Below are 72,089 nucleotides of genomic sequence, written 5' to 3'. Positions count from 1 at the left end.
TATGAGCAAAATACATGTAGTATCTACTGTCTACATTTTCAATCGTTACTAAACAAATTTCACAAAGTAGTTTTATCAAACTTCAGAGGGAAGCTGACACCAATGTCAGGGTGGCGGGAGCCTGTTTACGGCCAGGGTGTATTCCGAGACTATTTTTCGCCGTTCCTCACTGACAGAGGTTTCGCTTTGAACAATGGACACCGTTGCTTCAGGGGGTAAACACCAAACATAGGGACGAGGTTGACCTGCAGTAGCGGGTAAGTGCCATAAATCCAGGCCTAAAGTAGGAATGAAGGTTGATGCAAGGGAGAGGCAATAAAAATTCTGTAATTTGGTTTGCTTGCTGACAGGAAGTTTTGCAGGAAAAGCTGAAAAGGAAAACGGCAGACTTTGAATGAAAGAGGGACAGTGAACACAAGTGCTTTGTATTATTCACCGACACACAAGCTTCCATTTCGAAGGTGAGGCTATCAGCAGCGAAGTTATTAGAGGGTTGGAAGCAGTGACGACGCCAGAGGAGGCAGGGGGACGCCCCATGTCAGACACTTCGCCACCCCCCCCCCCGGGCCCTCCAACTGAAGTTAATTAAATATCGAATAATAAGAGAGTTCATTTATAAGAGTAAGACGATTTTCACCTTTTCAAAGTGGTGTATTCTGGATGATATCACTTTCCTGTTTATAATACCAACTTGATTAACAAATATTAATTTGTTTAGTATATATATAGCTATGTGTATGTGACTTTCGTTCAAGATTCGAGCGCCGACCTGGGCATAGGTGATTTCTCATTCATTTATGTCCTGTAATAGCCGAGATTAACCTAAGTTTTAACCAGTCTTAAGAAATGGGAAAAAGTGTTGAATGTGGATGGTTTTAAAACATCACGAATATTTTCAGGACTACAAGACATCATCTGTAGTACGGGCAAATTATTCTAATCGTGGTTGTTAGTGACAACGCTAATTATTAAAAGACATTCAAAGTTGATTCAAGATTTGGTTGGTTGGTTGATTTGATGTTTTGAGTCCACTTTATGCACAGAAAAGCCAATCGGGATTGGACTAATAGTTTAAAGTGCCTCCACTGGGTATCGAACCCAGGACCAAAGGTGATCGAAGAAAACCCGACACTCCATGTCAGTTGTTGTGGATTCATCGCGGTTTCTTACTATTCACGGACTTGAATTTCGAGATGATGAGTCTGAGGAAACCGTAACAAAGAGAATTTCTTAAAATGCAAATTACACTTAAAATTCGATTCAAAAGATATCGGGGACAGGTAAAAGAATGCTTATTAGGATTTGCCACTCTTCAATCATTGGATTCAGGTTCGCTCTTTCTCGTACATATCAAAATCGAAGAACTTCTTCCCACGAACCCCATAGGTGCCTGTAATTGTGTAGCATAAACATACGATGGAGTGGTAGAGTAAGAGTAAGTATTACCAGGGTCAGAATATTTCTTGAATTATGAAATAACTGTAACCTTTGTCTGATTTTTTTATCCTGTGATAACATTTCCCTGAAAGGTGAAACACAAATTTTGCCCAAAACACTTCAGCATTACGAAGATGGTTGTCCTTAAAATCTTTGAAAAGGTTTGCTCGAAACAGGATGCTGGATGCAAACTGCCTCATTTGGCTGTTCTTGCCATTGAGAAGAAATGTCAAGTCCTGGACGTACCAAAGGTGGGTACCAAATCAATGTGTTCTCCAAAGCACATAGAGCAGAATTCTAATACTTAAGAAGATTCATTTCTTCCAACGTCACGTTTATTTTGCAAGAAAATTAAACTCTTCGAAGCATTTTTTTGTCATTTATATTATTATCTTATAACTAAAATATTTATATCTGTAGTTTCATCTCAAGAAAGACGATGAATTATAAAATTATAAATGTCTTCCAATACTGAAATAGGCCACTAGAGACAACGCAACTTATCAATAAAAAAGAATTAATGTCTTTATTAAAACGAATCATGTGGAGATAAACTCGTTATCAAGAAGTAAATTTAGGCAGTAAACGTCCACTCTAAATAAAAGACAAACACAAAACACCATACATGAATATAATAATAATAATTATTATTATTATTATTATTATTATTATTATTATTATAATTATAATAATAATTATTATTATAAGTATTATTATATACTATGTATATATATATGTGTAGTGTTTTCGGGCGTTTTAATGTGACTGCCCACTTACAATATTTTGTTGCCAGCCTTCCGCCCCCCAGTCACATTTCCCTGGCGCCGTCACTGGTTGGAAGTAAATTTATTAGGACGAGGAAAGTAACATTAGCTGTTGACAGTGTTGTACCAAAGGACGTGATGTGTGCTACTGTTTGTATAAATTATAGGAAATTTAAGCAAAAAATTATAATTGTTGAGACTTGAGAGTTGTTTCCTTCATTTGATCGTAGGAAGAGGTTTTCTGAGACAGAGTGGGATTATTTTACACATACACGAGAAAGGGTGGTTGTTTAAAGTTAGAGACGTATTTTGCACATTTTTTAAAAGTTCAGATAAAACGAGAATTTAGCCTTACTCTTATGAAAAGAAATAACGCAGTACAGGGAAAGAATAACTCTTCACATTTCTCGCACCTGGTGGGATGCAACCCACATGCACAAGAGTATTGCAGGAAGTCTATGAACGAGGATGAAGAGGAATATGTGAAATTTGACTTAGCTGCGGGTGAATTACTGGGTTCTAATATTCTTAAGGTTGATATTGGGTTTTAAGTCCACTTGATTCACAAAGAGGCTAAATCGCGAACCGACCTACAGTTTAAAGTGCGATCCGATCCACTTTGTGCCTCCATTGGGTATCTTGATTACAAGACCTCGACGTTATTACTACGTAATCGGGGAGGCACCCAATTTACACAAATATGTTGATTCCAATAACACGTTATATGTATAATCTGATAATGATGCACTTTTGGTGCATCTAAACATATTTTTTTCAACTATAGCATGTCTAAAAGAATCATTGAAGTTGGGATTTTTATAACTTCAGGAGGCACGGCTCTGTAAACGTGCGATATAAACTTAATGCAGGTTTGCCTTCCATACGTGGTGGTTTTGTCACGTTTCTTCGCTTTGTACAACATACACTTTTGTAGGAACGGCTTCTTGCATCCTCCTGGGGCCTTGCTCTAGCTAAACAAAAATATATTTCTTTAGCATAATCGAGGGTTACTTTTTTATGCCGAACAAGGATTTTATTGCGATCATACGGCTTTGAATGACAGTATCAATGAAGATTTATGTACACTACTATTTATAATAATGAGAATAAAATATTAATCAGGAATTTTATTTTTCGTGAAGTGGACTTAACATCCTTTTTTGTTATTTAGCAAATATTCAATTCATCACCTTTTTTGACATTAAACTTCTTGCCAGGACAGTTGTTTTTATGCAAATTTAGGCGATCTTAACTACACGTAAGCTAGATATTAGCTAATATTCGTGCTGTTATATTACTATTCTTCTACAATCTTTGTAACATTTTATGTAATAACAATAATAGAATTGATTAATTTACATATTCATGTGAATAGACCTATGAATAATATTAATGTATTAATTTAAACATTTGCTTAATTTTTGTCGTTAATGTTATTATTATCATTTTTTTGAAACACTTGGCTCGGACACCCTCCCCCGACATATACTTCTAGATGCGTGCCTGCCGAAGGAAAATTAGATCAAGCGGTGGTGGTATCTGACTTATGGCCGCGTGCACCAACGCCGATTATTTCGAAGTTCAGATGAACGAGATCAATTTTAATCCATTCTAAATTAACTTGGTTTAAAGATTTGCATTGCACCAACGAAAAACGACGTTCACGAGATTCCGTTCAAATGATCCGAGATTAATTTGTAAAGCTATACCTGATTGGTTGGCTAAAACAAATGACAATCAAGAACCCCACCGAGTAGTGTGATGTGTTAAAGTATCAACGTGTAGGAGAAGAAAGTAATTCGGGCCGCAAAGTTATCTGAATTTGAGAAATGTACTGATCAACCTTGTCGACGAGTACAAGGATGTAGTAGGGTGTAAAGAAATAATAACCTTAAAAAAGAACTGACGGCACAAGACAAAAGGATAGGGAGAAAGCATGGAACCTTCTTCTACGGGACTTCAATGGCTTACGAAATGAATTCGCGAGAGAACAGCGTACGCTAAAACTCGCCCGCTCAATAAAGATATTTTTATTATTATTATTATTACTGTATTGTGGTAAGTATTTGAATTTTTCATTTCTTAATTCTTATATATTTATATTGTCGTGTCGTGTAAATAGCCAGTAACATGTATTTTCGTAAATTTATACAATCATATTTCCAACACCATGCTATGCACCATGTAGCAATATCGTAACAATGCTCTGTTCTAATTTACCTTGCACTTGCACATGTTTTCTTGCACATGTCTGTGATAGAAAGTACCGTATTTAGAAACATTTCGACTTGGCACCACAGAACCACAAATTATTATTATTATTTTGGCAGTTTTTAGTTTACTTTAGACATTTCTCGAATTATCAGCATTGTACATCCAACATTACTAGCGTTTATACGCCCTTGATATCACTTTCCGCTCTTTTTATATTCAAAAACAACTGCCTGCAGTCGAAGCGTCAGTATCGTGAACCAGGATCAGACACCAAAACGGTCGCGAATGGCCGATCAGAAGATAAACTGGTTTTGATGTTCCTAGATCGCGATCAAGTGTTGAACCGTCTTCGTGCAATGGAATTTTCCAGTGATCCTTTCCCGATCCGAGTTTAAAATTTGATCTTCGTTCGTGCACACGGCCATTAGAGGCTAAAGAGAAAACAAAGAAGTATGTGCGTCATAAGCTGAGCATAAGGAACAGCACAATATCACAAAGAAACACTTTTTGAAACTTATGTCATAGAAGATGTTTAACAATATTAAAAACAATAAATGCTTTCTATTTGTAATATACTAAGTATTGAAATTTTAAATAGTCTTTTGTGTTCGTACTACACATTTAAAAACTTTTTTGTTGCTCCCGAGCGCCAAGCTTAGAATTTAAAGAAGAAATATACATTTTCATAGTGCACGGAAGTTCGACATTCAGAAAGAAAGAAGGTCTAGTGGAAAACATTTCAAAACTTCCAAAAGGTATAGCAGTAATGAAAAGAGCACTCTTGTATGGAAGCCAGAAAAACCACAAGGTAGATTTAATAAGATACCTAGCAATCAGTAACCAACTGCATTTTTAATATTAATGTCCTCATGACTAACGAACCTTATTTATTCTCACCACGCAATGGGTAAAATGTTTGGAGCTTTATCCCACTTTCCGGAAAAATATTTCGTGTTTCTGCTACTTTTGACTTTTGTTGGCATGATATCCCGGATCACTTTTACGAGACGAGACGAGACAAAACGAGACGGGACGAGACGAGACGGGACAGAACCCTTCGAGACGGGACTTAGTACCTGGGGCATAGCTACTTGGTTTATGCAAGAAAGCAAATAAACTATCATCATCCCATACGCCGTCAAGTCTTGATAGAGCAGGGGAATATTTATACAGGGTAGGTCAAAATTCGCAATACACCTAAATAAAAGAAGCCACTGTGGGGATAGGTGTCAGTGAGTGTTGGACACTGAATCTGAACGTCCGTAGCGAGGAAATTGCCCGCTGTCATCGGCTGGGCAAACAGAATCGCTCCGTGGCCGACGCCTTACAAGAGGGAAGACGATGTATTATTGTGAAATTCTCCACTTACAAAATACGCCACCTGGTTTGGTCTTCGAAGAGGATGCTAAGGGACGCCGGGTGCCCCTATTTCATCACGGAGTCCCTCACGGCCACTCGCCAAGAGATCCTGCGAGTGGCTAAAGACAGATTTGGCCGTCGCTCTTGCTACACAGAGGATGGGCGTATCATCGTACGCACGGAGAATGGCAGGAAACATACCGTCACCCGCATGAGAGATCTGGAGCAGCTGTCATCGTAGTCTCCCCTCCTCCCCGAAGTGACCCAAGATCAAATACACAAGGACTGCATTCACCTGAACTAAATATTGTGCTTATCTAATCCGTTGCCGCATAATAATAACACGTACTTTAAATTCTTCACTATATCATATTATTATTATTGAATCTGATTTAGCAACAAAAGTGATTGCGTGTGCGCTCGTTTTTTGTTGTTGTTGTTTTTTTTTGCTTCATTTTTTTTCGCATATATATTCAACATATTCTTTTTTTATATATATATATTTCCTTGTCCTATTAAGAGTGACGTAATGAAGAAAATGTGTGTAATCGTGTTACCTCAGTGTCCAAATATCAACCTGCCCGACCTGTCATTTGTTCCACGAGACAAGGTAAGCCATTACTCTTTAATAGCAAGTATTCAATAGTTGGTAAGCCTGAAAACATCCAAAGATTTTCACTGCATTCCTTGCAAGGGCTCAAATGTGAGGACGGTTCCCGTTAACCCCCGAGGTAATGACCAGCTGCTGGGAAGGGGAGGGCCAAGCAATCACTCATTTTTCCGTGTCGCTCTCGCGAATGTCAGATCGCTAGTTCCGAAAATGGACGAACTGTGGCTTGTTGTAAAAGAGGGAGACTTCGACTTGATTGTCATTACAGAAAGCTGGATAAAGGACGGAACACCACTATCTCTAATTAGTATACAGGGTTATGAAACGCTAACAAAAAATAGAACCAAGAAAAACTGTGGCGGAATTGTAGTTTTTCATAAATCTAACTTAACTGTCCGAACAATAGAGACGAAAGTAAATACTGAAGGCATCGAAACATTAACTCTGATTCTGAAGTACATGAATAAACAGTTTGGCGTATGTTCCATATACAGACCGCCCAATGTCCCGTACACAAAACTTACATTGTTCGAAGAATTAATGTCCGAAATCTATCCACTAGTTGATAATCTCTTCCTGTTAGGAGATGTAAACTGCGATTATCTCACCCCGAATAAACCAGAAACACGGTTTTTAAGATCGATTTTTGATTCATTTGGTCTAACGCAAATAGTTAATAAACCAACCCGTATCACCGAAAAAAGTAAAACGCTGCTTGACATCATAGCCGTTGACAATACAGAATTACTGTTTAAAACTGACGTCACTGTCCCAATCGGTAAATCAGATCACTGCGTTGCGTACGCTGATTTCTTGTTGCAGAAACCGGAACATCAAGCGAGTTACGTTTATTGTAGAAATTTTAATACCTTCAACGAAGAAAGTTTTGCAAAAGATATAACTGATGTAGATTGGTCAAAGCTTTACTCACTTGATGATGTTAATAATAAAGTGGAGTTTTTGACCTCAAATATACAAAATGTTTTTGACACGCACGCACCTCTAAAAATCGTAAAGCACAATAAGAAAAATGCACCGTGGATCACCAGTAATGTTAAATTGTTGATGAGAATCAGAGATAACGCGCTACGAAAGTTCAAACGTTCGAACGATCCAAGCGACTGGCAACAATATAAAGAACTCCGGAACTTTACAACAACTGTCATAAGACAAGAAAAGAAATGTTATCTTACCTTCAAATTTGGCGGGAAAAATTTAAACCGGAGAGAAACATGGAATGAGTTGAAACAATTGGGTATTGTTAACAATAAAAAGTCTCACGATAATACATTCTCTCTCATAAGTACCACTGAAGATTTAGATGCTGTTAATGACCATTTTGGTAAAATTTGCAATGAATCTGAAATTCCTCCTCCACTTAAGGCTCAGCAAATAAAGCATTTCGAGAACAAAACCTGTTCCACCGCTGAACAGTATTTTAACTTTACTGAGGTAACTGAAAAAGATGTACATAGAACTATTTATAGCATACGCTCAAATAGTTTTGGAGTAGATGGTATCAGCACTAAAATGCTCAAACTTTCTTTGCCTTATGTTTTATCTCCGTTAACGCACGTCATTAACTCCTCTCTTTCCAGTGGCGTCTTTCCTGAAATGTGGAAAGAAGCACGAATCCTGCCACTTCAGAAAAAGCAGATCGCCACTTCTTACAATGACTTTAGGCCTATCAGTCTTTTGCCTGTGCTATCTAAAGTACTCGAGAAAATAGTGCATTCGCAGACGTTAAACTACGTTAACACGAATAATTTACTGCCCCCGCTGCAATCCGGATTTCGTGAGAAACACAGCACAGCCACTGCTCTTGCTAAAGTTGTGGATGATATTCTCTATGCCATTGATAAACAGCAAGTCACTATTTTAGTACTTCTGGATCTCAGTAAGGTTTTGACACTGTGCAGCATGACTTATTATTAGCCAAACTTAAATATTACAAGTTTTCTCCTACAACATTAAACTGGTTTCAAACATATCTATTTAACAGACGTCAAAGGGTCGTATTACATAATTCACCATCTCACGTGTCTCAACCTATAACGCTGAAAGCAGGCGTGCCGCAAGGATCGATATTAGGCCCCCTCCTCTTTACCCTTTACACTGCAGATTTGCAGCAAGTTATAAAATTCTTCACTCCACATTTTTACGCAGACGATACCCAGTTATATTTCTCAGATCATTACGCTTCGTTGGAACATAAGCTTCAGTCACTAAATTCTGACTTGAACATCGTCAGTAACTGGTGTGTATCTAACGGTCTTAAAATAAATCCAGAAAAATCCACTTTCATGATCATTGGTTCTAATTATTCAAGGTCGTTAATTAAAAATATTAAGTTCGAGTTCAAAATAAACAATTTGCCCATTGTCAGGAATAACACTGCTAAAAATCTTGGTCTGATTTTTGACGAAATTTTTGATTGGACAGAACATGTAAAGACGCAATGTAGGAAAGCTTATGGAACACTTAGGAATCTGAATCGTTTCCGTGACTTCCTCCCTGCGGAATGCAAGCTAAGACTCATCCAAGCGTTAATCTACCCATTGTTCGACTATTGTGATAATGTTTACGGCCCTCAACTCTCGCAAAAGCTCAGTAAAAAAATACAAATGGTGCAAAATGCCTGCTTCCGATACATTTTTCAAGCAAAAAGATCCGATCATATTCTTCCATTCTTAAATAATAATCAGGTTCTTACCATGGCAAACAGAAGAAAGTTGCACTATCTCTGTTTTATACGCCGCATACTGACAGAAGGTAAACCGCAGTACCTGTTTGAGAAGATGCATTCCCGTAGGGAAATCCATCAGTATGTTACCCGTAAGCGGAACAACTTCGATTTACCCCATCACTCTACCACGGCCTACAACTCCTCTTTCTCCTTTTCGGCTCCCAAAGCATGGAATGCATTGCCTGCAAATATCGCTAGTGTAAAAAACCCATTATATTTTAAAGGTAAAATAAAAGATCTGCTGTTAATGGAACAATGGCAGAGTCGGGGCACATACTGAAGGTATCAAGTCCCTCACTATAAGGAATTGTATTATTGTATTATTATTACTATTGTCTTTTTTATTTCTAGTTACACTTTTTTTTTGCAACTAATTCCTATGTATTCTTTCTTCTTTCTTCATTTTTTATTTTGATTATTATTATTATTATTATTATTATTATTATTATTATTATTATTACTTTACGTTTAGCTTACTGATCCATAAGTTTATAATCATCTCATATGTATTCTCATATTGACAAGGGTTAGGTGGCAGAGCAGCCCTTGGCTGAACCTCGCCCGCTGAATAAAGAAAATTTATTATTATTTATTATTATTATTATTATATGCGTGTTGGGGGGGAAACTTTATGATGAGGTTGATCTTGACGGCCGCCATCTTGAAGTCCGCCATCTTGGATTCAACTTCATTTTTTTAAATGGGAAGGGGGTCGTGTGACACATAATTTTAGGCTAGAATTTTGTCAGGAATTAAATGGTGTTGTCCATTTTGACGTTTCTTTATTCGTGTAGGAGTTACAAAGGTTTTCTCTTCGTTGCAAGTTGACAGGACAACATGAAACTAAGCGACGCTGAACGGGTTGAGATCATCCTAATATCAGGGAAAAGAAGTTCTCGCACCATTGCAGCCGATTTCAACGCTCGCCATCCAGACCGACATCCAATTTCCCACGCCACAGTTGCATCACTGCTGTCCCAGTTCACTGCCACAGGGAGTGTGAAAGATACGGCACGGTCTGGGAGGCCACGTTCATCAACAGATGAGGCGACAACCATCGCCGTGTTAGGTAGCTTCGCCCTCAGTCCCACAAGGAGTGTGCGTAGCATGTCTCATGTGACTGGTGTTGCAGATGCTCCATACGCCGGATCTTGAAGACACATCATTTTCATCCATTCAAGCTGCAGTTATTACACCACCTTTCTGAAGACGATCCTGACCGCCGGCTTCAGTTTGCGGAATGGGCAACAGCACAGCTTGCAGATAACCCACAGTTCGCCCAGAATGTGCTCTTTACGGACGAAGCTAACTTTTACGTTAACGGGGAGGTTAACAAGCAAAACCTGCGTTATTGTTCAGACAGTAACCCACATTGGACTGATCCATCCAAGATGGTTGGACATACCAAAGTCATGGTGTGGTGCGGGATCTAGGGAACACGGGTCATTGGTCCTGTGTTCATCCACAACAATTTGAATGCCGATAGCAACAAAGAGATGTTGGAGGAGCTGGTGTTCCCATCCAGCGACGGAGGATGGTGACTTCCCCTTATGGTTTCAGCACGACGGGGCACCACCTCACTACAATCTGCAGGTACGTGGATTACTCAACGAACAGTTTCCACAGCGCTGGATTGGCCGTCGAGGTCCAGTGGAGTGGCCTGCAAGATCCCCCGATCTCAGTCCCCTGGACTTTTACCTATGGGGCCATCTCAAAGCCATGGTGTATGCGGTCAAAGTCAATGATCGCATGTGCGGCTATTACACCAGATGTCCTGTTACGTGTGCATACGGAGTGGCAGAAGAGAATGGAAATGACTGTCCAGCATGAAGGAGGCCACATCGAACACATCATGTAAAGTGTGCCACTTTTCAAAACTTGAAAAAAGAAACCTTTGTAACTCCTACACGAATAAAGATATGTCAAAATGGACAACACCATTTAATTCCTGACAAAATTCTAGCCTAAAATTATGTGTCACACGACCCCCTTCCCATTTAAAAAAATGAAGTTGAATCCAAGATGGAGGACTTCAAGATGGCTGCCGTCAAGATCAACCTCATCATAAAGTTTTCCCCCACCCCCAACACGCATATCCAACACTCACTGATACCTATCCCCACAGTGGCTTCTTTTATTTAGGTGTATTGCGACTTTTGACCCACTCGTAGACTGCTATGCTTGCTTTAGGGCGACCTGCTACGTCCCAAAGATGCGGTCCTAGTTATCTGCATTAGCGGTTTTCATCAATTCCGGTATATTTACAGGTAGCTGTGCTTCTGGCGTAGAAGCTACTGAATTTTTGTGAACTGCAACACTATAACTGTGATGTAAAACTTGTAAGTTTGGTTTATATAATATATTTGCAACAAATCCAACCATCAAAGCAATTAAACTAGCAAATAAGATGGCTGCAACAACTTTATTTAATTCTTTTCCAGACATTTATTTTGTTTTTTTATTACAATTTATACTATAATTTAAGTTGTAAGAGAAGTTAAAATCCAGTATTAGAAAAATATTTAATAAGTCCAAATATTATTGGACCAGTTTTAGACAAAGGAAAATTGGTAAAATATTATATATATATATATATAGATATAATTATATATAGCTGTAGCTGTTGTTTCAGGCGTTAGCGTAGGAATCCAGGCTATAAACGAGACTTTGAAAGTGGGTAGTTTGCGTAAACTTCATAAAGAGAATGATTTATTAGTACATAACAGAAATGCTAAAAGTCAGCAAGATTATATATTATCATTAGAACCGAGCTTAAAAGATGTTTTGAAAAATGAATTATATACGCCGCAAATGGCAGGTAGGGATTCTACTCAAGATAAGTATCGGTTAATTGTAAATAAATTGAAAAGTACAAGACGAATATTTGGGAATAATCTAGGCGGAGCTGTAAATTTGGCTGCCTCTATTATTAAAGGTGCTAGCGGTAATGTACTTGATATATGAAAAGCTACGGGTTATCGATGGTCTTACTGAAGAGAAAAAAATAGAAATAAAAGCAATATGTAAATTAAATATAAATGAAGAATATAAAAAACAAGAACTCCTATATATGAAAATTTGGAACAATTAGAGAATTATACTAAAAGTCAAGTATTACAAACATTAGCTTTAAAAAATTAATAACGGATAACAATTATTGGAGTATGAATAAAGACCAAAAAAAACAAAAATTTTTAGAAATAAGAGGTAGTTTTAATTTTGAAATAAAAACAAACGGTTTAGAAAGATTTATTAGAGAAAATAAAATAACAATAGATAATGAAAAAGAGAGTTATGTTAAAGATATTAAAAATGTAATGAATCCATTTTATGAAAATCCTAGTAAGCCGAAGGATATTGTTCTTTAACTAAAGCTATGGATAAAGATAAAGTTAATAATGCTGAAATAAAAAGGACGGAAAATGAAAAGTCAAAAAGGATGCAAAAAAGAAAGCGAAATTTAACAATATGAAATTATAGTTCTCTTGCATTAACAAATTGGTAAGATGTAGTACCGCTAAATATTTTATGCAATGATTCATTATTAAGAGCATGGCTAGTTTTGTAGCCTTTAATTGCACTTACAACGTTAGTGCCGCTGGTATGTAAATCACCGAATAAATATATGGCAAACAAATTCATCTTCATAACGCAAACCGTTTGGGTTTAAGATTTTGTCTTGCTCATCTGTCCCTATAGCATTCTCAAATGAGGCACCTTGGGCAAGTCCTTTGCTTTTCAAATAATCAACATCTTTTATAAATCCAAACACCCTAGCATCTGCAATATTTTTAGTAAAAGATTATTGATTTGAAAAACTTAGATTTTGTTTGCCTATAGCTTTACTACTAAAATCAATGGTTAAATCTTCAGTCATGGGATTGGAGGGAGTACAATATAATTCACAATCTTTATGAACTACTTTTACATCTTTTAAAATATTTAGATATTTTTTAGGAACATTTTGTAATATTTTACCTGCACATTCAATCATACACACAAAAGGTTTACTACTACCGTCCATAATGGGTACTTCAGGACCGTCAATTTTAATAATTGCATTATCGATTTCGCATCCCCAAAGTGCTGCCATTAAATGCTCAATTGTTGAAATTTGAACTTTATGATCATTACTTATAGTGGTAGATAACAAAGTATCGGAGACGTTGAAATAGCTAGCCTCAATATAATTATTTCAGAAGATATGTCGGTTCTAATGAATATAATTCCGGTATTTTCTTTAGCAGGTTCTATAGTTAATTGGGTGAGTTTTCCTGAATGAACTCCGATCCCATAACAACTAACCGGTTTTAGTAATGTACTTTGCTGCATTTTAGGCATTGTAAAAAATATATTTAAATATTAATATTTAATGACAAACTATACAAGCTATATTATGTAACAAAATATTAACACATATATACTCTTCTGCTTTCAAGAATTGATCTTTCATTTTATCAAGGATTCGCATTCTCACCTATTAAGCATAAGCGGGTTCTCACCTCTCAAAATAAAATTCAATTATCGAAATCATTTGAGTATACTCGATGAACTTCAAAAATTGGAGACTGTAGTACAGCTAAATTTAGAAGCTATACAATTTATACTTAATAAAATACCAAAACTGATAAGCTACAAAACTACCAACTACGGCAAAAACGGAAAATAAGAAATCACTGCCGTTAATAGTGTCGTAAGGTACATGAGATGATAAAGTTCCGGCATATATACCGATGCTGCACATTGAAAAAAGTAGTTGTATTGACTGTATTATAAGCGCGATAAAGTATGAACCCCTCTCAACCAGATTTGCCTACACTTAAAACAAGCTCAACATGCCCATATGAGTTTTTTGCTCAAGTGTGGAACTCTGTCTAATCCAAGATTTTTGTAAAAATGCCCTCGGGAATTTTCCGAGAAAGTATGACCCCCCTCAGATTGATTTGGCTACACTTATAAAAGGCACTTCTGTGAGATTGTTGTCCATAAATTTGTTAAAAATATGCCCCTCTTGATATTTTTTTTTGGCCACACTTAAAACTAGGCCAAGATGCTCATAAGAGCCACCCACACCCACACCCACCCACACATATTTACTTCCGGTTTAAGTTCAATTGGATACCAGGTTCAATTTGTTTATCTAATATTAAAACAATGTAATATGCAGAGACCCTCTAGAATTGCTCTGTGACCCTCTCATTTCTTACATCATAAACATATGATTTTTCACCTATGAGAATAACACTACATATGGTGTCATCAGGTAATGCCTCATGGAATTCACAGATAATTTTAATGTTTGTCCTGTCATTCACCACAACTTGTTTCCTTTTTGAGGTGTTGATTACAAACATGGGTCTCTGTGCTTTGAATTCATCTGGTGTGTAATACATGTCAGTATTGCCAGTAGTGACCCTTTTGAATGCCGAAAATGCCTCATATAATTTGAGGAAATCATCCTTGGACATGTCTAAATTATAATTTTCTCTAGGAAATACCTCATTTCTGCCATTTTTAAGATAAATGTTCTTGATGTTGCAGTTATCAAATTTACTTGAATTTGTTTCCTGATTATTGTGTCTTCCAGTCTGAAACAGTACCACCACAATATCTGGCATGTCATATTGTATACTGGAGAATGAATTTGTAGCATCAAACTCATAATTAGTACCAGTTGCGGGCTTCTGTACACATTGATATGTATAAAATTGTAAAAAAATCTGTGGATTTTTTATTATATCTGCTTTGTATTTAAGAGCATAACTGGTCTCATATTCAACAACTGGGATTCTTAGCTCCATAGTCTGAATAATGCATTTGCCTGCATCTGGTAGGGTATTAGGCAGAGCTTCCCCTGTAGAGTTTAATGTGCTGTACCTCATCAAAGCATTATTATCATTTGCAGCTCTTCTAAATGTGATTCTTAATCCACCCTTCCACATAATATCTTTGTAATCTGAGAAGAATCCTGGCAATAGGCGCATGGGGAACAGCACAGTGTGGTTTTTAGATAATATTTTCTCACCAGCCTCAAATCCACCTATTTTGTAGTAAGAAGCCTCGGTTTTGGATAATTTTAATGTGGCCAAAGCTGTGGAGGTAATGCCGGGATAATCTATTCTGTTTATAACAACACCATGTTTTCTGATCTCAATTTCAGAGAACAGATGGGGCACAAAATTATCCACCAATCTTATATTTGAATTTGCCGGATAATCGGTACCATCGAGCTTTACAACATCAAATTTGATGTATAGATCTGCTCTGTGGGGGTGTATAAAGCCATCCCCTACATCAAGATCAACCTCAATCTCTGTGTTGGGTTGATTTAAATTTGCAAATGTCCTCCTGTTTGGGGGGAATGATTGTAGCTCATAACTCTCAATATTTTCCATTTTCTTCTTGTATGTATTTTTATTTAAATATTAATTTCTATGATTGCAGTTGTTGTGGCTCCAGCAAAATCAACTAATTCTTCTTTTTCATTAGTGACCATCAATTCAATATAATCTATTCTATTATGACACACAGGAAAATATAATGTTGGGGATGGATTGTAGATGATGGGCTCCATAAATTCAGAATTAGGTTTGAATGTTGCAATGATCCCAGTTTGTTTGTGAGTGCCTATGCCATTTGATTTGGTGATGATACCCTCTGCCACATTACAGTGAATATTTAGAGTCTCTATGGCTAAGAATTTAGGTATATTAATAGCAGTGTGTTTGATGCCTGGTTCAAGTTTTGTGTTGTTCTCAAAGCCCAACAGCTCTCCTATAGTACCCAGATCCACTGTTTCTGTAGCAGATACAATCTCTACTCTGTGAGTGACAGAATTTTGACTTAACACTACACCTCTGGGTAATTGAGCATTTAAAGTGGACAGATTATACTGCCCTGGAGTGATGACAATTTTTTCATCACCAACTGCAATTGTGTTGTTGTGGTGTGTAATATTAGGGATCAAGTACATGCCATAAAATGCTCTGAGAGCTATTGTTTTGGGATATACTATGTCATCATGTAATTTGAGTTTCAATATTGAATTTTGGCTGGTGAGATGGAATACCCCCATGATGTTTTAAATACCACAAGGCTTTTTGAAAATTTTCAATTGATGGTTTATTTATTTGAGACATATATCTAAGAACAGATAAACACAAATGTCCGCAATTAACATCTTTGAAATTTTGAACACGGGCATTATTGTAATAAAGATTAGCTGATTTTAGATATTTTACTAAATTTTCAGGTGGAACACCTCCAAATGAATCAAACACAAATGCCTCATTTTTTAAATATTTAAGATAACAGATCCAGTGAGTGCCCTGATTTTTGTACTTATTCAAATTAACAATGCCACACTCTTTGTTGAGTGGTTGTTCTGGCAAAGAATCAGACATGTACACACCTCTAAAATTTTTGATGCCCAGTGGCTTGATTAAAGCTTTGGTTTGTAAGCGGCTCTTGTTTTTTTTAAACTTATTCATGGCTCTCTTAACACCTTTGCCTTGTTTCTCTATGGCCAGGTTATGGCGCCTCTGCTCATCTAATTCTGCCCTGTTCTTCTTGGCATCTATTACTGTTTTTGCTATGGCAGCTGATCCCCCAGCCAAGCTCCCCACAGCCCCGAGAGCAGCTAAGATGGCAGGGATGGTAAATATGAATCCCCCCACATGTGATTTTTTCCTGGATTGCTGTAATTTTTTAATTGGGGGTTACTAAGCAACAATTTCATACCATGACCCTTTGCAAGACAAGAATTTTTTTTCTTGCGCTGCTTTTTGGTCAAAAGGCTATCAATAGGCCCAAGATATTTAAGACCTGCATAAGGTATTTGATACATAACACCCTTGGCCTTCATTGTAGGTTTATTATATACATATTCACAACCCCCACCCCAGTTTTTGTTTGGTGCTCATAGCTATGGTGGTTCCCAATGCTGCTATTTTTTCACTTAAAGAAGCATCTTTGCTTACAAATCTACCAAATGCAGCCTCTTCTAATTTCTTGTCTGCAACATGTCTCTTGTCAAGATCAGAATGTGTGTTGTATGCTATGGCATGGTCTCTACAAGCTGCATCTAGGGGATTAACACCAGGATCACCTCTGTTTAATCTATGATCCAATTTTGTGCCTGGACCACAATACCGATAGCCTGGAATGTGTAGTTCAAATGGCAGCTTGTTTATAATGTCATTAACTAAGCCCCGACCCTCAGAAATATTCCAAAATTTAGGTGGTAAAGTATTAATAATTTTTATAAGATATCCAATCCTCTTAGTGTCATTTACTATAAAATTAGACAATTTGGTGCTTATCATGTCCATAATTCCAACTTTTTCATTGTAAAAATTGTGGTTGCCAGCATTTTCCTCCCCAGCTATCACCAATAACTTATCTACAAGTTTCCTGACATCATCAACCCACACAAATTCTTTAGGCAGGGTGTTGTATTGTTTGATTCCACTGCCAGTCTTGATCTGTGACCATATGGGCTTGATTAAATTATTGTATTTTGCCCCACTGCTAGACTTGACTCTTTTTTGTGTGGGATCATTGTTAAGGTATAGAGCATCTGATTTTATTAATATTTCTTTGTAATATTCATAATCTTGATCTGTATAGCTGCCAGGCCTTTTCCTAGTCATTAGTTCCCACAATCCAGGTGTTCCGGGGTACTTAACAAAAGCACCTTTTTCTCCGAGACGAGATTCTGAATAAACAATCAGATCATCTCCCATAAATGTTACTCTGAAATTGCCAATTCTATGTATGATGCTACCATCACGCTCTGTGTCAGCATATAAGCCAAAAACCTCATCTTTGTTGTCTTTAGATGTGCTTAAATATTTTTGAGCAAGAAGACCTAATTCAATAGGATCCTGAGTAGTTTCAATTCTTCTAGGAGCAACAGGACTAGGTGTATGAATACTAGAAAGTGAGGTGAATGGATAATCTAATATGCTCCTAGCAGCTACAGGTACAAGCTCTGTGATCAAATTTTGATTTTGCTCTGTAACAGTTTTGATATTTTTACCTAATTCACTAATAGCATCAATAATAGGCTGTTCTGTTTGTTTGTGTTTTTCATAAATTCCTCGGTTCTCTGATTTCCATCCCTTAAATCTTTTTACAAGATAATCTCTTAATTTAAGATCATCAATGATTGGCCTTTTCATGTTTATTTATATACGTCTCTACGTCTAGAAAATTGTTGATTTTATTTCTGTCTTTGCCACTATTGGGTGTTCTTGTCATATCAATTGTGACAAACCCATAACTGTCCTGGTTCCAGCACCTGCTGCAAATCTTGGAAAAATCATTGTAGCTCAGGTCCCCACCTACATATTCATCATGTATGTGTTTGAGGTTGGTATGGTCTTGATGAAACACACATATAAAATTGCTGTTGTCTCGGATCAGCTGCTTGGGTATTTTTGAAAAAGTCTGTGCCAGGTAGAAGCAATCAATGTTTTTGTGCCGGCCCTGTGTAAAGAAATTTCTAACCTTGTTTTGATTATCCAGTATAATATCATCAAATGCAACAACAGAATTATCGAGACATTCATGAAGTGGCTTAACATCTGGTTCAAAATTGGCTATATCCAATCCATGATATAGCTTCATCAGCTGTTGATATTTTAATTGTTCCAAGCTCTTAGAGAAGATATACAAGTGCCTGTTTTTCCAGTCTAACCAGTTGGGTGCCAATAAAAAATTATCAACCATTAGTGTAGTTTTACCACAAGCAGATGGCCCAACAATAAGACATCTAATATTATCAGGCAGCAAGTTGCCATTTCTCTTAATCTGCTGTTCAGGTTCTGGCAGCCTCTTTATAACATCCCAGGTGTTCATATTATTATTTTGTTTGCATCGATCCAGCTGTGTTCTGGGAGTCCTAGCCATTTGACAAATAACTTGTTGCCTTTTCTGCGGATGATTTTTTCTATGAGATATGTGTCAGGCTGTTTAGTTTTGCTGAGCTCTTTTTCATAAAACCTGCCTTTGAGAATTTCTCCTCGGTGATCCTTTATTATATATGTGTTAAGGGTCCCAGGTTTAACTTGAACCACTGTAAATAATTCGGTGCTCCAGTTTCTTGTAAAGCCTCTTTTGAATAAGTGCTTATATTTGCTGATTCTTACTTGATCCCCCACCTTGTATTTGGCCTTTCTTATTGTTGGCTGATATCTAGGATAATAAACAGTGCTGATCAATTTTTGCTCATCAGATGAAGTTACTTCAGAGGGTTTCATGTTGATTGTGGAATGGACCGAGTTGTTATATTTATGTAGAAGTTCTGGAAGAATACTGAACCATTTATAATTACCTTGAAGTGTAAATTGTTTATACATAAGATTTTTTAGGGTTTTGTTGAATCTCTCTACAATTGAGGCCTTGAGATCACTGTAACTCAAATAATGTTGTATTGCCTGGCTTTTAATAAATTGTTGAAACACAGAATTATAAAATTCTTTGCCATTATCTGTTTGCAAATAGCGCGGTGATCTTCCACTCTGATTGATGATTGTCCTGATGGCTTCTGTAACACATTTTCCAGTCTTGGATTTGAGTGGCACAGCCCATGCAAATTTTGAAAATGTGTCTATTACAGTGAGTAGATACTTGTAGCCCTTGTTGATTTTGTCTAAGTTTTTCAGCTGTCCACTTGCCATCTCAATCAAGTCGCTCTGCCATAAATCATCTATGCTTTTGTGACTACTGGGAGTCTCTTAAAATTATGTCTGGATTGTATGTGTAATTCATCAACAGTAATTTGTCTAGACATAATATGTAAACAAGAATATTGCAACTATAGGGTGTTCAGCAGCTGATACTGCAGGATTTTCTAAATATAATTTGTCCCCTATTTGTATTTTAAATTCCAAAGAGCCATCATCTTCAACATATGCTGTTTCTAATGTATTGGGATCTGTAAAATCCTCTAATTCTACACTGGTGATTTTCACTTTGTTGTCAGCATTTGTTATTGATAAGGTAGGGTAGTGGTGTGCCTGTGGTTGAAGCCAATATTTGATCCTGATTGGTCTCAATGTGCCCCCAACAAAAAATTGGTAATAAAATTGTGCAGGGGAGAGCATATATATTTTGCCACCTGGTGTAAATGGAGAATCATATTCTTTGTTGGGGATGCTGTACAATTCAAGAATTACTGTATGTTTTGGATTCTCAATTATGCCTGTTATTTCCTTTTCTGCTGTGAGCAATCTGCTTGCTACAGATTCAAGGTGCTCATTGATGGTCCTTACAACATCATCATGGCCTGGCTTGATTTTTATGTCCACAACAAGTTTCTTGTATTGTTGCACAATTTCTTGAAGCTGGGTGGCAAAAACAGTCAGAGCATTTGCTTGATTGGATTCCATGGTCCCTAGCTGTTGCTTGATATTGGCTACAATTTGCAGTAAATTTTCAACAACTGCCAGTTTTGAATTTTGAGCAGTAAGATCATGGACCTGTCTTCTGATATCCTCAAACAGGGCATGCAGTTCATTAATATGTTGATTGGTTGGTAGAGTGGCCACTGTCTGAGTAAGTTGTTTGATCTCTGCTTGGATATTCCTGATATCTTCTGATTTCAATATGATATTCACAGCTCTCTTAATATTTTTAAGTTCCTGTGATGTAGGCAGATTTGATACTGTATTTTGCAAAAATTCAAGTGCCAATTTCACATTGTTTAATTCAGAAGCATCAGCCACATTTTGCATAGCATTTTGGAGCAGGGCTATATCTGCCTGAGAGGGTGTTGATTGTTGTAAAATTTCAAGTTTTGTTTGGATATCATCGATCAAGTGATGAAAATGAGATAGCTCAGATTCAGTGTTGAGGTTTTCAAGCTTTGTGATTTGTTGCTGGACACTAACAAGGGTATCTACAATCCCAGGCAATCGGGATTCTTGTACATTTGTCAAATCACTTTGCACTGCTGCTATGGTACCTTCAAGATGGGTTATGGTACTTTGAATTTTTCCAAAATCTTCATATGTTTCAAGTTGCAGCTTAATATTGGCAACACTCCGAGTTATTGCACTCAAAGCATCAGAAGATGGCAAATTGTTCATAAAATTTTCAAGTGTCTCAATTTTTTCTTTAACCTCGGCTATGGCATTGTTCAGAGGGTCCAGATTAGGTATTTGGAGTGACTGAATCTGTTCCTTTAGAGTGGAAATCACTAGATCAAAATCTTCTTGTGATTTTATGCTTTTGACAATTGTTTGGAGCTGTGCCTGGACATTATTTATTTGCTCTTCCAATTGTTGTTTCAATTGCTCAGAGTTGGTGGCCTGGGTCTTAAATTTGGCTTGAAGAGCTGCTACAGCTTCTTCTAAACTTTGAAAATTATCCAATGTGGCCAAATCAGTATATTTCTGAAGCAGCAATTTGAGTTCAGAATCAATTTTAAGAAGAGGGTCCATGCATTGTGATTGTAAATTTGTAATTTCTAATTGAAGACTGGCATTGAGTGTGGTTTGTAAAGCTTGTAAATCACTTCTTAATTTCTTGACTCTGACATCAAGCATCAGAATCTCATCACTGTGATCTTCATGCCTTGTATGGCCAAATATATCATTAGGCATTTTTGTTTTAGCGGTTATTTATTATTGAATATCTGATTCTTAATTCTATAAAAAAGGGTATAAGCTTGTCATAAAATCCAGGGACCTCAATATATAAGCAGTCACCAGCAGAAACAGTATAAACAGTGCCAGAAATCATGTTTGAGTGCTTAATTCTATAAATATTTCTCCCTACTGAAATTTTAACATCACCCTCAGGAGTTGTAATAAATTGTAATTGCCCACCTACAGGTAATTGGTAATAATTTAAATTATTGTTAAATATGTACAATGTTTTGCCTGTTTCATCATCAACATCTGTAAGTATGCTGTTCAGATGAATAATTAACAAAGCACTCAGTTTAGATATCATATCAGAAGAGGCTTGTGGTGTTGGCAGGTCCATAATAGCCCGTTTTTTGAACCCAAATAAGTTCATAGGCATGTTTATTTATTTCAAATCATGCTCTGTGTTTGGGCATTGATTCCCACTTTTCAAATCACAATGATCCCATGGTAAAGTATGTATGCCACATGACAAAATGCATCTCTTATCATCATGTGGGTCCAGAGCCACTTTTTTTACAATATTTGTAGTCAATAAGTGATCCACACTCTGAATTATGGATTCTGATGTTCTGATGTTCTGATTGTGCTACATGATTTGAGGCAATTTTTGTAATCCTCAAATTCGAGCTCTTTGTCAACAGTCACTCTGCCAATGCCCTTGGCTTTTTTGGCAACAACACCACTAGATGTTTCAAAACTGTACATCTTGGCCCTTAACCCAGCAAATGCCACAATAACATCACCAAGTGTCTCATCTTTTAACTTGCCAGGCACCTTTCTGTTGTGGGGTTGAATCTTTGTATGTTCACTAGTATCAAAATATTCAAGCAATTCAGGCTGTGACATATCTTTATAAACATCTTCTGTTTTAATATCAAGAACAAAACTATCCGTGTCCATCTAGATCAATTTTACACAATCACCATAAAAAGGTTTCAACACATCATAATACAATTTTAACATGTGTAATTTGGCCAATTCCAATATCACAGCCCCTACATAAATAGGTTTATCAAACTTAATCTTTGTTTTTTTCATGTTGAAAAGTGCCATATTTTCATCATAAATTCTTCTATAATTGAAATTAGGCTTTGCAACCAATTTCTTGCTCAGGCTGGGGTCAGTAATTATTTTAACATCGGTATGTTTTCTGACATTTTCAATAGTTTTGCCATACACAGAATTGACCATCAATTTAAACAAGGCCTTATCAAATTGGCTTTTTGCAGATGTTCGAAGCTCTGTGTTTGTATTAATATAAGGCTTCAACCATTTTAAGTGCCTGAACCTCAAAACTTTTCCAATTTTGGTCACTTGAACACCATGATGCATCAGGAACTGGAGGTTTTTGTAATATATGACATAACCCTGTTTTGGCTCCAGTGTCATCATCAATTTCTTTTGTTTAGAGCCAGGTGAGCACTGAACCTCAGGAATTGGGGGCAGATCAGAAAATGTGTTGTGTAAATCATCAGGAATTGTCAGATCAACCTCTAAGAAGAGGTCATAATCACTGTCATCAAAATCCTTAAGATCTTCAATATTGAAATCTTCAACCCATTCAAGCCCTGCATATGGCAGTTTATCCATCATAGCGTAACCATAGAGGCTGTTGGCATCTACATACAGTATATAATTTGATGCCAATGCTGGATCATAATCAGGAATATATTTGTTATTTGCTCTGGCATATCTCTGAGAACATTGCACCATGCCCCCTCTTATACATTGCTCCATAAACAAGTACATATCTTGATCTTGGATCAGATCCAATTGCATTTTAGTATTTAAAAACATTGAAGACCATGCTAGGCCCGGGGCACTGTAAAAATATATTGGATCCAGTCTATAATTTTGCATAGAAGATTTTCTGAATGCTTGAAGTATATCAGCTAAGAGGGTCACATCAAGTTTTAAATAAGCCATGTGATAATCACCAAATGTCTGGCATTTTAAATTGTTCCACATCAATTGGGCATGGTGATAATCTTCATCTGTGATTCCAGATCCTCTGATTTTGCTGTAAAACTGTTGTTTTGGTGGCAAAGAACACTCATCAAATTTAGAAAAATCTGTAACATAATCATATGGATATACACCCTTCCGCCTAATTAATTTCAGGTCCTGATTTGGAAACAAAGCACATGTGATTTTGAATTGATCATCAGATAATTGAGTGGCCAGTGTAGCCAGGCTAGCCGATAAAATTCTGTAAGAATCAAGAAATCTTATGTGAATAGGAACACCATTAACTTTAATTATTTTGCTAATAGCAATATATTTCTCATCATTTTCAGCTAAAATATTTAAATTCTGCTTGTCAAACCCCTCATATCTGATCAAATGATGAAAATCATAATTGGATGCTCCATGGCAAAATATGGGGACAAATTTTGGTCTCTGGATCTTAATATTACAGCTATTACACAGGGCCATTTTGAATTTACCATCTGTATGAGAATGGTGTTTCACCTTGATTTTTGTATCTGAAAATTCAGAATCACATACCGGGCATTTTTCTGCATTGTTGAAATCTTCAATCTGTTTCTCTGTTAAAGGCAACATGGGTTTTGATTTTAATAAGATATTAGATGCTATGTCATAGCACTCATTTTCTATTCTATGTGCAAATTTTTTGATGGCATCTGGTCCCATGTATGAATCTTTTTTACTAACAACACCATCCTGTACAATCACATAATAAAAGCTGGAAGGTTCATGTAGCTGGTATGGTGTAATTGAAGATTCATCAGGGTCTGGGCTACAGAATACAAAAGATTTGAGATTTGATTCAAAATCACAGACTATATATGCTGGGTGTTCCAACAAGGCTTCAAACTTTTTGAATTTTGCATTTTCACTTGGCATTGGCATCACCATATGAACAGGTTTATGGTTCCCGCAATATTTTAAATGTTCAATTAACTTATTTTTTGCAATTTCTGCATTCTCTTCCCGAACCCCATTCACCATTTTTTGACCATAAAATACAGTTAAACATCTTCTGCACAACTTGAATATTGTATTGGATTTGTCTAGTTGTGCTCTCACTAAAGCTTCAAGATTATGTATCAGAGTGTAATGATATGTGCCATCCCCTTCAATTAAGAGCAGATCAATCGGGACAGCAGAATCATCATCAATTGTACTGATTCTGAGAGGTTCTATCAAGCAATTGCCACGGCCAGTGGAACAAATATATACATTAATAGATAATTGTTTATCATTGATATTCCTGGCTTTTTTTTCAAATTTATCAATATTCTGAATAGACATTGGATATTCTAAACCCTCCATTGCTTCATCAAAATCATGTTCATGCTGTTTATAATAACTTATTCTTTCTGGATCCCTTAAAACTGGATACAAAGCAGCTAAAATACACCACAAAAAGCATTTCTCGTCATTATTTTCTATATTAACCACGGCTCTTTTGTTTTTAATATTGGCAGGTAATGGCAGATATGTGGAACCTTGTAATGGGCTGAATTCAGAAATATTAACATATAACTTGTGTGGAGATCCGCATAGGCTCCATCCAGACTCTTTTGCTGCAAATTCAGAGTGTTTAATATTCAATTGATCTATCAAACTGCTTATTATTTTGTCTGAATTTGCATTTGAATATACCGGTACAGTTTCTGTTATGTGGGGCTGTGTAAATTTTGTGCCATTTGGTTTCTTATATTGTGTAAACAATTTGAGGGATAGCTTATAAGAGCCATTTTGTGCATTTAGAATTGCCTGCAGATCAGGATTTATATTGTTCAAAAAATTCTTAATACCACATCTTGGCTCTGATTCAAACCGGTAATCCCTTAATTGGCTATTAAAACTGCTATGGATGGGTGCATAGCGTGGCTGCTTTGCCGGTCCAGCATTAACAGGTGCTTCATGCTTTCTTTTCAGACCAGATGTAGATGGTTGTGGGGGCAATATTGATGACTGTGCAGAACAAGTATCTTTATGTTTATATGTGAAATATTCCATGCTATATTTTCTATGGCATTTAGGGCATATTTTTGTGGGAGTTCTGTATTTGTCTGGATTACAAATCCTTTGATGCTTAGCCCAATTGGGGCTGGATATATTTTTTTTGCATTGATTACAATGTTTTTGATTTGGCATTTTTGTTGTTGTTTATTATATACAATTTCTTGGGATTCAAATCAAAATTCTATGCTTAATAAAAAATATCAATTGGGTTCAGCAGTGTGATTTGTGTGTGTGCGTGTGTGTGTGTGTGTGTGTGTGTGTGTGTGTGTGTGTGTGTGTGTGTGTGTGTGTGTGTGTTAATATTTTTGGCTTTGGTATTTATATAAAATTTCTTGGGGTTCAAATCAAAACTCTATGCTTAATAAACCTATGACAGGTTGTCAAAAATTCTGTATATTAAATCAAATAGATTTGTAATTCAATTTATACAAATCTGCAATACTTTTGTGTTTAAAAAATATGAGCAGCACTGCAACAACACAACCTTTCTCTTCAACAGCTCTCACAATACTGGCTGATATGCAATGCAAAATCTCTTTATATACCCTAAGCACGGACCGCATTGAAAATATCTGAAACAATAAGCCAATCAGAATATAACACGTCATCACATTATGTCATAACCAACCGATCAGAAAACAACACGTGTCTAATAATTTATTGCATAATAATTTGTTGCAAAACATGATGCAATATAAATAAACCAGAAATAGGCCACAACTTGGCCACAAGTGGGCCGGAAGTAGGCAAACCGGAAGTGGACCGGAAGTGGACCGGAAGTGAACCGGAAGTGGACCGGTAGTGGACCGGAAGTGGACCGGAAGTAAATATGTGTGGGTGTATGTGGGTGGGTGTGGGTGGGTGTGGGTGTGTATGTGGGTGTGTGTGTATGTATGTATGTATATGTGTGTAGGTGGGTGTATCTTGGCCTAGTTTTAAGTGTGGCCAAAAAAAATATCAAGAGGGGCATATTTTTGACAAGTTTATGGACAACAATCTCACAGAAGTGCCTTTTATAAGTGTAGCCAAATCAATCTGAGGGGGGTCATACTTTCTCGGAAAATTCCCGAGGGCATTTTTACAAAAATCTTGGATTAGACAGAGTTCCACACTTGAGCAAAAAACTCATATGGGCATGTTGAGCTTGTTTTAAGTGTAGGCGAATCTGCTTGAGGGGGGTTCATACTTTATCGCGCTTATAATACAGTCAATACAACTACTGAAAAATATGAAAACAAAGCTGTTCTGAGTTCGTAATCTCTAAATTTATCAATTAGTATTGAAATATTGCAAATAAAAATGGATCCTAAACAACTACCGATTAGTATTATATATAATATATTAAAGTTTTTATTAGTTCCATGAAGTGGTAGTAAAATAGAGCAGATGAGTAAAATTATAGTTAATGATAAATTAGCAAAATATTTATTTACTTTGCTTAATATGTAGCATATAGGAATTATAGAAAAACGTATTGCAAAGAACACATATTTTAATATGAGTCTTAAATTAATTAATGATAATTCTTTCTTTAATCCAAAGGTTCATAATACCATAATATATCCAAGGTGAAACTTTTCATCAATAGCAAATTACTTTTGTAATTTGCTACATGTTAGTGCAAAATATTTGTTACACCACCTGTGGTTCAACCAGTGCGAAGTACGACATGTAAGAATTTGTGACCGTAGTTGTCAATATTGTTATTATTATTATAATCATTATTAATTTTGTTGTTATTATTATTATTGGTACGTTTATCCTGTTACTTCCACCCCAGACAAAACTTCCTGCTTGCGCATGGGGTAAGACCGGTATCATTTTGTTCGTTCGTTTGAGTGCACTGTACAGCATCAAAAATGTTATCTCTAAAACAAAAATGGAGGCAATAATGTTCCTTCGTTGAAAGATGAAAATTTAATGCTTTGCCCATATCTCAGAATACGAGCCACATGGAAACTTAACAAATCGGCCTATCAGCGTGCTAACTTATATACTTATCTACTACAATTTCAGAGTTGTAAGCCAATACTTGTACAATGTAATGTTGTAAAAAGCTGTACGTATGTCTAGAGATCATAGTGTCATTCCTCGATATTCATTGTTAACATACTGTTATCTTATAGAGGATAAGAAGAAGAGAAACAAAACTCGTATAGAGTCGCAGACGGAACTTACACCTGAAGCCTGTTATGTTAGACTCAAAATCCGAAATATGACCAATAGCGAAAAAGCACCCAAAGTGAGTTAGTCACTACAGGACATTTCGTGCCCTAGCTGCTTTGAAAGAGTTACTGTGCGTCTTGGCAACGGAATTTCTGTAGTAGTCCTTAAAGAGAGAAAACACAACAAATTCTATCTTTACGTTAATACTTACCAAAAAGGGTTGTGGCATTGTTCCATAGACATTTCAATACGATAGGGAGGACTCCGTCTTTATTTCTGGAAACTGTATATTCTCAACAACGTCATGTTTGCTTGTACAGGAACATTTCGTAATTACATCTTGAAATGAATGAGCCAATGTTAATGATGGAGGAAACTCAATTTCAATATATAATCGTTCGTATGATTTTCATTCAATTAAGGATCAAACTAGAAGTTGCAAAATGCAATTTCCACTTTAAAGTCTCTTATTTCTTATGTGGCGACGAAATTAACGTAACAAAATATTCTTATGTGCATGACTTTATTTTCTTATCATCAATTATACACAACCAAATCCACTTCCATTCCTAAAAATGTTTATTTAACCATAGTAAGCTCCGCCATAGCCTCCAACAACAGCGTAGCCCAGTCCGTAACGTCCGACACCTCCCAAGCGTCCTCCGTATCCTCCTGAAAGTCCTCCATAGCCTCCTGAGAGTCCTCCGTAGCCTCCCAAGAGTCCTCCGTAGCCTCCAATGCCTCCGACGCCTCCCAAGCGGCTGAACACGTGGACGTTGGGGCCAACTCTGCTTACAACGGCGTTGAAGCCGTTGACGTCATCAGCGCCGTACTTGACCAATCGGTGGCTGCCATCGGCTTCCACCAGACTGTATTGGCCACTCACCAATGGACCATCCCTCACCTCCACCTGGTTCTTGTGGTCTCCGGTCAGGGCATCGGACACGGAGTACCCGAAGTTGTATCTTGGGTAAGCCTAAATGAAAATATAAACATTTGACTAGAGCGTGAAATTCACATAGATGTAGAAAATGAGTTGTGATTTACAAAATATCCTAAGATCAGCAAATACCTATTTCTATCCAATATGTGTGGAACAGGACATGCACAATGTTTTGAATTATATTTTAACATGAACCTAAACCTGTGATTATGATAATTGAATTGTTCATGTGTAACACATTAATACACTCGAGGAAACTGCATAAAGGCGAAATATGAATTCCTTAAATGATAAAATAAAATAAATTACTTACATAATGGTCAATGCCACCGTAAGCTCCGATTGCGCCAATGGCATTAGTTGTTGCCACGAAAGCGGCGAGGGCGACGACAATCTAGAAGCGAAAGACATTAACAATTACAAAGTTCCAATGGGATACAGTATATTAATATTCGCGAAAATACTATAAAGTAATAATTTTCCTTGTTAGTAATATGATTAACAAATCTTTTGAACACATACCACTTTCTCTCAATTACACAACACAGTAGTACATATTAATGTGTGTGAATTACTAAATACAAAATAGGGTAGATTCCCTATTTGATATAAAATTGCTCTTCGTTCCAAACTAGAGATATAATAAATTATTTTATATGTATTTCATTGCCAAAAATTAAGAGCAACAAAAGTTGCAACTTAGAATAATATTAACTGCATAACACACCTTTCTCTTATGTGTAATTTTGGTGCCAAACAAGAATAAAAGAAAAAAGTAGCAGAAAGGCCAAGTAAAATAAAGCAAATCAATCACTCAATCAATTAATAAAATAATTCAAAAGTCGAAAATTTCAGAAAAGTAATTTCTCAATGGTTTCAAGTGCAATTTCATTTTTCTGATAGTTAACCCATTTCTTCAACTATATTATTGTCTCTTGCAAGAATTTTCAAGGTTTCAACATTTATAAAATAATATTATTTGCAATGTAGAGAAAACAATTGACATACAAATAGTATTTTCATTGTTCTTAGTGTGAATGTACTTTGATTATTCTCTATCACGTTTTCTACAAGAACACTTGACTTCACTAAACTGACAAGAAATTAGGCATATTGCTATATCAATTATGAACATGATATTACTCACTGCAAAGGTGTTCATGCTGAAATGATGTTTGTAACTTGTTCAACAACTGAGAAACGTGTGTTTATATATGCATTGAAAAGTGGAAGAGAAAATCATTTTGCAATTGCCCATAATTACATCCTCCTCAGAGAAATGTTCGGAATGTCATTGCCAAAGAAGCAGACAACATATTTAATGTTAAGACATTTTCAAACAGAAAAAAGTGTAATTATTTCCTTACCAAAACTCTGGAAATCACGGCTATTCTTTTAAGTTATTTTTTAATATGATTCAATTTTAAAATACTTCCTGCAAGTATGGCGCATTATCCAAGACTCAATTTTGTGAAGCAATTTAAGACTTCTATGATGGACAGAAAATAAAAATTGGCCCAATTCAAGTTAGAATGGTATATACTCCACGTTTGTAAAGACCAATATTGTTGTATATGATTTTTGATAGCAATTGAAATTTTATAGTGTAATTCAATTTATTTTATTGAGTAAATATGCTGCTTCAATTACAGAAAGGATAGCTTATAGTACTGTAAATATACGCATACAATAGTAAACGAACAGTACATTCAGCTTGATCATACGATGATAAATGTAACTACCGGATAAAAAAATATGCGTGGATGCGTATTCATGTGTGAGTTACAGCACGGTTCAATGAATTCGATGAATTTTAAACACAAACAAACACAAATACATAAATGAAAATATATATATATATATATATGCGGTATATATAATATTACATATATATAATGAAATAAATAGGCTTAAAATTTTCTAATGTATGTCAACATTAATATTGTGACCATCAGCAGATATATTGAGTTGGTGTTTTAAGTCCACTTTGTGCGCAGTAAGGATAATCGGGACTGTACCTAACGTTTAAAGTGAGATCCGTACCACTATATGCCTCCACCGTGTATCGAACACGGGACCACATGATTACAAGTAGGGAGATCCCTTTTTCGAAAAAAAATGTTTTTCGAATTTCCAAAGTGATTTCTTTTTTTTTTTTTTTTTGTTTCTCGGCATTCTGGAAAACTTTTCGTTTTCAGAAAAAATGAATATATTCTCCAAAAATAATCGTTTCTCGTTTTCAAAAAATGTTAGTGTTTTCGTTTTCAGACTTTTTGTTTGTAGAAAAGGTTATAATTTATGTGTTTATTTTTCCTTTTCCAAGTTCTTCTTCTTTTGTTTCTCGACTTTTAATTATCGAAAAATTTTACTTTCTCGCACAAGTTACTTTTGCCTCCATGAATATATTTTCAAAATTTTAGTATTAGAAGGTAATGTATTTAGACATATCCATTACTTTCATTCATTTTCATACACTTTTTCCCGGAAGAGATTTACGATATTTGTATCCGAGCAAATTTTAATGTCTGATCACATTGCTTAACCGGCATCCATCTTTACATTTCAGTTTGCTCATACGAACTTGCTTCTCTCTCTTTCTTTTTGAGTACTGAATTGTACTGCATACTGGAGCAGAGCACACCAGGCCCATACCCACGGGAGGCACCATGGAGGCCATGCCCTTCTTCGAACTATAAATATTTTAATGCGAACCTTTAAAATCCTACGAAAATAACATTGACCCTTTTCTTTTGAAGTTTTGGAAGATTTTCGATTTCGTCCTAGCATAAATTAATGGGTTTGTTGTTGAGAGAGGCAGGTTCCGGAAGTCTGAAGTCTGCAATATTGAATTTAGTATTATTGCCCTTGATGCAAGGCTACCAACAGTCCCTATTTATTTGTGGACTTGTTGCGAACTGCAATCGTGATGCCAAAATGTTTTTCTTTGTTAACTCACATTTAGACATTTTCTTTATTTTAATGATCATTGCTAATACGTATTATTTATATGATTAATATATTATTTCCCAAACATGTAGAATTGTCATGGCTGTTCAATGGTCCTGGTATAAAAAAAAATAAAAGAAATTCGAAAGCATTGTTAATTTCGAACAGAGTCCTATTCAAATCGATTTGAGAATTAAAATAAGCACCAAACTGCTTGCTGTCTGACAACATTCGTTTGTAAGCGACAGTTTGCCGTGTGTCGGCAGAGGTATTGCATCGAAGGAATTTTCGGGTTTTTCACTTTCGGATCCTGATCCAGATCCGGAACGTTCGGATCCTGATCCAGATCCGGAACGTACGGATCCTGATCCAGATCCGTAACTTTTGGATCCGAATCCGGATACGGATACGGACGGATCCGGATTTTTAGGATCCGGATCCTTTTGGCCATCCCTACTGTGAACATGATGCTTTGGAGAGGCCAAATAAGACACTTTAGTACATTCTGATTAATCAATAGATGCATATGATGATATGCTGCATTTAGTTATCTGTGTGTACTTGAACCAGCACAAGACAACTCCTACCACGGTGAAGCATCCGTATAAGCAGAAGCTGGATTTGGGTAAAGAGCAAAATCCATACAAACGGATAATGCTGAACGTTCATTTCTATAAAATGGACATCCACAGTAAATACTCAATTTATTGTCATTGCGGGAAAAAAGTTATTCCTGAACGTCTGCTATAATACATTACAGTCCCACAGTCCCAGATGAAAAAATAAACGAGCGGAGAAATTTTATTTGCGGAAATTAAATATGTGTCAAATGTTTACTGTGCCACCCCAGGAAAACAATGTACAAGCCATCCTTACGTATTGTTCTTCCTCGACTATGTTGATGTAGTATCCTATTGTGTCCATCTTGGTTTGATTTGATTTTTGTTATTTAGAAGCGCTTTCTGCCACTTTTGACTAATCGTGATGATGAAGGTGAGTGATAACATAACGAAATTGATAAAGTACACTCATGTCCAGGTCGAGATTTGTAGGATTTGAAAGATCCGAAATTGGGGCCTCGGGTGTTGTAGCTTACTCTGCTAACCACTCCGTCACGGAGATCGTGTGCTAATCTTGGAGATATGTAATTTGATTCTATAAACTGCATACTATGTGTGTGTGTGTGTAACAAAATACGGTTAAAAAGTGTATAATTGATTTGTGAAACAGGTCTATATTATATTTACACTACAAACAACTTCCTGTTGTATTCAGTAGCCAAATTATCTCTGGCATATCAATCAAGTGAATGATTCCCCTCTCTGCAATTTTAATGCGAAACGAAAAAAGGCGAAAAGAAACTTCCCCTTTAGCCTTAAATTGACCACTGGAGATCGACCGGTTACACTGTGCTCATAAGACATAAGGCAAACCGAGAAAAACCGAAACGGAAGGCACAGAAATTGATCTCCACATATAATATTTTCTATGATTTCCATTCGATTGAGGATCAACACGGGTTGGAAAATGCAATTTGTTTAACTTCTCTCATTTTATTATCTGGTAACAAAATTAACACATCAAAACATCCTGTATGCATGATTTATTTTCTTATCATCAACACAAGCAAGTCCGCTTCAATCGCAAAATATATTTATTTAACCATAGTAAGCTCCTCCATAGCCTCCAAGCCCACCATAACCTCCCAAGAGTTCTCCGTAGCCTCCCGAGACTCCTCCGTAACCTCCCGAGAGTCTTTCGTAGCCTCCAATGCCTCCCGAGACTCCTCCGTAGCCTCCAATGCCTCCGACGCCTCCCAAGCGGCTGAACACGTGGACGTTGGGGCCAACTCTGCTTACAACGGCGTTGAAGCCGTTGACGTCATCAGCGCCGTACTTGACCAATCGGTGGCTGCCATCGGCTTCCACCAGACTGTATTGGCCACTCACCAATGGACCATCCCTCACCTCCACCTGGTTCTTGTGGTCTCCGGTCAGGGCATCGGACACGGAGTACCCGAAGTTGTATCTTGGGTAAGCCTAAATGAAAATATAAACATTTGACTAGAACGTGAAATTCACATAGATGTAAAAAATGAGTTGTGATTCACAAAATATCCTAAGATCAGCAAATACCTATTTCTATCCAATATGTGTGGAACAGGACATGCACAATGTTTTGAATTATATTTTAACATGAACATAAACCTGTGATTATGATAATTGAATTGTTCATGTGTAACACATTAATACACTCGAGGAAACTGCATAAAGGCGAAATATGAATTCCTTAAATGATAAAATAAAATAAATTACTTACATAATGGTCAATGCCACCGTAAGCTCCGATTGCGCCAATGGCATTAGTTGTTGCCACGAAAGCGGCGAGGGCGACGACAATCTAGAAGCGAAAGACATTAACAATTACAAAGTTCCAATGGGATACAGTATATTAATATTCGCGAAAATACTATAAAGTAATAATTATCTTTGTTAGTAATATGATTAACAAATCTTTTGAACACATACCACTTTCTCTCAATTACACAACACAGTAGTACATATTAATGTGTGTGAATACTAAATACAATATAGGGTAGATTCCCTATTTGATATAAAATTGCTCTTCGTTCCAGACTAGAGAAATAATAAATTATTTTATATGCATTTCATTGCCAAAAATTAAGAGCAACAAAAGTTGCAACTTAGAATAATATTAACTGTATAACTCACCTTTCTCTTATGTGTAATTTTGGTGCCAAACAAGAATAAAAGAAAAAAGTAGCAGAAAGGCCAAGTAAAATAAAGCAAATCAATCACTCAATCAATTAATAAAATAATTCAAAAGTCGAAAATTTCAGAAAAGTAATTTCTCAATGGTTTCAAGTGCAATTTCATTTTTCTCATAGTTAACCCATTTCTTCAACTATATTATTGTCTCTTGCAAGAATTTTCAAGGTTTCAACATTTATAAAATAATATTATTTGCAATGTAGAGAAAACAATTGACATACAAATAGTATTTTCATTGTTCTTAGTGCGAATGTACTTTGATTATTCTCCATCACGTTTTCTACAAGAACACTTGACTTCACTAAACTGACAAGAAATTAGGCATATTGCTATATCAATTATGAACATGATATTACTCACTGCAAAGGTGTTCATGCTGAAATGATGTTTGTAACTTGTTCAACAACTGAGAAACGTGTGTTTATATATGCATTGAAAAGTGGAAGAGAAAATCATTTTGCAATTGCCCATAATTACATCCTCCTCAGAGAAATGTTCGGAATGTCATTGCCAAAGAAGCAGACAACATATTTAATGTTAAGACATTTTCAAACAGAGAAATGTGTAATTATTTCCTTACCAAAACTCTGGAAATCACGGCTATTCTTTTAAGTTATTATAACACCATTAAGCCTTGTTTCCATGATTATGAAAAACTAAAATATGCTGACCAAGGCAGTAATTTATTTTATAAAAAAACATAAACTAACGTAACGTTTCAACCTTCTAGCAAGGTCTTCTTCAGACTCTGTATCAAGTACAAAAGTAACCAGATACCACAAAAGACCATTATATATACACAAACATTACTCCCTCCAGACTATTTTCTAAATAGTCTGGAGGGAGTAATGTTTGTGTATATATAATGGTCTTTTGTGGTATCTGGTTACTTTTGTACTTGATACAGAGTCTGAAGAAGACCTTGCTAGAAGGTTGAAACGTTACGTTAGTTTATGTTTTTTTATAAAATAAATTACTGCCTTGGTCAGCATATTTTAGTTTTTTTTTAAGTTATGTTTTAATATGATTCAATTTTAAAATACTTCCTGCAAGTATGGCGCATTATCCAAGACTCAATTTTGTGAAGCAATTTAAGACTTCTATGATGGACAGAAAATAAAAATTGGCCCAATTCAAGTTAGAATGGTATATACTCCACGTTTGTAAAGACCAATATTGTTGTATATGATTTTTGATAGCAATTGAAATTTTATAGTGTAATTCAATTTATTTTATTGAGTAAATATGCTGCTTCAATTACAGAAAGAATTGCTTATAGTACTGTACATATACGCATACAATAGTAAACTAACAGTACATTCAGCTTGATCATAAGATGATAAATGTAACTACCGGATAAAAAAATATGCGTGGATGCGTATTCATGTGTGAGTTACAGCACGGTTCAATGAATTCGATGAATTTTAAACACAAACAAACACAAATACATAAATGTAAATATATATATATATATATATATATATATATATATATATATATATATATATACGGTATATATAATATTACATATATATAATGAAGTAAATATGCTTAAAATTTTCTATTGCATGTCAACATTAATATTGTGACCATCAGCAGATATATTGAGTTGGTGTTTTAAGTCCACTTTGTGCGCAGTAAGGATAATCGGGACTGTACCTAACGTTTAAAGTGAGATCCGTACCACTATATGCCTCCACCGTGTATATCGAACCCGGGACCACATGATTACAAGTAGGGAGATACCTTTTTCGAAAAAAATTGTTTTTCGAATTTCCAAAGTGATTTTTTTTTTTGTTTGTTTCTCGGCATTCTGGAAAACTTTTCGTTTTCAGAAAAAAGTGAATATATTTTTTCTCGCTTTTTCGTTTCTCCAAAAACAATCGTTTCTCGTTTGCAAAAAATGTTGAGGGTTTTCGTTTTCAGACTTTTTGTTTGTAGAAAAGGTTATAATTTATTTGTTTATTTTTCCTTTTCCAAGTTCTTCTTCTTTTTTTTCTCGACTTTTAATTATCGAAAAATTTTACTTTCTCGCACAAGTTACTTTTGCCTCCATGAATATATTTTCAAAATTTTAGTATTAGAAGGTAATGTATTTAGACATATCCATTACTTTCATTCATTTTCATAAACTTTTTCCCGGAAGAGATTTACGATATTTGTATCAGAGCAAATTTTAATGTCTGATCACATTGCTTAACCGGCATCCATCTTTACATTTCAGTTTGCTCATACGAACTTGCTTCTCTCTCTTTCTTTTTGAGTACTGAATTGTACTGCATACTGGAGCAGAGCACACCAGGCCCATACCCACGGGAGGCACCATGGAGGCCATGCCCTTCTTCGAACTATAAATATTTTAATGCGAAACTTTAAAATCCTACGAAAATAACATTGACCCTTTTCTTTTGAGATTTTGTAAGATTTTCGATTTCGTCCTAGCATAAATTAATGGGTTTGTTGTTGAGAGAGGCAGGTTCCGGAAGTCTGAAGTATGCATATTGAATTTTAGTATTATTGCCCATGATGCAAGGCTACCAACAGTCCCTATTTATTTGTGGACTTGTTGCGAACTGCAATCGTGATGCCAAAATGTTTTTCTTTGTTAACTCACATTTAGACATTTTCTTTATTTTAATGATCATTGCTAATACGTATTATTTATATGATTAATATATTATTTTCCAAACATGTAGAATTGTCATGGCTGTTCAATGGTCCTGGTATAAAAAAAATGAAAGAAATTCGAAAGCATTGTTAATTTGCGAACACAGACCTATTCAAATCGATTTGAGAATTAAAATAAGCACCAAACTGCTTGCTGTGTGACAACATTCGTCTGTAAGCGACAGTATTGCTGTGTGTCGGCAGAGGTATTGCATCGAAGGAATTTTCGGGTTTTTCACTTTCGGATCCTGATCCAGATCCGGAACGTTCGGATCCGGATCCACATCCGTAACTTTTGGATCCGGATCCGGATACGGATACGGACGGATCCGGATTTTTAGGATCCGGATCCGTTTGGCCATCCCTACTGTGAACATGATGCTACGGAGAGGCCAAATAAGACACTTTAGTACATTCTGATGAATCAATAGATGCATATGATGATATGCTGCATTTATCTGTGTGTACTTGAACCAGAACAAGACAACTCCTACCACGGTGAAGCATCCGTATAAGCAGAAGCTGGATTTGGGTAAAGAGCAAAATCCATACAAACGGATAATGCTGAACATTCATCTCTATAAAATGGACATCCACAGTAAATACTCAATTTATTGTCATTGCGGGGAAAAAGTTATTCCTGAACGTCTGCTATAATACATTACAGTCCTAGATGAAAAAATAAACGAGCGGAGAAATTTTATTTGCGGAAATTAAATATGTGTGAAATGTCTACTGTGCCACCCCAGGGAAACAATGTACAAGCCATCCTTACGTATTGTTCTTCCTCGACTATGTTGATGTAGTATCCTATTGTGTCCATCTTGGTTTGATTTGATTTTTGTTATTTAGAAGCGCTTTCTGCCACTTTTGACTAATCGTGATGATGAAGGTGAGTGATAACATAACGAAATTGATAAAGTACACTCATGTCCAGGTCGAGATTTGTAAGATTTGAAAGATCCGAAATTGGGGCCTCGGGTGTTGTAGCTTACTCTGCTAACCACTCCGTCACGGAGATCGTGTGCTAATCTTGGAGATATGTAATTTGATTCTATAAACTGCATACTATGTGTGTGTGTGTGTGTAACAAAATACGGTTACCAAGTGTATAATTGATTTGTGAAACAGGTCTATAACAACTTCCTGTTGTATTCAGTAGCCAAATTATCTCTGGCATATCAATCAAGTGAATTATTCCCCTCTCTGCAATTTTAATACGAAACGAAAAAAGGCGAAAAGAAACTTCACCTTTAGCCTTAAATTGACCACTGGAGATCGACCGGTTACACTGTGCTCATAAGAAATAAGGCGAACCGAGAAAAACCGAAACGGAAGGCACAGAAATTGATCTCCACATATAATATTTTCTATGATTTTCTTTGATTTGTATCAGAGCAAATTTTAATGTCTGATGACATTGCTTAACTGGCATCCATCTTTACATTTCAGTTTGCTCATACGAACTTGCTTCTCTCTCTTTCTTTTTGAGTACTGAATTGTACTGCATACTGGAGCAGAGCACACCAGGCCCATACCCACGGGAGGCACCATGGAGGCCATGCCCTTCCTCGTACTATAAATATTTTAATGCGAACCTTTAAAATCCTACGAAAATAACATTGACCCTTTTCTTTTGAGATTTTGGAAGATTTTCGATTTCGTCCTAGCATAAATTAATGGGTTTGTTGTTGAGAGAGGCAGGTTCCGAAAGTCTGAAGTCTGCAATATTGAATTTTAGTATTATTGCCCTTGATGCAAGGCTAATAACAGTCCCTATTTATTTGTGGACTTGTTGCGAACTGCAATCGTGATTCCAAAAAGGTTCTTCTTTGTTAACTCACATTTAGACATTTTCTTTATTTTAATGATCATTGCTAATACGTATTATTTATATGATTAATATATTATTTTCCAAACATGTAGAATTGTCATGGCTGTTCAACGGTCCTGGTATAAAAAAAATGAAAGAAATTCGAAAGCATTGTTAATTTGCGAACACAGACCTATTCAAATCGATTTGAGAATTAAAATAAGCACCAAACTGCTTGCTGTGTGACAACATTCGTCTGTAAGCGACAGTATTGCTGTGTGTCGGCAGAGGTATTGCATCGAAGGAATTTTCGGGTTTTTCACTTTCGGATCCTGATCCAGATCCGGAACGTTCGGATCCGGATCCACATCCGTAACTTTTGGATCCGGATCCGGATACGGATACGGACGGATCCGGATTTTTAGGATCCGGATCCGTTTGGCCATCCCTACTGTGAACATGATGCTACGGAGAGGCCAAATAAGACACTTTAGTACATTCTGATGAATCAATAGATGCATATGATGATATGCTGCATTTATCTGTGTGTACTTGAACCAGAACAAGACAACTCCTACCACGGTGAAGCATCCGTATAAGCAGAAGCTGGATTTGGGTAAAGAGCAAAATCCATACAAACGGATAATGCTGAACATTCATCTCTATAAAATGGACATCCACAGTAAATACTCAATTTATTGTCATTGCGGGGAAAAAGTTATTCCTGAACGTCTGCTATAATACATTACAGTCCTAGATGAAAAAATAAACGAGCGGAGAAATTTTATTTGCGGAAATTAAATATGTGTCAAATGTCTACTGTGCCACCCCAGGGAAAAAAATGTACAAGCCATCCTTACGTATTGTTCTTCCTCGACTATGTTGATGTAGTATCCTATTGTGTCCATCTTGGTTTGATTTGATTTTTGTTATTTAGAAGCGCTTTCTGCCACTTTTGACTAATCGTGATGATGAAGGTGAGTGATAACATAACGAAATTGATAAAGTACACTCATGTCCAGGTCGAGATTTGTAAGATTTGAAAGATCCGAAATTGGGGCCTCGGGTGTTGTAGCTTACTCTGCTAACCACTCCGTCACGGAGATCGTGTGCTAATCTTGGAGATATGTAATTTGATTCTATAAACTGCATACTATGTGTGTGTGTGTGTAACAAAATACGGTTACCAAGTGTATAATTGATTTGTGAAACAGGTCTATATTATACTTACACTACAAACAACTTCCTGTTGTATTCAGTAGCCAAATTATCTCTGGCATATCAATCAAGTGAATTATTCCCCTCTCTGCAATTTTAATACGAAACGAAAAAAGGCGAAAAGAAACTTCACCTTTAGCCTTAAATTGACAACTGGAGATCGACCGGTTACACTGTGCTCATAAGACATAAGGCGAACCGAGAAAAACCGAAACGGAAGGCACAGAATTTGATCTCCACATATAATATTTTCTATGATTTCCATTCGATTGAGGATCAACACATGGGTTGGAAAATGCAATATGTTTAACTTCTCTCATTTTATTATCTGGTAACAAAATTAACACATCAAAACATCCTGTATGCATGATTTATTTTCTTATCATCAACACAAGCAAGTCCGCTTCAAACCCAAAATATATTTATTTAACCATAGTAAGCTCCTCCATAGCCTCCAAGCCCACCGTAACCTCCCAAGAGTCCTCCGTAGCCTCCCGAGACTCCTCCGTAACCTCCCGAGAGTCTTCCGTAGCCTCCAATGCCTCCCGAGACTCCTCCGTAGCCTCCAATGCCTCCGACGCCTCCCAAGCGGCTGAACACGTGGACGTTGGGGCCAACTCTGCTTACAACGGCGTTGAAGCCGTTGACGTCATCAGCGCCGTACTTGACCAATCGGTGGCTGCCATCGGCTTCCACCAGACTGTATTGGCCACTCACCAATGGACCATCCCTCACCTCCACCTGGTTCATGTGGTCTCCGGTCAGGGCATCGGACACGGAGTACCCGAAGTTGTATCTTGGGTAAGCCTAAATGAAAATATAAACATTTGACTAGAGCGTGAAATTCACATAGATGTAAAAAATGAGTTGTGATTCACAAAATATCCTAAGATCAGCAAATACCTATTTCTATCCAATATGTGTGGAACAGGACATGCACAATGTTTTGAATTATATTTTAACATGAACCTAAACCTGTGATTATGATAATTGAATTGTTCATGTGTAACACATTAATACACTCGAGGAAACTGCATAAAGGCGAAATATGAATTCCTTAAATGATAAAATAAAATAAATTACTTACATAATGGTCAATGCCACCGTAAGCTCCGATTGCGCCAATGGCATTAGTTGTTGCCACGAAAGCGGCGAGGGCGACGACAATCTAGAAGCGAAAGACATTAACAATTACAAAGATCCAATGGGATACAGTATATTAATATTCGCGAAAATACTATAAAGTAATAATTTTCCTTGTTAGTAATATGATTAACAAATCTTTTGAACACATACCACTTTCTCTCAATTACACAACACAGTAGTACATATTAATGTGTGTGAATTACTAAATACAATATAGGGTAGATTCCCTATTTGATATAAAATTGCTCTTCGTTCCAAACTAGAGATATAATAAATTATTTTATATGTATTTCATTGCCAAAAATTAAGAGCAACAAAAGTTGCAACTTAGAATAATATTAACTGTATAACACACCTTTCTCTTATGTGTAATTTTGGTGCCAAACAAGAATAAAAGAAAAAAGTAGCAGAAAGGCCAAGTAAAATAAAGCAAATCAATCACTCAATCAATTAATAAAATAATTCAAAAGTCGAAAATTTCAGAAAAGTAATTTCTCAATGGTTTCAAGTGCAATTTCATTTTTCTCATAGTTAACCCATTTCTTCAACTCTATTGTTGTCTCTTGCTAGAATTTTCAAGGTTTCAACATTTATAAAATAATATTATTTGCAATGTAGAGAAAACAATTGACATACAAATAGTATTTTCATTGTTCTTAGTGCGAATGTACTTTGATTATTCTCCATCACGTTTTCTACAAGAACACTTGACTTCACTAAACTGACAAGAAATTAGGCATATTGCTATATCAATTATGAACATGATATTACTCACTGCAAAGGTGTTCATGCTGAAATGATGTTTGTAACTTGTTCAACAACTGAGAAACGTGTGTTTGTTTATATATGCATTGAAAAGTGGAAGAGAAAATCATTTTCCAATTGCCCATAATTACATCCTCCTCAGAGAAATGTTCGGAATGTCATTGCCAAAGAAGCAGACAACATATTTAATGTTAAGAAATTTTCAAACAGAGAAATGTGTAATTATTTCCTTACCAAAACTCTGGAAATCACAGCTATTCTTTTAAGTTATGTTTTAATATGATTCAATTTTAAAATACTTCCTGCAAGTATGGCGCATTATCCAAGACTCAATTTTGTGAAGCAATTTAAGACTTCTATGATGGACAGAAAATAAAAATTGGCCCAATTCAAGTTAGAATGGTATATACTCCACGTTTGTAAAGACCAATATTGTTGTATATGATTTTTGATAACAATTGAAATTTTATAGTGTAATTCAATTTATTTTATTGAGTAAATATGCTGCTTCAATTACAGAAAGGATAGCTTATAGTACTGTAAATATACGCATACAATAGTAAACTAACAGTACATTCAGCTTGATCATAAGATGATAAATGTAACTACCGGATAAAAAAATATGAGTGGATGCGTATTCATGTGTGAGTTACAGCACGGTTCAATGAATTCGATGAATTTTAAACACAAACAAACACAAATACATAAATGTATATATATATATATATATATATATATATATATATATATATATATATATATTATATATACGGTATATATAATATTACATATATATAATGAAGTAAATATGCTTAAAATTTTCTAATGTATGTCAACATTAATATTGTGACCATTAGCAGATATATTGAGTTGGTGTTTTAAGTCCACTTTGTGCGCAGTAAGGATAATCGGGACTGTACCTAACGTTTAAAGTGAGATCCGTACCACTATATGCCTCCACCGTGTATATCGAACCCGGGACCACATGATTACAAGTAGGGAGATCCCTTTTTCGAAAAAAATTGTTTTTCGAATTTCCAAAGTGATTTTTTTTTTTTTTTTTTGGTTTCTCGGCATTCTGGAAAACTTTTCGTTTTCAGAAAAAGTGAATATATTTTTTCTCGCTTTTTCGTTTCTCCAAAAACAATCGTTTCTCGTTTGCAAAAAATATTAGGGTTTTCGTTTTCAGACTTTTTGTTTGTAGAAAAGGTTATAATTTATGTGTTTATTTTTCCTTTTCCAAGTTCTTCTTCTTTTGTTTCTCGACTTTTAATTATCGAAATATTTTACTTTCTCGCACAAGTTACTTTTGCCTCCATGAATATATTTTCAAAATTTTAGTATTAGAAGGTAATGTATTTAGACATATCCATTACTTTCATTCATTTTCATAAACTTTTTCCCGGAAGAGATTTACGATATTTGTATCCGAGCAAATTTTAATGTCTGATCACATTGCTTAACCGGCATCCATCTTTACATTTCAGTTTGCTCACACAAACTTGCTTCTCTCTCTTTCTTTTTAAGTACTGAATTGTACTGCATACTGGAGCAGAGCACACCAGGCCCATACCCACGGGAGGCACCATGGAGGCCATGCCCTTCCTCGAACTATAAATATTTTAATGCGAACCTTTAAAATCCTACGAAAATAACATTGACCCTTTTCTTTTGAGATTTTGGAAGATTTTCGATTTCGTCCTAGCATAAATTAATGGGTTTGTTGTTGAGAGAGGCAGGTTCCGGAAGTCTGAAGTCTGCAATATTGAATTTAGTATTATTGCCCTTGATGCAAGGCTACCAACAGTCCCTATTTATTTGTGGACTTGTTGCGAACTGCAATCGTGATGCCAAAATGTTTTTCTTTGTTAACTCACATTTAGACATTTTCTTTATTTTAATGATCATTGCTAATACGTATTATTTATATGATTAATATATTATTTTCCAAACATGTAGAATTGTCATGGATGTTCAATGGTCCTGGTATAAAAAAAATGAAAGAAATTCGAAAGCATTGTTAATTTGCGAACACAGTCCTATTCAAATCGATTTGAGAATAAAATAAGCACCAAATGCTGTGTGACAACATTCGTCTGTAAGCGACAGTATTGCTGTGTGTCGGCAGAGGTATTGTATCGAAGGAATTTTCGGGTTTTTCACTTTCGGATCCTGATCCAGATCCGGAACGTTCGGATCCGGATCCACATCCGTAATTTTGGATCCGGATCCGGATCCGAATACGGACGGATCCGGATTTTTAGGATCCGGATCCTTTTGGCCATCCCTACTGTGAACATGATGCTTCGGAGAGGCCAAATAAGACACTTTAGTTCATTCTGATGAATCAATAGATGCATATGATGATATGCTGCATTTAGTTATCTGTGTGTACTTGAACCAGCACAAGACAACTCCTACCACGGTGAAGCATCCGTATAAGCAGAAGCTGGATTTGGGTAAAGAGCAAAATCCATACAAACGGATAATGCTGAACGTTCATCTTTATAAAATGGACATCCACAGTAAATACTCAATTTATTGTCATTGCGGGGAAAAAGTTATTCCTGAACGTCTGCTATAATACATTACAGTCCCAGATGAAAAAATAAACGAGCGGAGAAATTTTATTTGCGGAAATTAAATATGTGTCAAATGTCTACTGTGCCACCCCAGGAAAACAATGTACAAGCCATCCTTACGTATTGTTCTTCCTCGACTATGTTGATGTAGTATCCTATTATGTCCATCTTGGTTCGATTTGATTTTTGTTATTTAGAAGCGCTTTCTGCCACTTTTGACTAATCGTGGTGAAGAAGGTGAGTGATAACATAACGAAATTGATAAAGTACACTCATGTCCAGGTCGAGATTTGTAAGATTTGAAAGATCCGAAATTGGGGCCTCGGGTGTTGTAGCTTACTCTGCTAACCACTCCGTCACGGAGATCGTGTGCTAATCTTGGAGATATGTAATTTGATTATATAAACTGCATACAATGTGTGTGTGTGTGTAACAAAATACGGTTACCAAGTGTATAATTGATTTGTGAAACAGGTCTATATTATATTTACACTACAAACAACTTCCTGTTGTATTCAGTAGCCAAATTATCTCTAGCATATCAATCAAGTGAATTATTCCCCTCTCTGCAATTTTAATACGAAACGAAAAAAGGCGAAAAGAAACTTCCCCTTTAGCCTTAAATTGACCACTGGAGATCGACCGATTACACTGTGCTCATAAGACATAAGGCGAACCGAGAAAAACCGAAACGGAAGGCACAGAAATTGATCTCCACATATAATATTTTCTATGATTTCCATTCGATTGAGGATCAACACATGGGTTGGAAAATGCAATATGTTTAACTTCTCTCATTTTATTATCTGGTAACAAAATTAACACATCAAAACATCCTGTATGCATGATTTATTTTCTTATCATCAACACAAGCAAGTCCGCTTCAAACCCAAAATATATTTATTTAACCATAGTAAGCTCCTCCATAGCCTCCAAGCCCACCGTAACCTCCCAAGAGTCCTCCGTAGCCTCCCAAGACTCCTCCGTAACCTCCCGAGAGTCCTCCGTAGCCTCCAATGCCTCCCGAGACTCCTCCGTAGATCTGAAAGATCCGAAATTGGGGCCTCGGGTATTTACACTACAAACAACTTCCTGTTGTATTCAGTAGCCAAATTATCTCTGGCATATCAATCAAGTGAATTATTCCCCTCTCTGCAATTTTAATACCAAACGAAAAAAGGCGAAAAGAAACTTCCCCTTTAGCCTTAAATTGACCACTGGAGATCGACCGATTACACTGTGCTCATAAGACATAAGGCGAACCGAGAAAAACCGAAACGGAAGGCACAGAAATTGATCTCCACATATAATATTTTCTATGATTTCCATTCGATTGAGGATCAACACATGGGTTGGAAAATGCAATATGTTTAACTTCTCTCATTTTATTATCTGGTAACAAAATTAACACATCAAAACATCCTGTATGCATGATTTATTTTCTTATCATCAACACAAGCAAGTCCGCTTCAATCGCAAAATATATTTATTTAACCATAGTAAGCCCCTCCATAGCCTCCAAGCCCACCGTAAACTCCCAAGAGTCCTCCGTAGCCTCCCGAGACTCCTCCGTAACCTCCCGAGAGTCTTCCGTAGCCTCCAATGCCTCCCGAGACTCCTCCGTAGCCTCCAATGCCTCCGACGCCTCCCAAGCGGCTGAACACGTGGACGTTGGGGCCAACTCTGCTTACAACGGCGTTGAAGCCGTTGACGTCATCAGCGCCGTACTTGACCAATCGGTGGCTGCCATCGGCTTCCACCAGACTGTATTGGCCACTCACCAATGGACCATCCCTCACCTCCACCTGGTTCTTGTGGTCTCCGGTCAGGGCATCGGACACGGAGTACCCGAAGTTGTATCTTGGGTAAGCCTAAATGAAAATATAAACATTTGACTAGAGCGTGAAATTCACATAGATGTAAAAAATGAGTTGTGATTCACAAAATATCCTAAGATCAGCAAATACCTATTTCTATCCAATATGTGTGGAACAGGACATGCACAATGTTTTGAATTATATTTTAACATGAACCTAAACCTGTGATTATGATAATTGAATTGTTCATGTGTAACACATTAATACACTCGAGGAAACTGCATAAAGGCGAAATATGAATTCCTTAAATGATAAAATAAAATAAATTACTTACATAATGGTCAATGCCACCGTAGGCTCCGATTGCGCCAATGGCATTAGTTGTTGCCACGAAAGCGGCGAGGGCGACGACAATCTAGAAGCGAAAGACATTAACAATAACAAAGTTCCAATGGAATACAGTATATTAATATTCGCGAAAATACTATAAAGTAATAATTTTCCTTGTTAGTAATATGATTAACAAATCTTTTGAACACATACCACTTTCTCTCAATTATACAACACAGTAGTACATATTAATGTGTGTGAATTACTAAATACAATATATGGAAGATTCCCTATTTGATATAAATTTGCTCTTCGTTCCAAACTAGAGATATAATAAATTATTTTATATGTATTTCATTGCCAAAAATTAAGAGCAACAAAAGTTGCAACTTTCAATAATATTAACTGCATAACACACCTTTCTGTTATGTGTAATTTTGGTGCCAAACAAGAATAAAAGATAAAAGTAGCAGAAATTCCAAGTAAAATAAAGCAAATCATTCACTCAATCAATTAATAAAATAATTCAAAAGTCGAAAATTTCCGATAAGTAATTTCTCAATGGTTTCAAGTGCAATTTCATTTTTCTCATAGTTAACCCATTTCTTCAACTCTATTATTGTCTCTTGCTAGAATTTTCAAGGTTTCAACATTTATAAAATAATATTATTTGCAATGTAGAGAAAACAATTGATATACAAATTGTATTTTCATTGTTCTTAGTGTGAATGTACTTTGATTATTCTCCATCACGTTTTCTACAAGAACACTTGACTTCACTAACCTGACAAGCAATTAGGCATATTGCTATATTAATTATGAACATGATATTACTCACTGCAAAGGTATTCATGCTGAAATGATATTTGTAACTTGTTCAACAACTGAGAAACGTGTGTTTATATATGCATTGAAAAGTGGAACAGAAAATCATTTTCCAATTGCCCATAATTACATCCTCCTCAGAAAAATGTTCGGAATGTCATTGCCAAAGAAGCAGACAACATATTTAATGTTAAGACATTTTCAAACAGAGAAATGTGTAATTATTTCCTTACCAAAACTCTGGAAATCACGGCTATTCTTTTAAGTTATGTTTTAATATGATTCAATTTTAAAATACTTCCTGCAAGTATGGCGCATTATCCAAGACTCAATTTTGTGAAGCAATTTAAGACTTCTATGATGGACAGAAAATAAAAATTGGCCCAATTCAAGTTAGAATGGTATATACTCCACGTTTGTAAAGACCAATATTGTTGTATATGATTTTTGATAGCAATTGAAATTTTATAGTGTAATTCAATTTATTTTATTGAGTAAATATGCTGCTTCAATTACAGAAAGAATTGCTTATAGTACTGTACATATACGCATACAATAGTAAACTAACAGTACATTCAGCTTGATCATAAGATGATAAATGTAACTACCGGATAAAAAAAATATGAGTGGATGCGTATTCATGTGTGAGTTACAGCACGGTTCAATGAATTCGATGAATTTTAAACACAAACAAACACAAATACATAAATGTATATATATATATATATATATATATATATATATATATATATATATATATATGCGGTATATATAATATTACATATATATAATGAAATAAATATGCTTAAAATTTTCTAATGTATGTCAACATTAATATTGTGACCCACAGCAGATATATTGAGTTGGTGTTTTAAGTCCACTTTGTGCGCAGTAAGGATAATCGGGACTGTATAGTGAGATCCGTACCACTATATGCCTCAATTTTTTTTTTTTTCTCGGCATTCTGGAAAACGTTTCGTTTTCAGAAAAAATGAATGTATTTTTTCTCGCTTTTTCGTTTCTCCAAAAACAATCGTTTCTCGTTTTCAAAAAATGTTAGGGTTTTCGTTTTCAGACTTTTTGTTTGTAGAAAAGGTTAAAATTTATGTGTTTATTTTTCCTTTTCCAAGTTCTTCTTCTTTTGTTTCTCGACTTTTAATTATCGAAAAATTTTACTATCTCGCACAAGTTACTTTTGCCTCCATGAATATATTTTCAAATTTTTAGTGTTAGAAGGGAATGTATTTAGACATATCCATTACTTTCATTCATTTTCATACACTTTTTCCCGGAAGAGATTTACGATATTTGTATCAGAGCAAATTTTAATGTCTGATCACATTGCTTAACCGGCATCCATCTTTACATTTCAGTTTGCTCATACAAACTTGCTTCTATCTCTTTCTTTTTAAGTACTGAATTGTACTGCATACTGGAGCAGAGCACACCAGGCCCATACCCACGGGAGGCACCATGGAGGCCATGCCCTTCCTCGAACTATAAATATTTTAATGCGAACCTTTAAAATCCTACGAAAATAACATTGACCCTTTTCTTTTGAGATTTTGGAAGATTTTCGATTTCGTCCTAGCATAAATTAATGGGTTTGTTGTTGAGAGAGGCAGGTTCCGGAAGTCTGAAGTCTGAAATATTGAATTTTAGTATTATTGCCCTTGATGCAAGGCTACCAGCAGCCCCTATTTATTTGTGGACTTGTTGCGAACTGCAATCGTGATGCCAAAATGTTTTTCTATGTTGACTCACATTTAGACATTTTCTTTATTTTAATGATCATTGCTAATACGTATTATTTAATTGATTAATATATTATTTTCCAAACATGTAGAATTGTCATGGCTCTTCAATGGTCCTGGTATAAAAAAAATAAAAGAAATTCGAAAGCATTGTTAATTTGCGAACACAGTCCTATTCAAATCGATTTGAGAATTAAAATAAGCACCAAGCTGTTTGCTGTGTGACAACATTCGTCTGTAAGCGACAGTCAAGGTACCTTTATTAGGTATGCCATTCCCGAGGTTTCGAGATTTTTTCCCATGATTCTGTGCGCGCTATGACGTCATTAAGAGGACAGATTGGAACTTACTTCGTTAGTGTATACGGAAGCTTGAGATAAATGGGTCGATTATTTACTTATACACACCTTTTCTTGAATGCCGGTAGAAAGAGAACAAATCACCCTGTTTGTGCTCTTGGCACGTGCAATAATAATAGAAGAAAATCGCCTGGAATAAAGTGATCATCGCTTCCCAAAAAGAAACAAATTGCTGCAGCAGGATTGATTCAATTTGTTCCTCCAAATTTCGGACTTACTCAGTGGTGCAACCACAGGGAAGAGGGGGGGGGGGGGCATTGCACCCAACCTTCGTCGGAAGTCAATTCTAGGAGGGGCAAACATTGATGGCCAAATGCACCTGCAGGGGGCACAAAGGAGCAATTGCCCCCTTCTACTTCAAATTTTATACAAATAAAAATACATTTCGTAAAATTTTCTTCCTCGCTTCGTTTGCAGTGCCTGCTTTTCTCAGTCTGGTCAAGTTCAGAGCCGTAGCTAGGGGGCGGCGGGAGTCTAATTTTTTTCAAGAAAAAAGTTGTGAAAGAGAGAATGCCTTGGCGCCATGTGATATTATTTGTTCCCTATTAAATCAATATTGTTTCAAATTGCAAAAATTGGATCTAAAAATTTTCTTTCTCGCTTCGCTCCCAATATAATTGTTTTCTGTAATGTGATGTATTTAAATAATATGTTTTGTATATATGTAATGAATAAACTTTGAATACGTACATAATTTAGTGTTAGCATCTTGCATATGTATTTTCTTATTTTATGTCACTCCATGTTGCATATGTGTAAAACATATGAAAGTTATACATGTTATATGTACAAAAAAAAATATCTTCAGCATGCATTTAACATTCATTTTCTGCCATTCAAAAATACAGTTTGTGTGCTTGTTTTCAATTATTAGCTAATGTAAAATTTCTGGTGTTGAAAAAAATATTTCAAATAGTTTGTTCCAAATAAATGCTTTAGCACAGACATCTATCTACCTCCCTTTGCGTAATATATGAGGATAATAACGTCTTTGATACTACTACTACTACTACCACTAGTAATAATAATGCCATTATTAATATTATTATTATTACTATTATTATTATTGGTACGTTTATCCTGGCACTTGCCCCCTCCAGACAAAAATTCGTGGTTGCGCCTCTGGCCTTACTTCCACACTCGCCTTCCATATCATCACGTATGCAACTTTCAAAAACCTTTACACAATCCTAACTCAGTTTCTAAGTATTGTTTCATTGAATATTGACTGCAAAATAAGATTTATTAGCTTTGAAATTGAAACATCGCCCGCGAGAATAATACTTTGAACATCTTGTAGGTAGCCAACACTAATTAACAATTGCACTGTGTTACTTTACTTTATGTGCGTTTGTTGAGAAATTGTGCTGAAAATATAATGTACGACTTACAGGACAGATGTTTCTCCCCTGCACATCCTTTCAATCTTCTCGTCAATCAAGGAGAAGAGTTGTCATGTAAATAATGCCCAAAGAAGCTATTCAATATAAAGCATACTTATCAAAGCAAGGAAAAATTTATCAATGATTTTTGTATTATCAATATAATGTGTTGTATACACGTCTATTATATTATAATTTAAAGATATCGTACAAATATAATACTATTTTGCTGCCTTTAATTTATTTTTTATGTGCTTTAAAAAGCCTCGTTGGTTCAGTCGGTAAATAATCTGACTGTCACGCTGAAGACGAGGATTCTGTTCCCAGGGTGGTTGGTCTCGAGGGGGATTTTCTCAGCAACGTGAGTAGCGTAATGCGGTCATGGAAACTTACAAAAATGACTGGGGGTCGTCGTGCTGACCACACGCCACCTCGTAACAGGTTGGATGATCTCCCGCCTCGGCAGGTAGAAGTGAGGCCGGCAGTCGGTGGGTAGGCCTTAGCCCTGTATTAATACACATTTGAATACATGCCGCGAGAATACACATTATGAAATTTGTTTGACTCAACTCAAACATACTGCAGAAACTATTTCCATGTAGATTTAATAGCCGGCATCCGTGGCAGAGTGGTTAGCACATCGCGCTACGACGCCAAGGATCCCAGGTTCGAATCCCGGCCTGGGTATGGATGTTTGTGAGTGTCCATTCATCAATTTCATCATCATGACTCATCCTCATCTTCGCAATTAGCCAAAAGTGGCAGAAAAGTGTAGTAAGATAAACCAAATAAAAAAAAAACTAGATTTAATATTTGTGTTGCTTGATTGAATTGGCGTTTTAAGTCCGGTTTTTGGACAGAAAGGCTAATTGGGACTGGACCTACAGTTTAAAGTTGGATCCTATCTACTATGTGCCTACACCGGGTATCGAACCCGGGACCCCTTGACTACAAGGCGACGGCGCTACCACTAGGCCATCGGGGAAGCCATATTTGTGTTGCTTCACAAGACTTATTTTCTAATTGCGCACTGTATTATTAGTAGAACACATTTTATGTGTGTGTTGGATATGGTATGAGATTTAATTAGGAAAAGCGATGGATAATGTAATATTTATACAAAGTAAATTAATGTATTATGTTCTTACAACAAATGTAACTATTATAGAATAGGAAGCCAGTGCCGAAATTAGCCGTAAGTTTCTTTTAAATTCCTCGCAGTAGTAAATATTGTTACAAATAAAATCTAAAAATTTAGATCCTCAACTCAGGTGGATAAGAGACCAAATTATAATTCTCAGCTTGCATTTACCTCCGATTATTAGAAGTATCATTCGACCGAAAAGCAATCTTTGACTGTTGGCTGATAAATGTGACGTGTCTAAAATACAGGAAAGCGTAACAGAATAATCGTTCCATTATTTTTGTTTTGTATTTGTATTGCCTTTGTTTTATTTCAACTATAATTTACACCTTGGCTAATCGCAAAGATGAAAATGAATGGTGAGTACATGAAATGGATGAAGGGATGATCACAAATCCATGTGGATCACAAACAGTACAGAGTAATACACAGATTGTTGGTTGTTGATTGTTGGATTGTTGTTGATCCCTTTGGCCCTCGACCCGAACTAGCACTACACTGAGGCTCCGGAAATTCCGCTGTCGTTAATGTCTTCAGCTTTGGACTCCAACTGAAACTAGTAGTATACTTCGTTACTTTGCGGTATTTAGTCCTTTTCATCTTCGAATCACTAGATCTTATAAAGCCACCAATGGACACTGACTGATCACTAACCGACGTATGAACTGTCACACTTACCTTTGAATTCTCATTAACCGATTCTGTTGTACAGATCAACTTGGAAATTGAAGCCGCGTATTTTAACCTCATTATATTCTAGAACGTTCCGCAGATAAAACGATTCGTTAATGTTGCCAGTAGTTCGACTTCTCCTATTCAAGAACGTTCCCTATCGCGCTTTCCAGAGATTAAAAAAATTACAATGAATCGCCCTACGTGTGGCGCTACGTTTGCAGCTTCCAAATGCTGACAAGTCTTTACATAGTGCTGCGACAACACCGAAAGCTCAAAAAAAGTTTTAATGCAATATTATCAACAACAGGGTTATAGAACATTCTCCGTATTGCCTTGGTAAGTATTTCTCTCCTTATATTATCGGCACGCTATTCAAGAAAACAAAAATCTAATTTTATGTAGTGTAAACTGAAAAAAATTAAGGGGGACTCCAGCTCCCTGATCCCACCTTGGATACGCGATATTAACAATAACAGGGTTATAGAACATTCTGTGTCTTACCTCGATAATTATTTCTCTCAAATTATCATCACATTATTCAAGAAGCCATGAACCTAATTTTATGTAGCGTAATTTCCTGAAGGGGTTGCTGCAGCCCCCTGATTCCCACCTTGGATACGTGCTTGACTCGATAATTATTTCTCTCCTTAAATTATCGTCACATTATTTTATTTCCCACCACAAAAAACTAAATACCTCATTTTATCTATTGTAAACAGAAAACTATTTTGGGGGGCTCGAGCCCCCTAAGCTCCCCATTGGATATGTGCCTGTTGCGAGTGTCCCTTCATCAATTTAAACTAAACATCACTCATCGCTATTAGCCAAAAGTGGAAGAAGACGCTAAATAACAAAAATAAATTTATCCTCATCGTGGCGATCAACTGGAGAATCTTAAAAGTAGCGTAAAATTATTAAAGGGAAATTCCAGGACATTCAGTAAAAATTCATATTAGAATATGCCCGGACAAGAACTTTCCTTAGAATTAGACATTTAAAATAAATGCAATAGGTTAGCTGGAAAGAAAAGCCGGCAGTGGACTACAGCCTACAGGGACAAGATATCACGCAAATAATGTCTGAAAAATAAACTATGCATTGTTTCGGAATAAGTGTATTCTTCTATCGCGTATTTGATTTCTTATTGTCAAATTAAATTAACAGCTTTGGTGTATAATGTCAAAAGATGCATGAAAACACAGCGTTTCATGTGCCATCTGCTATATTCTACGCATAGCTTTCTTCCGTTCGTGTCCTCTTGGTGACGTCACAAGCTATAGCCAATAACATGCAAGTCGCGGAGTGGCCCTGAGCGACAGTGTTGCTGTGTGTCGGCAGAGGCCTTGCATCGAAGGAATTTTCGGGTTTTTCACTTTCGGATCCTGATCAAGACCGTAACTTTTGGATCCGGATCCGGATACGGATACGGACGGATCCGGATTTTTAGGATCCGGATCCTTTTGGCCATCCCTACTGTGAACATGATGCTTCTGAGAGGCCAAATAAGACACTTTAGTACATTCTGATGAATCAATAGATGCATATGATGATATGCTACATTTAGTTATCTGTGTGTACTTGAACCAGCACAAGACAACTCCTACCACGGTGAAGCATCCGTATAAGCAGAAGCTGGATTTGGGTAAAGAGCAAAATCCATACAAACGGATAATGCTGAACGTTCATCTCTATAAAATGGACATCCACAGTAAATACTCAATTTATTGTCATTGCGGGGAAAAAGTTATTCCAGAACGTCTGCTATAATACATTACAGTCCCAGATGAAAAAATAAACGAGCGGAGAAATGTTATTTGCGGAAACTAAATATGTGTCAAATGTCAACTGTGACACCTAAGGAAAACAATGTACAAGCCATCCTTACGTATTGTTCTTCCTCGACTATGTTGATGTAGTATCCTATTGTGTCCATCTTGGTTTGATTTGATTTTTGTTATTTAGAAGCGCTTTCTGCCACTTTTGACTAATCGTGATGATGAAGGTGAGTGATAACATAACGAAATTGATAAAGTGCACTCACGTCCAGGTCGAGATTTGTAAGATTTGAAAGATTCGAACTTGGGGCCTCGGTTGTTGTAGCTTACTCTGCTAACCACTCCGTCACGGAGATCGTGTGCTAATCTTGGAGATATGTAATTTGATTCTATAAACTGCATACTATGTGTGTGTGTGTGTGTAACAAAATACGGTTACCAAGTGTATAATTGATTTGTGAAACAGGTCTATATTATATTTACACTACAAACAACTTCCTGTTGTATTCAGTAGCCAAATTATCTCTGGCATATCATTCAAGTGAATTATTCCCCTCTTGCAATTTTAATGCGAAACGAAAAAAGGCGAAAAGAAACTTCCCCTTTAGCCTTAAATTGACCACTGGAGATCGACCGGTTACACTGTGCTCATAAGACATAAGGCGAACCGAGAAAAACCGAAACGGAAGGCACAGAAATTGATCTCCACATATAATAATATTTTCTATGATTTCCATTCGATTGAGGATCAACCCATGGGTTGGAAAATGCAATATGTTTAACTTCTCTCATTTTATTATCTGGTAACAAAATGAACACATCAAAACATCCTGTATGCATGATTTATTTTCTTATCATCAACACAAGCAAGTCCGCTTCAATCGCAAAATATATTTATTTAACCATAGTAAGCTCCTCCATAGCCTCCAAGCCCACCGTAACCTCCCAAGAGTCCTCCGTAGCCTCCCGAGACTCCTCCGTAACCTCCCGAGAGTCTTCCGTAGCCTCCAATGCCTCCCGAGACTCCTCCGTAGCCTCCCAAGAGTCCTCCGTAGCCTCCAAAGCCTCCGACGCCTCCCAAGCGGCTGAACACGTGGACGTTGGGGCCAACTCTGCTTACAACGGCGTTGAAACCGTTGACGTCATCAGCGCCGTACTTGACCAATCGGTGGCTGCCATCGGCTTCCACCAGACTGTATTGGCCACTCACCAATGGACCATCCCTCACCTCCACCTGGTTCTTGTGGTCTCCGGTCAGGGCATCGGACACGGAGTACCCGAAGTTGTATCTTGGGTAAGCCTAAATGAAAATATAAACATTTGACTAGAGCGTGAAATTCACATAGATGTAAAAAATGAGTTGTGATTTACAAAATATCCTAAGATCAGCAAATACCTATTTCTATCCAATATGTGTGGAACAGGACATGCACAATGTTTTGAATTATATTTTAACATGAACCTAAACCTGTGATTATGATAATTGAATTGTTCATGTGTAACACATTAATACACTCGAGGAAACTGCATAAAGGCGAAATATGAATTCCTTAAATGATAAAATAAAATAAATTACTTACATAATGGTCAATGCCACCGTAAGCTCCGATTGCGCCAATGGCATTAGTTGTTGCCACGAAAGCGGCGAGGGCGACGACAATCTAGAAGCGAAAGACATTAACAATTACAAAGTTCCAATGGGATACAGTATATTAATATTCGCGAAAATACTATAAAGTAATAATTTTCCTTGTTAGTAATATGATTAACAAATCTTTTGAACACATACCACTTTCTCTCAATTACACAACACAGTAGTACATATTAATGTGTGTGAATTACTAAATACAATATAGGGTAGATTCCCTATTTGATATAAAATTGCTCTTCGTTCCAAACTAGAGGTATAATAAATTATTTTATATGTATTTCATTGCCAAAAATTAAGAGCAACAAAAGTTGCAACTTAGAATAATATTAACTGTATAACTCACCTTTCTCTTATGTGTAATTTTGGTGCCAAACAAGAATAAAAGAAAAAAGTAGCAGAAAGGCCAAGTAAAATAAAGCAAATCAATCACTCAATCAATTAATAAAATAATTCAAAAGTCGAAAATTTCAGAAAAGTAATTTCTCAATGGTTTCAAGTGCCATATCATTTTTCTCATAGTTAACCCATTTCTTCAACTATATTATTGTCTCTTGCAAGAATTTTCAAGGTTTCAACATTTATAAAATAATATTATTTGCAATGTAGAGAAAACAATTGACATACAAATAGTATTTTCATTGTTCTTAGTGTGAATGTACTTTGATTATTCTCTATCACGTTTTCTACAAGAACACTTGACTTCACTAAACTGACAAGAAAGTAGGCATATTGCTATATCAATTATGAATATGATATTACTCACTGCAAAGGTGTTCATGCTGAAATGATTTTTGTAACTTGTTCAACAACTGAGAAACGTGTGTTTATATATGCATTGAAAAGTGGAAGAGAAAATCATTTTCCAATTGCCCATAATTACATCCTCCTCAGAAAAATGTTCGGAATGTCATTGCCAAAGAAGCAGAAGTAGTGTAAATTAGTGGTTTCAAAATAATACTTAGTAGGTATCGTCTTTTAGCCTTTTTTTTATCAATTGAATATCAGTTTTTGACATATTTTGACAATTTTTTGTCGATGTTTTAGCGTTTAGAGATGTTTTAGTAAAATTTCATTTTTTTCCCACTCATACTTGGTAGGTATGCATTTGTATCCTCTTTTTTTATCAATTGAATATCAGTTTTTGACATATTTTGACAATTTTTTGTCGATGTTTTAGCGTTTAGCGATGTTTTAATAAAATATCCTTTTTTCCCACCTCACACTTGTAGGTATATCACGATCTTACGTGATATAACTTAACCTATTTATTTTTTTTATTACGTGCTAAACTACACGAGAGCCTCTACGTGCTTTGACCTACTTTAGAGTAGACCCAAATAGACAGTTCAGCGCCATTAATTGAGGTTCAGTGTTGCCAACCCACCCCAAGAAAATTTCACCATGGTGATATTTTACAGGCGAAGCTAACCTACAATTAGGAGTTGGCAACACTGACTAGTTGCTTCACAAACCTCTTGTTTCTTAAACATATGATATTTCACGGCGAGGCTAACCTACAAGTTACAAGTTGACGGCGTAGCCTTCTATAAGATGACAAGTATGCAGTAAGATGAAGAAGACGACGCCAACTGGCAATAGCGGTGTTAATGCAATGAGAGAAAAGTGGACAGAAGAAAAGCTCTGGCATCACTTTTTAAGCTATTTTTTTTACCTCCTGCTATTATGCTAACCTCGCCCTTTGACCTATATTTTTGAAATGACTTTCCTATAAGTCTGCTGTCTCCTCTCACAGTAAAGGTCCCCTCAGTGTAATCTACTACGACCTTGTACTATCAGCGTAATCTACCACGATGTGTTTTTTTTTTTAAACTTATGTGTTATCTTCTACAATGTGTGGTACAAATCTTTCAAGACGTTCAACTTGTTTTCCAGAACCGTATAATGCAGCACCAAGTAATTGATGTTGCAGTGTATGATGAAGAAGGTTGGGATGATGCAGCAGAATCGATAGATCAGACCCCAGCCGAGAAAGTAACGCGTGTGGAAACGATGCTGGGTCGTCCACGTGAATTCGTTCAGAATGTGGCTGTCGCAGACGGTGTTCGGAAAAATCGTTCGCAAGTACATGGCCGGATCCTTTCCGTAAACCTTCTCGAAAACGTGAAGCCAAGCCAGAGCGTTGATGCAGTCGCTTTTGAAACTAGCCAGCTGGGGGCGGACAGATCGAGCTTCCTCCCCAAATCTAATTGACTGGCGTGCCTCTCCACGAACTCCAAATAAGCCTTCGCCGTGGGCCACACGATGCTCGTGACGATCTGATCGACCGAGTCCGTCGTGCGATATCCCGTGTCGAAGTATTCGCCCCACGCTTTCTTCAGGATCGTGAGCAGAACATTTCTCTCTCGCACGTCTATGGCTGTCCTGAGCCCTTTAAATTGTACCTCGTCGCTGTCGGCCACCTACACGACGTATTTTTTCTTGGTCAACGCGAAAAAGTTTTTTAATACGAATTCGACCTTCACCCGCAAGTTAGGGAACCAACCGCTCGTGCAGGTAATCGATCAAGCTAGCCTGATCGCGTTTATCCATGAGGATGAAAAGCGAATCCGTGTCCATGTACATCATGCGCGGTCGCGGGGGTTCGAGGGGAAATTTTCGACCACGTCGCGCGATTTCAGTAGGATGGTTCTCGACAGAAAAGTAACGATGGGGACGCGCAAGCGGTGGGTTCTTCGAAACGAACAAGCGCCCCATGTTTTTCCGCCTTCGAACGTAATGTTGGTTCACGTGAGCGCGAATTTCTTCGCGAATGTCTTTCAGCTCGTACATCTGACCGTACATGCTGTTCATCATCAATTTCGCCGTATTCTGTTTCGCGTCCATTTCGAGCAATTTGCCCGGTGGCAAGGTCTTCTTGCAATTCTTGACTTCCTTGATTTTTTTTGCGCAAGGTCATGATCTTGCGGATGCACATGGCGTTGAGCGTATCGGGCGAAAAATACACGTGGAGATCCTCTTCCGTGCAGCCGGTTGGGGATTCGTGTTGCCGCGATAAACATCCACTTCCGTGCCTGGTGGAACGGACGTTCCGGTGTGGAATTCACGCCCTTCAACGTGAACTTGGAGTGGCGAGAGCCCCGTTGCGACCATGACACTCGGGTAGAGGGGACGTATGAACCCCGAGAAAATTCTATATAAAATAGCATACCTGGAAATTATATTCACAATAGATTGAATTTTGTTTTTTTTGTATTCGCACTCAAGAAATTCTATATAAAATAACATACCTGAAATTCTATTCACAGTATAGATTGAATTTTTTAGTTTTGCAATCACCCCCCAAGAAATTCTATATAAATAAAATTGTATCGCTATATACTAGACTTTTTTGATTTCTGTGATTTTGGAGAAAGCATAATGGCATCCACCACCAGTTTTTCAATCTTAAAAAATAATAAAACTGAATGTGTTACTTGTGCGAAGCTAATCTCAAGGAACAATTTATCGGTACACAGGGCAAGATGTAGCGAAACAGGTTCGAGAATTAATCGTTCGTTACCTTCTAAGCCTTGTGCTCGATGCGGAAAAATGATCAGCATTGCAAATTTAAGTAAACACCTGAAAATTTTCAAACCATCGACCGAACAAGGAACATTGAAAAGAAAAATCGATGATGCAGGAACCGAAGCTTCTACTTCCAAGCAAATTAAATTATCCGATGAACGCAAACCAATTAGATCTGCATTTAACCGTCATATTCAGGATTTCTCTTGTACTTCGGAACCAGGCTGCGACATTCTTAGTTTCTTGCGTGAAACGAAAACATCCGTGATAAATATTCAAAAAAATAAATTGGAAAATAATTCCGTAAAAGTATACGTTGATCTATTTTCCGAATACGAAAAAGTCGATGGTACAACAAGAGTCTTTTATCATCGAGCAAAAAACCAGACTCTTCATTTGGCGGACGTCGATAATTTGGACGAATTTTATTCTGATCTTTCAAATGAACTGGTTAAGAAACATGACGATTTCGAGGCTAAAGGGCCGGGATGGTCTCTGTGTGGAAGTCCTCACACGTTAACTGTTTACGTGAACCGATTCTCGCCTCTTCGCGCTTCCAGCTACGTTTCTCTTCCACCGAACATTCAACACAAGAGGGCTGTGTTAAATATACAGAACAGCGATAACAAGTGTTTCCTTTGGTGTATATTGGCTGCACTGCATCCTGTTTATTGCAAAAATAATCCACAGTGGGTTGGACATTACAAACAATACGAGTCCGAGTTTGAAAGTGTAATGTCTGGCATCGAATACCCGGTGACATTGTCGGATATAACAAAGTTTGAAAATCGTGCAGGAAAACGCATCGCTATTAACGTGTATTCCTTCACGTCAGATAAATATCTCGTGCATCCCGTCAGGATAAGCGATGTCGACGATGACGATGCTCGTGTGATTAATCTTCTTCTAATTTCAAACGACAGTGTTCACCATTACTGTCTCATTCGTTCTCTATCACGTTTGGTTAGAAGTCAAACTACCAAGTATGCAAACCACATCGAAGTTTGCCCGAGATGCCTAACCACGTTCGACGATCAAAAACAAGTCGATTATCGAAAATACACCGGACGTCAGATTGCTATCGATAAACTTGCCGAACATAAAATATATTGCGGCAACAACAGACCGGTTCGAATGTTGATGCCCGAAAAGAACTAAGTGGAAGAATTTAGGATGCACAAGGCGTTGTTGGAACATCCGGCCATCATCGTTGCTGATTTCGAGGCGTTCCTCAAACCACTCTCGCACTGCGATCCGGATCCCGAAGTTTCTTCCACCACACCTTACCAGCTACACGAACCAAAAAATTTCGGTTACGTTGTCGTGCGACAGGATAAAATAGATGAACCGTACGTATACCGAGGACCCGATGCAATCGAACGCTTCTTCGAAAAGATGATCGAAAATTGGATGCATGCTGCAAACATCGAAACCGATGCTTCCGTTATCTGCTATCGAACTTCAAAATTACTACGACACTGTCAAGTGTTCTGTGTGCGATAACCACTTCACGGACGACAATCGTAAAGTGTTTCACCATTCGCACACGGACGGTCGCTTCATAAGCGGAATCTGTAATGCATGCAACCTCAAAATCCAAAAACCAAAATTCGTCCCCATATTCTTTCACAATGGTTCTAATTACGACTTTCATCCCTTAATTAGGAAACTCGGATACGACACACAAAAAGTAGATATTCTTGCTCAAAACGAAGAACGATACGTCTCTATAAGTAAGAAAGTTATGATTCCTGAGACTAAAAATACCATCGAGATGAGGTTTCTGGATTCGTACAGATTTCTCTCTGCCAGCCTGGACGCTCTTGCCAGCAAACTTTTAGACGAACAATTCAAAATTACAAAAGCTAGTTTTCCCAGCGTAGACATAGAACTCGTTAGACGTAAAGGGATTTATCCTTACGAATATGTTAGTGATGGTTCTAAATTTAACGACGACGCTCTTCCACTTCCAAGAGAATTTTACAGCAGACTCAGAGAGAAAGGAATCACGGACGAAGAATACCAACACGCGCAACTCATGTGGGAGAAATTAGAATGTAGGACACTCGGAGACTACCACGACGCCTACTTAAAATTAGACGTGACGATACTCGCGGATGTTTTTCAAGCGTTCAGGAAAACGGCAACGAATATTTATAAATTAGATCCAGCGTATTTCTACAGCCTACCGGGATTAGCGTGGTCGGCAATGTTATTCCAGACAAAGGTCAAGCTGGAACTGATATCGGACGTTGACATGTTGCTATTTATCGAAAGAGGGATACGAGGTGGAATGGTGCAATGCGTACAGAGACATGCAAAAGCTAATAACGTACACATGAAAGAAGATTACGATTCAAATCGAGCATCGAATTACATCTTCTACGCCGACGTTAATAATCTCTACGGACATGCCATGGTTCAGAAACTTCCTTACGGGGGATTCGAATGGTTAGATCCCACTTCGATAGACATTATTCATTTCGACGATAGCGAGTGTGGTTTCTTCGCAGAGGTAGATCTCCAATTCTCCGACCACCTGCACGACACGTTTTCGGATTTACCTCCGACTCCCGAAATCAAATGTCCACCCGACTCGGTTCAAGACAAGCTTTTGTTAACATTGGACCCTAAACAGAGATACGTCGTCCACTACAACAATCTCCGGTTTTTGATTGGGAAGGGTGTTCAGATAGTAAATGTTAGAAGAATACTAAAGTTTAAACATTCCACGTGGTTAAGACCTTACATAGAAACTAACACACAACATAGAACAGCTGCCACTTCCGATTTAGACAAGGACTTCTTTAAATTAATGAACAATGCGGTGTACGGAAAGACCATGGAGAATGTTAGAAAGCACGCAGACGTGAAATTAATTTCCGATAAGAATAAATGTCGGAAGTGGATAGCCGATCCTAGATTCAAGTCGAGAAAAATTTACAACGAGAATTTGGCACTTTTCAATCTAGATATAAAATTGATGAAATTCAGAAAACCAATTTACGTTGGCGCAACGGTTCTCGACTTGTCGAAACTTTACATGTTCGAATTTCATTATGACGTGATGAAACCCTTCTACAATGATAAAATATCACTTTTGTACACGGACACCGACAGCTTTATTTACAGCATACAAACACCTAACCTACACGAAGACATAAAAAATCCTTCCATGCTTGAGTATTTCGATACTTCTGCGTATCCTCAACCCAACAGATTTGGAATTCCATCAAGTAACAAAAAAGTCCTAGGTAAACTGAAAGATGAATGTAACGGTGATATTATTGTCGAGTTCGCGGGTTTGCGTTCGTAGATGTATGCCATGAGAACAGACAGTAGCGTCACGAAGAAAGCAAAAGGTGTGGGCAAAAATACGGTGGAGAACAAACTCACCTTCCACGATTACATCGATTGCCTTTACTCACAATCGACGATACTAAGTATAGAACAAAGAATCCAGAGCGTCGACCATATCATCACCACAAACAAAGTTAGAAAAATTGCGCTGGATCCCGATGACCATAAGAGTACGTCCTCGAGTGTGGTATTCACACATTGCCTTGGGGACATCGACGTTTAGAAATAAATAAGAATTGCGCACAGTGCAAATAATTAGCACTCACCACCACACACAACAATTTTCACTAACTCAAAAAAAAACATTTTGTTACTCATTAAAAAATACTTTGACTGTCATTACAAAATAAAACTTTAACCGCATCCTTAAATAACCAGCATGCCTATGAACTTGTTCGGTTTCAAAAAACAGATCATCATGGAAACTGCACCGTCCATACCAGATCATGAAGTCTTACCTTCCATGTTATCCAATCTCAACGGTCTACTGATTATTCACCTCAACAGCATTTGGACGAAATTGGATGAAGACGTCGGCAAAACTTTTTACATCTTCAACAACAATTTACATTTTTACGAAATTCCGATCGGTGAGAAACTTCAAATCACCGTGAATCCGGAAAACGTAGGCGAAATCAAAATATCTACCGGCAAGAACATTTTTCGAATCAAGCACGACAAGATGCTTTCTAACATTACGTACGATGTTTCCGCAGGAGATTATCTTTACGTTCAACTCCTCGGAGATTACGACAAACTCATTCCTCTCTTCGTAGAATTACGAATCGTCTATCCTATTATAAAGAACCGTTAACAAAAATGCCTAACGACATTTTCGGCCACACCAAGCGTGTAGACCACGCAGAAGAGATTCTCATGCTCGACGTTCGAGTTAGAAAGTTGAGGAACGATTTGATCGCTTTGCAGGAGACCTTAAACAAAAGTTTAGAGTCCGAGATCACTACGCTCCAAACGCAATGTCTCGATCCTATTCTGAAAGTCGATTCCGAACTGAAAACGCTCATAAAAAATTATGTTGACGTACCTTCTTACGACAAAGTTCAAAATATACAGTTGAGCGTGGATTCGCTTCAAAATGATTTGGCCAAATTACAGCAATTTCAATCGAAAAATGAAGATTTGGAAAAATTGAAACTCGAAATCGAAGAACGAACTTCCGCAATCGAAAAGAATTTCTCTGAACTTCAAACCGTCGTGAATGATATCGATGTAGAACGCTTGCATGTCGTTGTTTCCAAATTACAAGAAAAATTCACCGTCACGTTGGAAGAAATTAAATCCAAGTTACAGACTTTGGAAGATACCATGACGAATCTACCATCGTCAGACGAACTGCAGGTCATCGGTAAAAGCGTTGCGAACATAAAAATTCAATTGGAGGCCTATCTAGATTTCGAACACATTCAAACCACCATCGCTACGCTTCAGGCGTCTTTGGAGTTGATCAACGAAGAAATTAAAAACATTCAGCTCAAGCGAGCGCGTTGACGAGCATTCAAGACACGTTAAGCACGGTTCGGCAGAAGATCAAATATTTAGAAAATTTGAATGTGGAATCCAATCTTGCTCATTTTCATCACGTACTCGACAACATACTCGACAAGGGTGACTTGGAATCGTTACGGACGAGCGTGCCTTCGAAGGAAGATTTGGAAAAATTGAAAACGGCAGTTTTCGAGCGACATCAAAAGTTCATTGAGCGATCTCGAAAGTACGGTGGCCAATCTCCCCACCTCCAAAGAATTACACGCTTTGAAAAGGAACATATCTCGAATGCTGAAACGACTAGAAACGGAAACGGCAAACGTGGAACAGATTCGAGATGAAATTAGTTCGCTGGTGTCGACGTTGCCCACTTCGCAGAGCGTCTCGGATCTTCATACTCACTTTACAGAGATGCGAAGCATCGTGAACGATCTTACCGAGAAAAGTTCAAAATTGAATCAAGTTGAGTACCTTCAGAACATTGTCGTCAACATCAGAGATCAAGTTGGAGTGCTGGAATCCACGCAGGAATCGACGCTGGCCTCTTTCGGTGCCAAGTTGCAAGAACTCGACGAAAGCTACAAGCAGTTGAACGTGGAAGTGAAAATCAAACCGTCATTTTCTGCCATAACGGATCACGTTGCAGAACAACTCGTACCTTTAGAAAACACACTGGGTCAGCTTCACAGTAATTTGCTCAGCGTCGATACTAAAATCGCCAAATTGCATTCTCTGGATGCCATCGAAATCAACAGCGTACCCAATCAACAGAGAATCTCCACGTTCGTCGAAGGTAACAAACTGTACATGTTACATCTTTATCATCCTTATTACAAGTTTCTCCTCGATGGCACGATTCAGATAAACGAATTTTCGTACTGGGCTCACGGCAGAAAAGCTAGCGTCCCCACCATGACCTTGATATCGAATCGTGGTGTCCAGAAAGCAGGAAACATTCCATTGGCACGTTGGAACGAAACGCGCAACATATATGAAATACACGAAGACGAAGATCTTACCGTTTTTGACGTGAGTGCCGGCGATAAGCTGATCATTCAAAACACGAGCGAGGTGCCACCTTCTTTGAATCCCATCACGCTCGTGCTTCTCTTCAAACGTAATCTTCAAAATGTCTAGGCAAGCCATCGTCGAAGAATTGCATAAACCTGCACGCCGCAACTACGAACGTTTGGCGGTGGTAACCAAGGGCATCGATGACCTCTGGCAAAGTGACCTCGTGGAGATGAGTAGGGGCAATTTGAAAAATGTACATAAATTGAACAAGGGCAACAAGTACCTCCTCACCGTCATAGACACATTTTCGAAATTCGCATGGGCTCTACCTTTGAAAGCCAAAACGGGAACATGCGTCACGGAAGCATTCAAATTAATTTTTCGCGAAAGCGACAGACAACCACGGTTTTTGCAAACAGACAACGGTAATGAATTTTACAACGCCGTATTCCAAAAGTTTATTCAAAAACATGACATTCGACATTATTCGACCTTCAGTCACATCGTGGAAAGATTTAATCGAACCTTGAAAACACACATGTGGAAACGATTCACGCTTCGGCGAAATTACAAATGGGTCGACATCCTGCCGGAACTCGTCGACACCTATAATGATACGGTACACAGAACGATAGGCATGAAGCCAGCTGACGTTACGAAATCTGACGAGCAGCGTTTAATTTCTACAGTTTACTGTCCAAAGTACACTCCGACTACCAAGAAATCAAAATTCAAAATTGGAGACCAGGTGAGGATCAGCAAATTCAAACGCACCTTCGAGAAGGGATTCACAAAAAATTGGAGCACGGAACTTTTTACGGTGGTTCGAGTTGTACCCGGAAACCGACACACGTATATAATAAAAGATAGTAGCGGCGAGATCTTGAAAGGAAGATTTTACGAAGAGGAACTCTCTAAAACAAAACACCCCGACACGTACCTCATCGAGAAAGTATTGCGTAGGAAAGGTGACAAACTGTTTGTCAAATGGCTGGGACTTCCGGAAAAGAGTTGGATCGACGCGAACGAAGTGATCTTGTGAGTACGTGGAATGTGGTGAAGCGTCTACCGGACTCGGAAAGTCAAACGAAGAAAAAGAACGGCGAGTTGCTTCCCGACAGCATCCGCTGTCTAATCGTAGGTCCTTCGGGGTGTGGGAAAACGACACTGCTCGTGGACAATTTTCTCCTCGCACCGAATTGGTTAGATTGGAAGAACAGGCACCTGTACGTGTTCTCGAAAAGTTTGGAGCAATCCAAATACCAGCAACTGATGAAACTGTACGATGGTCTGGACATTGCAACGTTCGCTTCGGAAATAAAACCACACGACGATTGTCGTGAAAATTCAGTCGTTGTGTTCGACGATGTCATCCTGGAAAATCAAAATGAAATTCGCAACATTTTCACGCAAGATCGTCACAAAGGAATGGATTGCTTTTACCTAGCTCAAACGTTTTCCAAAATTCCAAAACAGTTACTACGCGACAACGCTAATTTCATATGTTTGTTTCGTCAAGATCACACCAACCTCAAGCACGCGTACGATGACTACGTAGGCGGAGACATGAACTACAATCAATTTTCGGAACGCTGCTCTTCTTGCTGGAACAGTGACGATTTCGGATTCGCGACGATCGACATGACGAGGAAACCCAACGACGGAAAATACAGAAACAAAATCAACGACTTTCTAAACGTTGCAACGTTGTGAGAAACGACGTGTATAAATAACGTTATGACGAAACGAAAAATCGAAGACGAAAATCTTAAGCTTCGCGATTACCTCGCGAAACGCTTCAAAGCTTGGAAATCCGAGAATCGCGGATTCTACGAAGAGAAGAAACGTCAGGATCAACCTGTGATCGACGCCATCAGCGGTCTAGGTAAAGAAATTAAAAGTGTCACGGAACAAAATAAAAATTTGATCAACGAACTCGTACCACTTGCAGCTAAAAGTTACGCTGTACCCACGCCCATTTCGAGCATTCCTTCGACACCGTTCGAACTGAAGGACGTACCACGACGTCGAGCCATAGGTAGCACGTCTTCGGATAAAATCAAGTTGAGACCTTTGGCACGAGACTACCTGAGCACGGGGAAATTCGACAAGGACGAAGTGTTCGGATTGTATCCGAGCATGGAAACCAACGAGGGTGTGGTGTGGAAGATTGGGAAATCGAAAGTCACCTTCGAAGGCAACGACATTAAAGTTGATTTAGGCGATAAGAATAGTTGGACCAGGTATCCGGGTACGGTGGGACTGTGGGAACTCGTTGCCAAAAAGCAGCCGAAAGATTACACCGACGAAGATTACCAGAGTTACAGGGAAATTCTGATCATGACGGATGTCATGTACCAGAACAACGATGCCTCGCAGAATAGGGTGAAATCGAGCAGCGGTGAGAAGTACAGGAATCTCATCAAACCGATTTGGAACGAGGTGAAAAGTGGAAGCGGCGTCAAACGCTACAACACGTTACCCAAAGAATTCGTTTGGGCCGACGACGTGAGGAAGCTCGTGGACCGATTGTTGGTGATAGCCGGCGAAGAGAATGCAGGCAATCGTAATTTCTACAACGAGAAGGTTGGCATTGTGGACATGATCAGCACGAAACTTTCCAACTTCATCGTGAACGACGACAAGGGCATAGGTTACCTGATCAAAATCATCAACACGCTGCCTCCGAGATTCTGGAACGTGGCCGAAGGAAAGGGACTCGTGAACGACATCATCAACAAGTTACCTTTCGAGATGCATTTACCTGGCTACCAGTACTACGGACCGGGTACCAAACTCGAGAAAAGATTGGAGAGAGGAGACAAGGGTGTGAATCCGTTGGACGCTGCATGCAAAGATCACGACATCGCTTACAACAACACTCGCACCGATCTGGATGCACGTCACGAAGCAGACAAGAAATTGGAGCATGCCGCTTTCGAAAGATTCGTCAGCAGAGACGCATCGCTGGGTGAAAGAGTTGCAGCACTGGGCACCACCATCGCCATGAACACGAAACAAAAATTTGGGTGGGGTATATAAATAACATACAGTAAAAAAAAAATAATATCAACATGTCTCGTATAACTGATTTGCCGCCCGAGCTACTATGTAAAATATTCAAACACGCAGTAAACGGAGATTGTGAGGATGTAGGGAAACTTGTAATCATAGCAAACACAACGCCGGAATTTCGTATCCCTTGTGAAATGGTTGTCAAGGACCATCTTCGGAAGATCAGCGGCCTGAGGTGCGGTGATCTCGACACTCTTCTTTCGGCCGCATGGGAAAAATTAAACAACAGGATGGACACGGATGATTGGTGCAAGTCTGAACAGAAGACGGCAGATATTATAACGCACATCATCGCGTTTTCCGAAGGACGAGCTTTCTTCCTCTAACACACACTGTGAAAAAAATAAAAATATACGTGTCAAAAAAAAATGAGACAAAAAAAATGTACATGTCAGTAGTTGTATTTGTGGTATAACCAGGACGAGAAAGGAAGAGCTCCCCTCAAGCAGGTTTGGCTATACTTAAAACAAGCTCAACATGCCCATATGAGCTTTTTGCTCTAGTGTGGAACCCTGCCTAATCCAAGATTTTTGTAAAAAAGCCATCATGGATTCCATGAGAAAGGAAGAGCCTCTCAGATTGATTTGCTCATACTTACAAAAGTTGCATTAGCCAAATTTTTGTTCATAAACTTGTCAAAAATTGATATTTTTTGGCCATACCAGAAATTAAGCTAAACCCATACCTACCCATACATATTTACTTCAGGTTTAAGTTCAATTGGATACCAGGTTCAATCTAATATTAAAACAATGTAATTCTTCTAGAATTGCTCTGTGAAAAAACCCTCGGGAAATTCTTGTAAAAAACAAATTTCCGTGAAAAATATGCCCCCTCGGAATTTTCTGTGAAAAAACCCTCGGGAAATTCTTGTAAAAAACAAATTTCACGGGAATTTCCTGGCTGATGCAATTTCTGAGTATTGAAGCTTTGCGTGCAAACAAAATTGCATCAGCCGGGAAATTCCCGTGAAATTAGGGTATATAAAGAGATTTTGCATTACATCAGCCAATATTGTGAGAGTGGCTGAGGAGAACAGATGTGTTTTTACAGTGCTCCTCATACTTACAGGCCTGTTTGATTTAATATTCATATTAAATACAATATTTTGCCTGATATTTGTTACATCTAGCTTATTTGTTGTAATCTACTCTTATTTAGGGTCAGGCCTATATCTGTTACAGCTTGTTATACAAAAATCAATACATAACACTCAGTGCTGGGTCATTGCCATTCAAGATATTCATGTTCGTGCAGGCATTTGTGCTAGGTCAGTGTGAATCAATATTTATTCTCTTTTTCCACTTGTGGGCTATTGGCCTTACAACCTGTCATAAGATAAGCATAAAGATTAGATTTAAAAACCCAGGAAATTTTATATAAATACCAAAGCGAGAAATATTAACACACATACATACACACACACACACAGTACAGTGCTGAACCCAATTGATATTTTTTATTCAGTATAAAGTTTTGAATTGAAACCCAGGAAATATATATAATAAACCAACAACAAAAATGCCAAGTCAAAAATATTGTAATCAATGCAATAAGAATATATTTAGCTCTAATTGGGCCAGACACCAAAAGATTTGTAATCCGGACAAATACAGAACTCCCACAAAAATTTGCCCCAAATGCAATAGAAAATATAGCATGGAATATTTCACATATAAACATAGAGATACTTGCTCTGCACAGTCCCTACAAGCATCTACATCTGGTCTGAAAAGAAAGCATGAAGCACCTCTTAATGCTAGACCTGCAAAGCAGCCACGCTATGAACCCATCCATAGCAGTTTTAATGCCCAACTTAGAGATTACTGGTTTGTATCAGAGCCAAGATGTGGTATTAACAATTTTTTGAACAGTATAAATTCTGATCTGCAGGCAATTCTAAATGCACAAAATGGCTCTTATAAGCTCTCCCTCAAATTGTATACACAATATAAGAAGCCAAATGGCACAAAATTTACACAGCCCCACATAACAGAAACTGTACCGGTATATTCAAATGCAAATTTGGACACAATAATAAACAGATTGATAGATCAATTGAATATTAAACACTCTGAATTTGCGGCAAAAGAGTCTGGATGGAGCCTATGCGGCTCTCCTCACAAGTTATATGTTAATATTTCTGAATTCAGCCCATTACAAGGTTCTACTTATTTACCATTACCTGATAATATTAAAAACAAACAAGCCGTGGTTAATATAAAAAATAATGATGAGAAATGCTTTTTGTGGTGTATATTAGCTGCTTTGTATCCAGTTTCAAGGCATCCTGAGAGAATAAATTATTACAAACAACATGAACATGATTTTGACGATGCAATGGAGGGTTTAGAATATCCAATGTCTGTACAGAATATTGATAAATTTGAAAAAAGGGCCAGGAATATCAATAATAAACAATTATCTATTAATGTATTTACTTGTTCCACTGGCAATTGCCCGATAGCACCTCTCAGAATCAGTACATTTGATGATGATTCTGATATTCCAATTGATTTGCTCTTAATTGAAGAGGATGGTACAAATCATTATACTCTGATACATAATCTTCAAGCTTTGGTGAGAACACAACTAGACAAATCCAATACAATATTCAAGTTGTGCAGAAGATGTTTAACTGTATTTGATGGCAGGAAAATGGTAAATGGGGTTCCTGAAGAGAATACAGAAATTGCAAAAAATAAGTTAATTGAGCATCTGAAATACTGTAAAAATCATAAACCTGTTCATATGGTGATGACTAATCCAAGTGAGAATTGCAAATTCAAAAAGTTTGAGGCCTTGTTGGAACACCCAGCATATATTGTCTGTGATTTTGAATCAAACCTCAAATCTCTTGCATTTTGTAGCCCAGATCCTGAAGAATCTTCTATTACACCATACCAGCTACATGAACCTTCCAGCTTTTGTTATGTGGTTGTACAGGATGGTGTTGTTACTAAAGAATATTCATACATGGGGCCAGATGCCATCAAAATATTTGCACATAAAATAGAAAATGAGTGCCGTGACATAGCATCTAATATTTTATTAAAATCAAAACCCATGTTGCCTTT

The 72,089-nt window shown here is 37.2% G+C and overlaps 5 protein-coding genes across 5 annotated transcripts; all 5 read right to left on the bottom strand.

The window, feature by feature from the left end:
- Nucleotides 1-28,467: 28,467 nt before the first annotated feature.
- Nucleotides 28,468-30,096, bottom strand: LOC146002099 (uncharacterized). The gene is made up of 3 exons (XM_083139817.1): nt 30,039-30,096; nt 29,205-29,285; nt 28,468-28,924 (listed from the first exon to the last, which is right to left on the bottom strand). The coding sequence occupies exons 1-3, from the start codon at nt 30,051-30,053 to the stop codon at nt 28,532-28,534; spliced, it is 489 nt and encodes a 162-aa protein (XP_082995943.1). The 5' UTR covers nt 30,054-30,096; the 3' UTR covers nt 28,468-28,531.
- A 3,329-nt stretch (nt 30,097-33,425) lies between these two features.
- On the bottom strand, nt 33,426-35,047 carry LOC146002098 (uncharacterized). The gene is made up of 3 exons (XM_083139816.1): nt 34,990-35,047; nt 34,157-34,237; nt 33,426-33,876 (listed from the first exon to the last, which is right to left on the bottom strand). The coding sequence occupies exons 1-3, from the start codon at nt 35,002-35,004 to the stop codon at nt 33,496-33,498; spliced, it is 477 nt and encodes a 158-aa protein (XP_082995942.1). The 5' UTR covers nt 35,005-35,047; the 3' UTR covers nt 33,426-33,495.
- Nucleotides 35,048-40,716: 5,669 nt separating this feature from the next.
- On the bottom strand, nt 40,717-42,306 carry LOC146002097 (uncharacterized). The gene is made up of 3 exons (XM_083139815.1): nt 42,249-42,306; nt 41,415-41,495; nt 40,717-41,134 (listed from the first exon to the last, which is right to left on the bottom strand). The coding sequence occupies exons 1-3, from the start codon at nt 42,261-42,263 to the stop codon at nt 40,754-40,756; spliced, it is 477 nt and encodes a 158-aa protein (XP_082995941.1). The 5' UTR covers nt 42,264-42,306; the 3' UTR covers nt 40,717-40,753.
- A 4,004-nt stretch (nt 42,307-46,310) lies between these two features.
- On the bottom strand, nt 46,311-55,039 carry LOC146002268 (uncharacterized). Its single transcript, XM_083139985.1, has 3 exons — nt 54,992-55,039; nt 46,972-47,052; nt 46,311-46,691 (listed from the first exon to the last, which is right to left on the bottom strand). The coding sequence occupies exons 1-3, from the start codon at nt 55,037-55,039 to the stop codon at nt 46,311-46,313; spliced, it is 510 nt and encodes a 169-aa protein (XP_082996111.1).
- A 677-nt stretch (nt 55,040-55,716) lies between these two features.
- On the bottom strand, nt 55,717-57,317 carry LOC146002096 (uncharacterized). Its single transcript, XM_083139814.1, has 3 exons — nt 57,296-57,317; nt 56,462-56,542; nt 55,717-56,181 (listed from the first exon to the last, which is right to left on the bottom strand). Exons 1-3 carry the CDS (start codon nt 57,308-57,310, stop codon nt 55,780-55,782), a joined length of 498 nt encoding a protein of 165 aa, XP_082995940.1. The 5' UTR covers nt 57,311-57,317; the 3' UTR covers nt 55,717-55,779.
- Nucleotides 57,318-72,089: the final 14,772 nt, after the last annotated feature.

This window comes from Lepisma saccharinum, chromosome 18, assembly GCF_977018435.1.
Source record: "Lepisma saccharinum chromosome 18, izLepSacc3.1, whole genome shotgun sequence".
NCBI lineage: Eukaryota > Metazoa > Arthropoda > Insecta > Zygentoma > Lepismatidae > Lepisma > Lepisma saccharinum.
This window is presented reverse-complemented; position numbering and strand designations above follow the sequence as displayed.

Coding starts and splice junctions, on each gene's coding strand:
- LOC146002268 (XM_083139985.1), bottom strand. CDS start 55,039: ATGGACACAATAGGATACTACATCAACATAGTCGAGGAAGAACAATAC. Junction 47,053..54,991: donor TAGTCGAGGAAGAACAATAC/GTAAGGATGGCT, acceptor TTTCGCTTCTAG/ATTGTCGTCGCCCTCGCCGC. Junction 46,692..46,971: donor ACGGTGGCATTGACCATTAT/GTAAGTAATTTA, acceptor ATTTTCATTTAG/GCTTACCCAAGATACAACTT.
- LOC146002098 (XM_083139816.1), bottom strand. Junction 33,877..34,156: donor ACGGTGGCATTGACCATTAT/GTAAGTAATTTA, acceptor ATTTTCATTTAG/GCTTACCCAAGATACAACTT.
- LOC146002099 (XM_083139817.1), bottom strand. Junction 28,925..29,204: donor ACGGTGGCATTGACCATTAT/GTAAGTAATTTA, acceptor ATTTTCATTTAG/GCTTACCCAAGATACAACTT.
- LOC146002097 (XM_083139815.1), bottom strand. Junction 41,135..41,414: donor ACGGTGGCATTGACCATTAT/GTAAGTAATTTA, acceptor ATTTTCATTTAG/GCTTACCCAAGATACAACTT.
- LOC146002096 (XM_083139814.1), bottom strand. Junction 56,182..56,461: donor ACGGTGGCATTGACCATTAT/GTAAGTAATTTA, acceptor ATTTTCATTTAG/GCTTACCCAAGATACAACTT.